The sequence below is a fragment of the Monodelphis domestica genome, chromosome 4 (genome assembly GCF_027887165.1).
Source record: "Monodelphis domestica isolate mMonDom1 chromosome 4, mMonDom1.pri, whole genome shotgun sequence".
Lineage (NCBI taxonomy): Eukaryota > Metazoa > Chordata > Mammalia > Didelphimorphia > Didelphidae > Monodelphis > Monodelphis domestica.
Genome location: NC_077230.1, coordinates 245,500,641 through 245,572,729, shown reverse-complemented (window position 1 = coordinate 245,572,729; position 72,089 = coordinate 245,500,641). Strand labels below are relative to the sequence as shown.

The 72,089-nt window shown below is 37.3% G+C and overlaps 1 long non-coding RNA gene across 1 annotated transcript; it reads right to left on the bottom strand.

The window, feature by feature from the left end:
- Positions 1-18,209: 18,209 nt before the first annotated feature.
- On the bottom strand, positions 18,210-25,797 carry LOC130453770 (uncharacterized). Its single transcript, XR_008911314.1, has 3 exons — positions 25,258-25,797; positions 22,808-23,034; positions 18,210-18,717 (listed from the first exon to the last, which is right to left on the bottom strand). It is a non-coding gene; the product is annotated as an uncharacterized LOC130453770 (long non-coding RNA).
- Positions 25,798-72,089: the final 46,292 nt, after the last annotated feature.

The following is a 72,089-nucleotide window of genomic DNA, read 5'->3' as shown; positions in this document are numbered from 1 at the left end:
AATGTAATGGACTTTTCTACCAGTAGCAATGCAATGACCCAGGACAATCCAGAGGAACTTGTGAGAAAGAATGCTATCCACATCCAGAGAAAGAACTGTGGAACCAGAAATGCATTAGAAAAATATATAGTGTGATAGGGATATAATTAGGGTTATGATATTAAAAGATCGCTCTACTACAAATATGAATAACATGGAAATAGGTTTTGTATAACCAGTGGAACTGCTTGTCAGCTTTGGGAAGGGGAAGTGAAAGCAGGGAGAGGGGAGGTCATGAATCATGTAACCATGGAAAAATAATCTAAATAAAAATAAAAAATAAATGTAAGCTCCTTGAGGGTAAGGACTGTTTTTCTTTTATATTTGTATCCTGAGCACTTCACCAAATGTGTAGCATATAAGTACTTAACAAAAGCTTTCATTCATCATTTAATCCTCTATCAGAGCCATTGTCCTCAGAACAATTCACTTCCATGACTGTAATTAGAAAAGAAATCTTTCTCACACATGAGAAACAGTAAAATACAATAGGAAACGCTTGTGTCAGACACATCAGTCAAACCACATCATCCATGCCTCATGAAACAAAGAAGCTCCTCCTTTGGGAGATTTCCTCAGTTTCCTGGCTCATAGCCCCCTTCCCAGGAAATCTGAGAAAAATAGATGCAAGATGCCCTTCACTCCCCCTGCCCTAGTAGAATAAGATTGACTCCTTACTTGAAAGCATTCTAAAAAGTTTCAATAAAATGAAGAAAAAAACCCCATAGAGATCTTAGAATGACTAACATTGAGCACAAAAAGGCACAGGATTCTTCAGAAGCACTTATAAAATCTCGAGTACATATCCTCCTCTACAAGTCTTGTCTTGGCCCAATGTTCTTTTAAATTAATTGGGTGGGGAGACTGTCAACTCTCCCCTTCCCTCTTCCTTCCTCTTCTTCCTCTTTCTTCCTGACATTCTTCATGGCTCTGTTGCAGGATCCTCTAGTGCCCAGGTTACTGCACTCAGACCTGGTTTGTCTCTATAAAATCCTATATTTTAATATTACCACCTTTGGACAAAATAATTGGTACTGCTCTCTGCCTGCTGGACCTTTTCTTCTCTGTCTTCTCTAATCTCTTCCAGGTATGAGCCTGATAGATTGCCATGCTCAAACTTTGGAGTTAGCATACCATTTTCCCCAGTGACATGAATGGGAAAGGGAGGGGGAAGGACAAATTTTCCATTACTCTTCAAGGCATATGAATATAGAATGAATATTTCTACAAAATAATATATATACCAATATATTACTGATTTTTATGCAAAACTCTAAATCCATTCATAGATATCAAATTCCTTCAGAGCAAGTCTCAAATTAGTGGTTCAGGAGAATTGAACTAAGAAATACTGAGAGATGTTTCATTTACGTAAGAATCAACAGAGTTAATAAATACAGTCTGTTTTAGTTTTCATGTTTAGCACTGTTCTCTTTCTTCCTAATTATATGCAGCCATATCACAACCTACTTATTCTCAGGACTTATTCTTGTCTTGGTGGTGAATATATATGTAGACTTTGACTGGGTCAGATTCACAACACTTCTCCTTTGCTGCTGATTCCTTATATGCCTTACCTATGTCTAGATTTTAGATCCTTTGCTCCCTTGACCGTTGCTAGTGTCCTGGCAAGATGGGGGTATTGAGTGATCTGTTAAAACTGTGTTCTGCTAGGGAGCAGCAAGATGGTTCGGTGTATTGAAAGCCAGGTCTAAAGAGGGAAGTCCTGGGTTCTAATTTGACCCCAAACACTTCCTAGCTGTGTGACCCTGGGCAAGTCACTCAAAAATGCCCATTTCCTAACCCTTACTGCTCTTCTGCCTTGGAACCAATACTTACCATTGATTCTAAAATGGAAGGTAAGATTTTTTTTAAAGAACTCTTTATGGCACAACATCCTAGTATACAAAGCTTAAAAACTGTAGCAATGAGGCAAGCAATTCCCAAACTGAAGGTTTTTGAGCTACAGATAAATGCTATATACTTTGAGATCTAATAACAGGACCACACCAGTGACTGAGCAACCAATTTCATACTATTCATTGCTAATTCATGACTTGATTGTGAGAGAAATAGAGAAGAGAACTTTTTTGCAATGGACCTACCTCATTGTGATGTTTTAGGGAGTCTGGATTAGCTACTTTTGTGTGAGATGACCTACTGAGGTATTTGGGCAGCTCCAATGAATGCTAGAGATTATGTTTGTGTCTGATTTGCTTTTGTGAAAGGCACCTAAATATTGTCACTAATTGTGTCTACCTAAAGTGGTTAGTGCTGGGCCCAAAAGAGAATTGCCAAACAGAATCCCTCTGGATTAATTTCGTGGTCCAACACTTGGTTGTCTGCCTTTGTTTGATAAATACCAAATGTAGAAAATATTTCTGGGCCTCTCAAGCCTCCATTATTCCTTGTTCTTTTTTGGTCTCTGGAGATCACAAACTCCTCGGCTCCTATCTGGTCTGTCTTGTTTCCAAGCTCTTGGAACCACCTTGACCCTTGTCACTACTTGTACTCCTTACCTAACTCTTTTCTGTCCCTCATCTCTGGTAATTGTGTTCTCTGTCTCTTGCTTGTCTGCTTGAATCATGGGGCCACAAGAGTCCAGAGGCAGAGGAGACTTTAGGGATCATCTAGTCCAACTTTCTCTCTGTAGACCATCCCTTGACAATATTCCAGACAAGTGGCCATTCAGCCTCTTCCAGATTTCCAGTGATGGAGAACCCAACCCAATGCCATCCCTTCTACTTTGGAATAACCCTCATTGCTAGATATCCTTTTCTTTAAACCATTCCAAAATTTGCTTCTCTTTGTCTTTTGATGTCCTGTTTCTAGTTTCTTCCTCTGGGGCCAAGCAGAACATTGTATTTCTTTTTCTACTTAACAGCCCTTCACTTACTTGAAGACAGATATTATGTCTTCCTGAAGTCTTCTTTTCTCCAGGCCTAAACATCCCCATTTCCTTGACCAGATATTTGAATGGCAGGGACTTAGAGCCCTTCTCTTTCTGAGTTCTTGATCTCTTGCTCTGATAACAACAGGATTCCATACTAAAATCTAGTTGGCCCAGTTGCATTATACACCTGCTACAGCCATAGGTCTGGCATGAATCCTTATCCTGTGGTCTAATGAGGCCAAGGTTGTGGCTTTGATCTCAAAATGGTTCACTCAGGTTTGCTCTGATCGTTTGGCACAGATGATACCTTGGCTCTGGCCAGCTGCTCCACAATTGCCTCACAAGGTGGAGTAGGTGGGTGCATCTGTGCTGATGGCATCTCTCCCACTGACTCACTGCACCTGACCTTACTCTTGAGTCTATGTTTGGAATCCCTCTAGCCCATTCAGAACTTAGCTCAGTTCCAGGATTTCTTTCCTGGTTTTTTATTTGTTTGTTTAATATTTTATCATAACCTATGATCCCTTGACCCTTTGTTGTTCCTAAATTGACTGTCCCTGAGGGCTTCATTTCCCCCATGGTTGTAGTGGATAGATAACTGGCCTCCAAGCCAAGAAGTCCTGAGTTCCAAGTCCTGTCTCTGACAATACTGACTGGCTCTGGATCCCATTACTGGCTATCCCCCTGACCTTGGTCAGGGGACATCTTTAAGAAGCAAGGCTCTCACCCTGCAAAGCGAAGAGATGAAGCTGGATGATCCCTGAGCTCTCTTTCCAGCTTGAGAGCCCATAATCTGATGATAGGTCCTTTCCTAGGGAGGGGTGAAATGTCCAGAAAGCAGGAAGCCAGTCAGTAAAGGAGCCTTTGGGCAGGTGCCCTGCTCACCTTAGCAACTTGAAAGCTATGAGTTTCTTTGAATTATGGTCCCATTTAGTATAATAACATATTGAAGTAACCTGTGCCTGTGGAATGTATTCCAATGAGAGCTGCTTAAACTTCCAGAAGAAACCATTGGTGGAAAACTTTGTCACTGCCATTCTCTTTCAGGTTGGTGGTGCTGACTGAGAAACAGCTTGAGATGTATCAATTATTAATCCATCAATGGACAATCAATGCTGAGATTTCCTGGCACAGTAGATTGTATAGAGAACTGGGAAGGAACCAATGGGATGGCTTCCATGTATAGTCAGGTGGTGTTTGTTTGGGGGTTGTGTATAGCCTTAGTTACTTGAACAAGTATACCATCCTCATCCTCTCACTTCTGTGGGTCTTTTTGATTTGAGTGGTGGCTCACAATCCTCTTCCTAATTTCTATCTCCTGGTGACTTCTGCCCAACTTATTCATGAGGCTTCCCAGTAAAAGTTCCTTCTAAGGTGATTAGCCCTTGGAGACTTGGATTACTCTGAGTAATGAGTACACACCAGTACCCATTCTCCCAAGATTCACTGGGTCTCTATGGCAATATTTCTATCAGCGAGGTTACAAAAGACCTATGCAAAATAAATACATAGTGATCAGGATGGACATCAACTACTCAAGAATCAAGAAGGCACTTTTGCAGGAGATGGCATTTGAGCTGTCTCAAAGAGAGTAAAGGTTTTAAGAAGCAGAGGGAGAACATTCTATGGGGATGGTGGATAGCCCATGTAAAGGCACAGAGGCAGGAAATGGGAAGACACAACAATTAGTCAATAAACATTTATTAAGTGTCTACTATGTACCACAAACTATGGTAAGCTTTGGCAATACAAAGAAATGTAAAAGAGTCCCTTTCTCAAAGAACTTATAGTCTAATGGGGAGACAACACACAAACAAGCTGATATGCACCAAGTTAATTGAAAATAATCAAAAGAGGAAAGGCAATAGAATTAAGGTGGATTAGGAAAGACAGCCAACTAAGTGGAGGTGTGTATGTGAAAGTTTAACTGGGACTTAAAGGAAGTCCAGGAAGCCAAGAGGGAAGATGAAGAGGGAGAAAAGGCTAATATGACTTGGATAGATCTTAACACTTTTTAATAGTGTGGAAAATTCACAAAAATAGTCAACACAGAAATTTTCAAAATGTAGACAAATGCAAAATACAGTTGTTTAACTGAAAAAGTGATGTAACTTTAGTCATCAGGATCTTAGTAAGCGGGAATTAACTGAAATGAATCATCTGGATATACTGAAAGAGATAGGCAGACCTAGCTGGCTTCCATGTGGTCAAAGATAAACTACAAAACTCATCAAAGACTCTATGCAAGAAGAATCATCACTGACTATTAACACTGATGAGAATGAAATTCAAAGATTGTCTATTTTAATTATCCTTGTTTCCCCTCTTATGCCCTCTCCCCCATAACAAATAGTTGTATGGAAACAGTATTTTCCAATAAATTGTAAAGAAGAAAAGAAAAAAAAATGAGCAGAAACAAATAGCTGATCTTGGTGAAGATTGTGAGAGCAAGAAAAGCAGGAGACAGCCCTTTGGGACCTTGTGAAATCTGGGAAACTAACACTGTAAAGTGAGTGAGTCCTCAAGTCTAGGAAAGATAGACAGGCAGGCAGGCAGGCATGGAATTCAATCTGTACTGTCTAGGGCTCACTTGTGCAATCATTGCTACCCTATAACCCCTTTACCAAGTCAGAAAATTGAATTCTCTTTCTAATTCCCTGAACTCTGTCTAATCCAAACATGAAACACCCTTCTTTCCCCTTCTATTACCCTATAAATGTATTTCCTGCCAAAGCCCTGACTGATTTTCTTTGTTGATGAATTTGCTTTCTGTATTTTATTGGCTTGAGTGTCCTCTAATGGTCTGTCTTCATCAGCATTGTCTGATTTAGATAGTAAACTACTAGAGGGCAGTGGCTAGGTGAAAATGGTACCTTATAAGAGGATTGTGTGGTAGTGGGATGACATGCCTGGAAGTACTACTGAGAATAGGGCAGGGGTAACCTAGCATTTTGGGTATCTACTTGTATATTTGACCTCCCCAGGAAATATAGATGACACCAAGGTGGGACACAGGGTGAGCCAACTTTACAATCGGTTACATGATCTTAGTGGGCTCCAAGAATAAAGAGATACATATATTAAGATGAAATTTAATAAATATATAGGTAAAGTCATATATTAAGGTAACTGAAGAGTCATCTGTATATAAAAGGAACAGGTCAAGCCTATGGATTTTGATTGCCCATGAACTCGGTATGAATCCACAATATATGATATAGCAACCCCAAATGGTAACATAATATAGGCTTTATCCATCTGTCCATCCATCCATCCATCCATCCATCCATCCATCCATCCATCCATCTCCCATCTATCTAAGCATCCATTCAACCAATATTATAAAATGCCTACTAAATCCAAGGCTCTAACCCTACCCTCCTGCTCTTATCTCTTTGTATATTTTTTTACATACTCCTATTTGGCTGTATCTAGGTCAGGGGAAAATCACCTAGAAATTTTTTTTTCTCCTTTTATTTTTTCTAGCCATTTTGTTGTCAGTGACTTACCATTGGAAACTATATGTGGCCTGTGGTTGGTATAAACAAAGAAGAAAGAAAAGTTAAAATTTTTAATTTAAAAAGAACTTATTTCTTACCACCAAACCTTAAACTCTACTGTGCCTTTTGTGACAGTGTGAGGCCAGGGAGTAGGGCTGGAAAGATGGTTTTTTGAGCCAAATAAGATAAGGTTGAAAAGAAGTTTCTGTAGTTTAAAGTAAAGGGAAAATAAAGTCTGTTAAGATTGCTTATAAACTAAAAGATCCAACCTTAGTTAAGAGATTTTAATTCTTTATTTTAATAAATAAAAAATGTCTTTTATAAATGAATAGTCAATAAATAGGAGAAAGGTAGATAGCTCAGCAGATTGAGCTCTGGGCCTGAAATCAAGTTTTGTCCAGGTCTTAGACACTAGCTGTGTGACCTCGGGAAAGTAATTAAAAAAAATCTCTATTTGCCTCAGTTTCCTCAACTATAAAATGGGGATTATAGTAACCTATCTCCCAAGATTGTTGTGGTGATCAAAAATAATATTTGTAATGCATAGCTGCTTAATAAATCCTTTTCTGTTCCCTCATTCCAAGTATATCTTTATTATAAACTCTCATCATCTCTCATAACTTATTGTATCATTGAAAGGGAACTTTGATACCATCTATTTCTAAATCCTCACTTTGCAGATGAAGAAATTGAGGCAACAAGATCACACTTCAGCCAAGTGAATTCCTGACAACTGAATCACCCATCATTCATTGTTCTTCCTACCTCATCACAGATGGCTTTTATCTGCTTTGAATTAAAATTTTTAATTAATCATTTTAATTCCTTCCTTCCTTTAACTTGTCATTCAACCAATGTTTACTAAAAGCTGACTAAGTGCAAGGTACTGTACTAAGAAATGTGGGAGATAAAAGAGTGACAAGACTTACAACATTAGGGGGCTTGCAGATCTGCGAGGGTCTTGCTTATTCTCCTTAAGAAATGGTTATGGGGGCAGCTGGGTGGCTCAATGAATAGAGAGCCAGGGCTAGAGATGGGAGATCCTAGGTTCAAATCTGGCCTCAGACACTTCCTAGCTGTGTGACCCTGGGCAAGCCACTTAACCCCTATTGCCTGGCCCTTACCACTCTTCTGCCTTGGAACCTATATACAGTTTTGATTCTAAGAAGGAAGGTAAGGGTTTTAAAAACAAACAAACAAATAAATAGATATATAAATAGATAGAGAAAGAAAGAATGAGAAAGAAAGAAAAAAGGAAGAAAAAAAGAAAAAGGAAGGAAGAAATGGCTAGTTCTTGTTAGTCATTAGTGTCTAAGTGTGGGAGAGAATGTGCTTGAAATTCATAAATACTCCTGAGGAAAGTGGTAGAAAAAAGTTCTAGACTGGTGGGGAGTCTGGGACCCTGGTTATTCTTTCTAGTACTGCTCCTGCTAGCTGCATGACCTTAGGGAAGTCACAACACCCCTTAGGGATCAATTTCCTCATTTGCAAAGTGAGCTTGAGCTAGTTGTCTTCTAAGGCTCTCTCTAGTTCTAGCTTTCTACTGTCTTTATGAATTTCCTGGGGAGTTAGGGTGGCACAAGCAGAATAAGGTTTCATACAAAGATAGCTGAAGTCAAGGCAGTTGTTCATCGTTAAAGCTAGCAAATAATTGTTTTTAGCAGAAGGACTTGTGAGACTGTATTTTTCATATGCTGCTTTAACTCCTACATATTAGGGAGAATTACTGTGTATTTCTGTGTCTGGGATCTGGGTCAGAGATACCAGTTAGTCTGCTGCTTTTTGCAGTTTCTTTGTCCTTGGGAATCCCAAAGAACGACTTCCTTTTAAACAGAATTTGGTTAATAACTGAAGGAGACAAGGGTTCTTTTCCTGTAGATACAACTGTCGACCTGTCACTTTTAGAAAGGTTTGAGGGTCTAATGAACCACCTCTTAATTAGCTGTCACCAATTAAAGATATCTTGGGATGGTCAAGGGAGGACCTGAATAAAAAGCTCCTAAAAATCCTTTTATTAGACTGCCTAAGCCAGCTTAAGTCATCCCTACTTATGAGAGACAATCATGGACACCTATATCATTTTATCGGTTATGATACTGGCTTACTTGATAAACCTGATATAATCAATAAGCTTATATTCTTAATCAAAAATCAGTCTCTCAAGAGAATTTTAATTGCAATAGGCCACACACATGGCATGATACAAGCAAGGTGCTAATTATTCTTCCTTTGTTCCAGAGGTTACCCCCATTTGGTCTTTAGCTATAACCTTATTTGTAGGAATGTTTGGGTGCAGACCTTGGTGCAAGGTACTCTGGCTTAACATGCACAGGCCTTTTCTTTTCAAGACAGCACTTTATAAATAGCTCTGGAGGGAACCAAGGATGGAGCTGTAGTCCAGCTGCTGTGCCTTCCTCTGATTCCCTGGCTGATCCTCCTGCACTTCACAGTGAAAAGATGGCGCTGTCCAAATAGGAAAAGACCCTTAATGAGATTAATGAGGCCCTGGAGCCTGGGTATTTATATTACTTTTCTATCCCTATTGGACTCGTAAACAAATCACACATGTGATAGTGAGGATTTAATAATTCTCTTAAGGGAAGAGCTCTTCTGAAAGCCGTTGTCTGTTTTTTGCCTCTTAACAGGTCATAGAGTTTCTTGTGCCTGCCCAAAGTCCAGCCCCTGGAGTTTGGAAGATATTACTTTCAGTTATATTGCTTATTATTTTCAAATAAAGACAATTATTCATTTTCATCATAGTCTCTCTTGAGTGGGTGTTGACAGCAGTCTTTCAAAAAGGCTATGCAGAGATCAGGTTTGATTTAATTAGATTATCTAGTCTAAAAGGATCATTTAAAGAATAGGAGCATATCTCCATGTATTTTGGAAAGGTAGAGGACTATGGGTGCTAAATATTGAAGACACTCTCAGCTAGGGCTGCTGTATCAGTTGATTTTGCTTAATTGTTTTTCTATTGTTACAAGGGAAGTCTCACTGGTGGTGGCAGTGGTGGCAGAAGGGATTTAATTACACATGACTTCAATTTGGAAAACAAAAGACATTAGGAAACTTTAATTAATTATTTAATACCTTGAAGAACATGGGCAGGTTCTGTTTCAGTCCTATGGCCATGTCCAACCTGCTAATAACTTGATTCTAACCTCTGAAGCAATTGTGTAAACCCTTGTGCACATGGCAGACATCACATGGCTATTCCCTGGCTAGATGAGAGACAAGAAAGGTCAGGGACTGCTGTGATGCTGGGGGAGCCTGAATTAATCCAGTCTGCCTGGTAGTTAGTGTTTCACACAGGCAAACCCAGGGAGCTCAGTCACCAGATGGGGGGATTCAGCAGAGTGGCTAAGTCAGCTGAATTTGCTGGCAGACAGTCATTTGAAAGGTCATTCTCTTTTCCCACTTGCCATAGATAGTATGAGTAGTTGGCCTTTTAGAGAGCAGTAAATCCTGTCACCAGATACAGGATGCTAGGTGAAAGAACAGGCTGTCAAAACACCACCGACATATTGTTAAAAACTAACCTAGCATATGGTTTCAGATGATGCCTCCTAAGATATTAGGTGGAGCCAAAGGGAGCCCAGTGATTAGAAGTTAGGCAGCTATGTTCTAGACTTCTGAAGGCATTATTTAGATACCTGTCTTGCATTTATGTGGTGAATACTCAGGGGACAATTCATGAAATTTATTCAGCAAGCATTTTCAAAGTACCTACTATGTGTCAAGTATTATGTGAGGTGATAGGGCTAGAAAAACAAAAATGAAAATACTGAGGGAAAGCAACCCATTCAGCCATAAATAAATACAAAATATATGCAAAAGAGAGGCAGCTAGATGGCTCAGTGGATTGAGAGCCAGACCTAGAGAAGGGAGATCCTGGATTTGAATCTGGCTTCAGATACTTCCTAGCTGTGTGACCCTGGACAAGTCACCTGACTGTAACTGCCTAGAGCTTATCTCTTTCTTCTACCTTGGAAACAACACTTTGGATTGATTCCAAGAATGGAGGTAAAAAATGGATACATACACACACACACAGATATATATATATATATATATATATATATATACATATACATATATATATATAAATCTTTACCTTCATATATAATTCCCTTTATATACATGTATATAAAATATATATAAAAACTTTATTTCACATATATAGATGAGCATATATATATATATACTTAAGGGTTTAAAATATATTATATATATGGGATATACTCACATACACACACAAAGGAAGGACAGAACAAAATATCAATGGACAGAGGAAGACACTAGTAACCTAGGAGAAGCAGAAGAGACATTGAATTGTATGTGTCATTAGGAAGAAGTCAGGGCTGCTATGTGTTACAGTGCGAGAGAGAGAGAGAGAGAGAGAGAGAGAGAGAGAGAGAGAGAGAGAGACAGACAGACAGACAGACAGACAGACAGACAGACAGAGACAGAGAGAGAGAGAGAGAGAGAGAGAGAGAAGAGAGAGAGAGACAGAGACAGAGAGACAGAGACAGAGACAGAGACAGAGACAGAGGCAGAGACAGAGAGAAAGAAAGAAACACAGAGAGAGAAATGAGAGAAAGCAAGAGAGAGACACACAGAGAGAGAAATGAGAGAGAAAGCAAGAGAGAGAAAGAGACAGAGAGAGAGACAGAAAGAGAGAAATATGAGAGAGAGAGAGAGAGAGAGAGAGAGAGAGAGAGAGAGAGAGAGAGAGAGAGAGAGAGAGAGAGAGAGAGACAGGAGGAACACAGAGGCAGACCTTGAGTGTGGTCTCAGAATGTCAGCAGGTCAGCTCCTCCTCAGATGTTCAGAGAGAGAGAGGGATTGAGCTGAACTGATTTTATTGAGGAGTGTAGGAATTGGGGGTTGTAGGATGTCAATCAAACACTTGGCACATCAGAAGTTTTAACACAGTACTGACAAACAAAAGGAACAGATGGCCACAATAGCATAGCCAGGTACTCAGGTAAGAAGCACACGTGAAATCCTCTCTTTTCTAGCACACTGGCACCAGTTGATGCAAATTCAAGTCTTTGATATCACAAAGGACCTATAGAACTTCTCTGCTAGCTTTCAGACTGCAGATCACAGTAAAGGCTTGATTTTCTAAGTTCCACAAAATTTAAGACCCAACCTATTTAAGGATTCAGAAATCAATCATGTGAAATATTAGAAAGAAATATATCCATAAGTCTGGTCCATGAGCACTTTGCTCCTTAGAATCAGCTTTTGAATACATCTTCAATATCTTCATGATTTGTTATAACTGAAACCCTAAAGGTATATTCAAGACTATAGAAGCAGGGGATGCAACATTGTGCTTAGGGGTTTGGGCAAGTAGGCCAGTATGGCTGGACCAAGTTTGTGAAGGTAACATGAAATTATTTTGGGAAGATAAATTATAGTCAAATGGAAAGCCTTCAGTACCAAGCAGAGAAGTTGATATTTTATCCTAAAAGCAACAGAGACTGAGATCTTCTAAAGGATAGAAAAAATGCTATTTAAGGTGAGGTCTGTTAAAACAAACTTTTAGAGCAGTGGATGGTTGAATAGAATTGGTAGCTGAAAGGAAATTTGGAGATTATCTAGTTGAAACCTTTCATTTACAGAGGAGGAGACAGAGACCCAAAGAAGCCCCAAAGGTACACAGGGAACAGAGTTACTACAATTAAAACAGCAATAAAAACTAAGTCACGACTTGTATTCCTATTATCTTTTTGGATCATATAAATCCCCTTGTTTGGCTTTTAAAACTTTTCACAATTTGGTTCTGATCTATCTTTTAGTACTATCACACATTGTTCCCCACTATGAAATCTACAAATTGGACATGCTGGCTTTCCACTATTCCTCCCATACCTTGCACTGCCTCTTCTCACCTTGCCTTTGCACCCAATGCACTCATGCCCAGAATGATTACCTTCTCTCCTGTGCCTTAATAGTCCTTGGCTTTCTTAAAGACTCAATTTAAGCATTGCCTCTCAAAGAAGGTCTTTCCCTGTCCCCCATCTTTTTTATCTGACTTCTTCCCATTTATTCTGTATTTATCCTTTGTACCCATGAATTTATATGCTGTCCCCTCATTAAAATGTGAGATCCTTGGAGTCAGTGAACATTTTTGCCTTTTTTTGAATCCAGCAATCCTACAGTGCTTGACACATGATAACTACTTAATACATGCTTGTTGATTGAATGACTGATTGTATCACTGAGCGTTTTCTTGATTCATTGCCATTGGACCATGGCTCCAACCAATCTTATTCTCCATCCAGCTTAGCATAATATTTTAATGGTGCCAAAACTCAAACACTGTGAAAATTTATTTTTGCCATATGGTGTTATTCCTATATCATGGTCCTGGATCAAAGAGAATTCCTTCTATCAGGGTCCTAGATTAGAGAGCTTGAATCTGTCTGCTGACTTTTATATTCCCCTTGTTTTTAAGAACTCATAGGAATGATAAGGAAGACAACAATTCTCTTCCTGCTTAAGGTAGCCTCCTTACCTATGGGACTGGGTTGAGATTCTTGATGGACTACCCCTTTGTTAACAATATACCAATCAGAAATATCTAGGAATGTCTTAAAGGAGGGGCTGAATGATGAACTCCCAAACTATATTTATAGATGTACCAGAAGGAGTTCAGGGTCTTTTGGTCATTGAGAGGGCCACTGACCTATTAATTGATATTGATATGCTAGCCTACTCAATAAATTGATATTTTTACCTAAAACAGTCTTTTGAATAATTTTAATTATTACAGTACTAACATATCCTGAATAAGAAGGGGGAAACTTGTAGATTTGTTACCAATGATTGGTTTCCATAATAGATTCTCAGCCAGTTGATGACCCTAGTGCTGAGCAATAAAGAGCCGGTATTAACTCAGGTCTTCATGCTGTCATTCCCCCCCTCCCCCCTTTGATCCTTCTTCTCCCAAGGGCAGAGGCTCCATTGAGAGTAGGACCATGGGGAAAGAGATAGTGCGTAAAAAAGAAGTTATGTCTTTATTCCCACTCTGCACATTTTCTAGTGACAAGAACTTTAGCCTATGTTCCATCTCTACTAATTAAACTTCTGAGTCTCTAACAGTCAGATCAGAATAAGAGAAACTGGCCACAAGCAACTGTCCTACGGAGAGGTGAGGAGTTCAGGTATCTCCAAGCAGGTAAAGTTTTCCTTCTTTTGAGCTGTGATTTATTGCAGACTCTGACTTCCTTGGGTTGGACCTCTCAAAGCTCAATTGTTCTTGATCTGAAAAATATGGAATATAGAAAAATATAGAATATGGACAAAATAATCACTATGGTCCTCTCTAATGTTAGAATCATTTAAGTCTCTGATTCTAAATTGTTCCTGGGATTTAAAAAAAGATTTTCTTGTATGTGTCCTAGGGAGTGCTGTGGTTCATAATATAGTGATGTTGCTTGCCATGAGTTCCTTAGTATTTTGTACTCTATGAGTTCCTATGATTAAAAGTTGCTGTGAGTTTGAAGCTGTAATTCTTTGGGAACAGAGTAATAAAGTTTAGTTACTTTATTTAAAGGCCTATTTAACTCTTAGCCTTTTCTGATACCAACCTAAGCATTAGGACAGAATTCCCTCATTATAGGATATTCCAAAGCACCTGGGATCTCAGAAGTGCTGGGATTCTCTCCAGTCACTACCCATCAGGGCTGCCCATTTTGTGTGACTCTTGCCCATGCCTTCACATAAATTCACCAAAGTTCCCCCAAGACCTGGAGGTCTCCCTGACTACTTCTCTTGACATCACAAGGTCACCAAATGGAACTCAAGGATTTTCCATCCATCTTCCCTTGGTTCCTCCAAGTAGCTAACTCATCTTTTATTTTTCTATTTATATATTTCTTTGATGACATCCTTTGATGGATTTTTCTCTAGAATTTTTCATTTGTAATGTGTTGCCACCTCATACCCATCAGAAGCTTTTCTTTTGCCCTTTGATAATATTTTCAGCTCTTCAGAGACTATGGTATTCTTGAACTTGTAGGTATATAATAACTGAAGAACATTAGTATTGAAAAAATGACCTATTGTTTTATGGGCAACCTTGAGTTGTTAAAAAACATTGTTGGTTTCCAAATCAATCTACATGCATTTTATTCAATGGCTACTAAGTGGTAGGTGTGGGACATAAGTATCAAATATTTTTAAAATTTCCACTTCTGAGTAGTTTATATATTTAAATAGGGAAAACAACAAGGATGTCTACATCCATATTTATAACCAAATGCATATGCATATCCATGTCATCTACATTTATATTCTTGTCTATATAAGTATATATAGAATAGATATTAATAAAATAAACACAAAAATGCAAAATAGTTCAATATAGAAGAGTTTGGGAGGGAGGATTCTGGGAGCTGAGAGATTAGGAAAGTATTCATGTCAGAAGTGGTGCTTGAAGTACATTTTTAATACCCTAACCCTCCACCTTAGAATCAATACTGTGTATTGGTTCCAAGACAAAAGAACAGTAAGGACTGGGCAATGGGGGTTAAGTGACTTTGAACCCAGGTCTCTAGACCTGGCTCTCAATTCATTGAGTCACCTAGTTGCCCTTTTGAGGTTCATTTTGAAGGAAGAGAAAGATTCTATAAGCTAAATGGGAGGAGGGAGTGCATTCCAGGCATGGGGACAGCTAGAGCAAAGGTTGGTGTGTGGAGCAGTGAAAAATTTAACTTGGTTGAAATGCAGAAGAGAGACTAAGCTGCAGTAAATGAGATAAGAAAGTTAGGATGAAGCCAAGTTGTAAAGGGGTTTAAAAGCTTTGCAGAGGAATTAATATAATATTTTAATGCCAATAGCAAGCCACTGGAGTTTTTTGAAAAGGGAAGTGACACAGTCACATCTGTACTATAGGAGATGGAATGAAGTGGGGAGAAATTTGAAGCAAGGAAAATAAAGTAATTGTAAGAATTGCAAGAATTTAGGGGAGAAGTGGTAGTGATGTGATCTATAAAAGTTTCTCAATGCCAATCTAGAATGTTTTCCTTTCTGTTTTCCATTCTGGGCTCATGTTATTGACATTTTACAGTGTTTGTACAAGTTTGTATGTGCTTGTATTCACAATGCACACATATATACACTCATATACATATATTTAATACCAACATGCTTATATATATATTTACAGATGTAAGTATATGTACTTACATAGTAGTGATATTTATAATACACATATGATATATATGTGTATATATATACACACTGATAAATGAGCTCTATGGGTTATTTATTCAATTGCATATTATACTTTTAGATAATAGGCATTATTCACTTACTTAGATTTTCCTTTATAGAATGATTATGACTCTTATTGTTTGAGGAGGTTCTATAGTATTCTAGACTGGATGGAGTCCAATCAACGCCATATTATTTGCAAGCAAGAATACTTAGACTAGAGGGATCAGACATGGTTCACAGATTGCATGTGCCCACAATTCTGAGTGTGGCCAGATCAAGATCAAAATTTAATTAGGAAACATTTGACAAAATAAAACAAATAGATAACATATTTCAAAACTATGTCATAATTTGACCTGGAGGGATCCTTATGCAAATATATTGAATGGCCTCATAGTGGGATTTTTAATCCAGTGTCTGAGAACTTTTAAAAATTATTTTTGATAATTGTATTTCAGTATTTGAAATCCAATGCATTTTACTTTATGCATTTAAAGACTTCATTCTGAGAAGAGGTCCATAGATTTTACCAGACTCTCAAAGGGGTCCACAGAACACCAAAGGTTAAAAACCACTGCTCTTGGGAATCCCTCCTTGCCTTGGACTGAGTGCCAGAATTTCCTCCACCTGGATCGTGTAAAATATCTGCCTTACATCTCCCTACTGTTAATGATAAATTTTTGGGTTGAGATTGAATATATTATTTCGTGGTCGCCAGGGATTTAAATTCTAAATCCCAATGAAATACTCAAGTCAGAATGGAATTTTATGGTGGTTTATTTACAATAGAAGGAAGAAATTAAGAAGAAGGAGAAGGAGGGAAAGGGATAAAGATCTACTCTGGCTTGGCTTGAGCCAGGGGGAGTTCAGAGGCCTCTCAGCCAAAGGGCCTTTCCAGAAGATTAAATCTAGCTCGACTTCCAGCTAGGAGGCCTCCTCCAAGATGAGGGGCCTCCTTGGAGGCTGGAACCTTTAGAAGGGTCAAGGGAAAGGGAAGTCAGTCTTAACACTCACCACACAGTCCCCTAAGGAAAGCAGTCTCAGGACCCTTGCTTCACAGCTCCTCCAAGTCAAGTTTTACCACCCAAGTCTGCCAAAGCTGCAAAAGCCTCTCTCACAGGAAGTGACATGAAATATAAAGGCAGTTCTTTACATCACTTCCTGTGTCTCATATGTACCAATGGTGGCTTAAACTTGGCTTGGGACAGCCCAGGGGATCAGTCAGTTGTTTCTGATTTCTCACTTGCTAGCATATGCCATAGGCCTTCCTCCCCCCCACACCCAATCCTTAAGTGGGGTTGTATACATTCCTGATTGCTAGAATTCTAAAGACTAAGCAGGGTGGAGTAAAACTAAAATTCTCACTGCTCTATGTCTTGTGTGTTATTAATGAGCAGAGAGTTTTCAAGCAAGGCTATCTTTTCTTTTGACTTCCAGAGAATCTTGTATAATTTGGCTATATTGAAGAGAAACACATAACTGGAGAAGAACCTTTGAATATATGTATATATATGTATGTATACATATGTATAGTTTTATTGAATCATTTTTTAAAAATAGTGAGCAGTGTAAGGTTTATTTAGTTTTTAATTAGTAATGTAGAATAATTAGAATATAGAGAGATAAATACTAGCGAAAGGTTTCTTTCCATGTACCTGTGGTCTACGGCCAGGGAAAAATCACAGCAGTCACTTTAAGGAAGATTAGCATGCTGGGAAGACAGTGAGAGAATTCTGGGCCACTCTCTGAAAACTGGCTGTCCCAGGAGGTGGTTAGTGACTTTTCTCTGGATAATATCAGTTAGAGACTTTGGTTAAACTCAATTTTGAAACCTTACAAGAACATCTGTGAAGGTGGGAAGAGTTTTGTTTTGCTGTCAGAGTTCTCCTGAAAGGGAGAAGGAGCTGCCAAGTGGGGGTGCTATTTGCTCTCACTGAAGGCATGAGTTCTGACTTCAGAGTTCTGACTTCAAGCTGGGAAGAGTCAGAGGAAGCATTTTGATTTCTAACAGCCACATTGGTCAGTTAGAGAAGACAACTTGTTACTTTTGATTTATATTTTAAGGAAATTAAGAATAGTTGAAGTTTACATATTAGAATAGCTTAGTAAATTAGAGAGGAAGTTAAGTTAGGTCTGATCTCATCAGACACGAAGAAATCCTTTGTGGGACAGTTGGGTTTGGGGGATAGTTAGAAATCTTAGAGTTAGGGTAAGAGCTTTCCTATCTTATTTCTACCTTCTTTTCCTGTCTCTTCTCCTGATAGTGAGTAAAAAATTTTGTTGGATTAAGCTGTGTCCAGCAAACTCATTCACAGTCTACAACCAGGTGAACTTAACAGCTCAAACCCATCAATATCAATTGGCAGTAGAGATCAATAATCAATAACTGTATCAGTGAGGGGGACTTTGAAAAGGATGACTCAAAGTTCAGCTAATTGGGGGAATCAATATATGGTGACACTTCCTTCTTTCCTCCACTCCCCCCAAGTTGAACTGTTATCAATGGAGTCAGTTTAGATTAAAGGATGTCTGTTTTCCCCTCAGCTTCCTTCTTGTAATGATGGAATTTGAAGCTCCCCTCCTAACACATAGACTCTGATACAAGTTATATTATGAATCAAGATATCTAATTTATTTGGATATAAAGTTGTTGAAAGAGTAATGGAAGAGGACAGGGGGAAGAGGAAGTCCCTAAGATATTTCCCCTATAAAGCTTTTGAGTCTCTGCCTAAGGAATCTTCTTCAGAAATAAGCTCTGGGTTCCCCTATGGTAAAGAGAGTCTTTATCCCAAAGACTGTCTTCAGTTGAGAATGGAGATCTTCTTTCTTCTGCTTAGATAACAGGATTGAGAGATTTGGATATTTTAATAGCCAAAGTAGTTCTCCCCCCAGCTCCAAAGAGCCCAAGATAAGAAGAACCCTGGGTTTTCTCCTCTGACTGCTTTTGAGCTTGGCTGGAATTCCATCCCATCCCCTGAGGTCTTGTGTGGTTCCATCTGCCCATCTTCTGATGCATTTCTTCAAATTCAAAATTTTCTTTGCTTCTGGTCATTCCTTTGAATACATAACAAGATCAATATTATCAATAACAGCAGACAGTAAACATAGTGGAATCTGGGATCTTCTATATATATCTCTTAGTCAATTGTGTGATGGTGAAACGTGATCTATGAAGGAATTTAGCTTTTGAAAGCCTTCCTGTTCCCTCCTCATCTTTAATGTATAAATACTTTTATGATAATTTTGTAGATGAGAAAGAAGGATTGATGATGTTGATCACTTTTAGGGGGAGGGAGGAATATAATAATAAAGTCTGAGTATTTTTCCACATGTGATTGATTACTCTATTTGTGATTGTTCTAGTGAGTATCATATAATTCCTGAGTTGCTGTAATATGGATTATAGCTCACACTGGCTTAGGTCTGCTTTCCTTAATCCTACAGGAAGACAATGTGTCACTAAAATTAATAAATGAGGGAATGCAATATAAAATTTGCCTTCTGAATGGTGCTATGTAGATAATTAGCCTAGTCAGTCTCATAAATGTCTCTATGATGTGTATGCAAAAGACCTCCTTCAGTTTTTTTTAAACCCTTACCTTTAGTCTTAAAATTGATGCTATAGTATCAGTTCCGAGGTAGAGGAGTGGTAAGGGCTAGGCAATTGTGATGGTTAAATCACACAGGCCGGATTTGAAACCAGGATCTTCTATTCCTAGGCCTGGCTCTTTATCCACTGAGCCACCTATTAGCCCTGATCCCATTAAGTTTGAATACCAGAGCCTCCTGTCCCAACTAAACCAGTGATTTCAATGTCCTTGTAAGAAAGAAATGATTGCTGAATATATTCTGAATTCTAGCCTAGAATGAATTTTTAACATACTTTTCTTTTAAAATTTGGAGTTACAAATTCTTTCCCTTCTTCCCACTAACTCCCATATGCACTAAAGCAAGCAGCATATCCATTTTTTTTTTGTCTTTTTGTATTTTGTTAAATATATTCTAGTTACATTTTCATCTGACCTGGGCCTGGCCATGTACTTGACACCTCTTCATTATGGCTCTATCATTTAACCAAAAGAAACATGGACTTTCAAATATTTTCAGAAAAATAAGCTTTTTCATAAATAAAATGCAGGTTAATCCAGATACGACATTTTTTTCTGTTAAATTTTTTTTCTTTTTTGTTATATACTTAGTAACTACTACCACCACCAAAAATATTAACTAAACAAATGGATAAAAATGTGTGAAATCACAAACCCCACATTGTTTACAATTCGTTTGCAAATTTGTGTTATATATGCTATATATGTCCTAATATACATATCCTCTGCTTTTGAATTCCCTTTGGATTTGTTTTAGTTAAATACATTTTCTCTTGATTTTGTGGCTTTTAAAATATATTCATGTTATATATTAATCATGTTCTCTTTTCATATATTTCTCTTATTTTCTTTATATTTCCAACATTTATCATTTCTAATAATATATTAATTATATTCAAATCTATTAAGCCATTTCTCTCAATCACTTCATTTGTGTTATTTTCAGTTATTTTCCCCTACCAAACAAAGTTTTCAAGAATATTTTCATATCTACAAAACTTTTTACACTCTCATTGATGCCTTTAGGACCTAATCCTAGCAATAGGATCCCTAGGTCAATGTGCATGAACAGCTTTATAATTCTTAATGCATATTTCCATCCTGTTTTCTTAAAAAAAATAATGGAATATTAGGCCTGTTTTTCTATGTTCCAATCAGCATTAAATTTATTCATTTAGGCTATATTTAGCTAAATTAGTTCTTAGGCAACAGACACAATCTGTTGCCAGGACCACATCCTTTCCAAAACAAGATTTTACAGCTTGGTCATACTAAGTGGAACCTTTGTTCTAGTGCCCCAAACCCTCAGGGACGCAAGATTATTTCCATACTATGATGAGTATTAAAATAAGACTTTTATAGAATATTTATGCGTTCTAAATCATTATTGTTCCACTGGAAACCATGTTTGGATTATATTCCAGATATTTATTTTATTATTTATCTAAGGTTCTATTAATTTCCTTAATCTCTTATTTATTTTTTGGTTAGATTTATCTGGCTTTGAGAGGGGAAAATTAAAATATGTTGCCATTATTGTTTTGCTATCTGTTTCCATCTGTATCTCAAGTATATCCACTTTAGCCCCCAACTCAGTGAGAGATCATGACTGCTATTCTTGCCTTTTCTGAATCAGCTGGATCTGGAGGCTTGGTATATTCTACTCCAGCTCTTCACCTTTACTCTACATGTGTCTCTCATATCCAGTGGATTTCTTTTAAACAACATATTCTTAGGTCTGCATTCTTGATCCTTTCTATTATCCATTTTATTCCCATTTGCAAATTCATTCCATTTCACTCATTGCTATAGCTACTTGTTGTACATTTTCATCTATTCTGTTCCTTTTCACTATCTGTCTTCCTTTCTACCATATCCTTCCTCAAATGTCAAATTTCCTTTAACTAATACCTTTCCGATACACACCCCTTTCCCCAAATCCTCTCTTATCCTCTCCCTTTGCCATCTTACTTCCAAAATGGCTTATCTTTTGAAAATCCCCTTTCTTGTACCTTCCCCCTAACCTTTTAATTCTTATTCTATCCACCTTTCAAAAAATCCCTTATCTATCTTCATAATTATGACTTTCTATTTCTTTATATGCATGCAATTCTAAAAATCCCTCCTCCATCTTGTCCTGATTCCCTCCCTATTCCCTCACCTTACTTCCCTCCTCTTCATATGTGCTCCCCTCCCCAGTTCCTCCCTTATCCTATCTCCCTTCCTTCCTGTTTAATTTTTGCCTTTCTAATTTTGTATCTCATTCTCTCTTCATCAGTTATCTTTTATAATTATTTTTCTTTTTATAATTGATCAATTGATATAATTGTGAATTACATATATAGAAGAGAAATCATGTAAAACAGTTCTTTACTATTTTTTTAAAAAGCAAGAAAAATAAAGAAAATTATGCTTCAATTTGCACTCATCATTTCTTTTGAGGATACCATTTTTCACCATGCCTTCATCAGAGGAATTTGTTATAGATTTTAAAATATTATTTTGTTCATGATGCATTCTAAAATAATATAGCTTCCCTGATTATTGCTATTAATTACGTCTATTTTTTGCTTTTGCTTCATCTGATTGCTACATCCTTCTTTAAAAAAAAAATTCATCTTACATATATTAGATTCTGCTCCAGCCCTTTATTTTGAGTCTGTATATGTCTCTCTGTTTCAAGGGCATCTATTAAAAACAATATATAGCTGGTCTGGTTTCTAATCCAATCTATTTGCCTCCATTTTATGGATGAATCACTCCAATCACTTTCACAGTTATGTATTTCTCTCCATCCCAGTGGTTTTTGTGCCTCTTTTGACATTTGTCTACTTCTGGTTTTAAAGTATTTTCTTCTTTACTTTTCTGCCTTTTATTTTAACAAGTTGTTAATTCTATTTTCATTATTTTTTTCACTTCCATTTCATAATTTTCATAATTTTAATTTTTTTCTCAACTTTTTTTTCTACCATTCATTTCTTTAACTCTTCTGGGAATTCTTGTTGGGCTTGGGTCTAATTTGTATTTTTCTTTGATACTTTTTTTGGGGGGAAGTTGTAGTCCCCCCCCCAATATTGTTGTCTTCTAAGTTTGTCTTTGCTTTTCCCTGATACTATACTAGCTTTTTATGATTAAATTCTTCATTTGTTGTTTGCTCATTTTTTTAGCTTATTTCATAACTTTGAACTTAATGTTAAAGTTGAACTCTAAGAATAGGAACCCCAAGCTTCAGGCTTTTTCATGCTATTATTTTTAGATAGTTCTGGGATTCTGCAAGGCTTTGGCATTTCCAAGGTGGCATGATCCTGGGAGAAGTATGGTCACTGATTTTCTGGTCTGCACTCTGATATTTACTCAGGGAGGGCAGTGTTCTCTGCAAGCCACCAGTGCTAGCACTCCTTTTTGCTTTGGAATTATCACCATATCATTTGCCTCCTTGAGACTGACCCCCCAATTCTCCTCTCCACCTTTGAACTGTGCCCCAGAACTGCAAATGGGCAATAGAGTTGCCAGTAAGCATCAAGTGTTACCAGTACCTCCACTGGATTTTCTTTAATCTCTTTCTGAGTAGTTGTCCAACTCCCTTACTGTCTCTAGGTTGAGAGGTCCCAAAGCTGCTGCTGCTACTGTCACAGCTGTTTTCACCAGTTGTGAGGGCTTTGGATAGGTTTCTGTCTCATTGTCATAAATTCCTCCTACAGAGTTAAGTTTTCTTAGGCATCCTTCCATTTAGCCACACTTTCCCTCTGTCTTCTGGTCTTACCTATAGTGAAAATTTCAGCAATAATTTGGTTAAGTTCCTTCAGTATTATAGTCTCTTTTAGTTTTGAATAAGTTGCTTACATTTACAGTATCAAGAGAAAAGGTAATGCTTAGAGTTTATCTGGAAGCTGTGATTCTTGGTATGCTTTTGGTCCTCTTTGCCTCTACCTGTATCTTTGCAAAAAATCTGAGGGAGTTTCCTAGGGCTGAGACTATTTTGTATTTTTCTTTGTTTCATGGGTTGCCATGGCCAACAAATTTATCCTTATGTAGTCAGTCTACTTTAGGATATGAACCTCTCTGTAAATAACTATGCTGGTCCATAGAAAGCAGACACAATCTGGTTTTGGAATGATAAATGAATCCTTTCCAGCTTGGTAGAACTTATAACAGTTTGTTCTCTGCTGACATAGTTTTTAAGACCCTAGTTCACTTTTATTCCTTGATGAGGCATCCACATAAGACTTTTTGAAATATGGCCATAATATTTCTTTCTTTCTTTCTTTTTAATAACCCTTACCTTCCGTCTTGGAGTCAATACTGTGTATTGGCTCCAAGGCAGAAGAGTGGTAAGGGCTAGGCAATGGGGGTCAAGTGACTTGCCCAGGTCACACAGCTGGGAAGTGTCTGAGGCCAGATTTGAACCTAGGACCTCCCATCTCTAGGCCTGGCTCTCAATCCACTGAGCTACCCAGCTTCCCCCGACCATAGTATTTCCGAGGCATTGGGGTGTTAGTGATGACATTATTACTGAAAAACAGAATTTTGTAATGCCAAAACTGTAAGGATAATTTTAGTATTTTGACTTAAATTATAAGTAAGTGGTCGCCATGGGAAATTCCCAAATATGAAAATACCCAAGACAGCTGGGGATTATGGAGATTTTAATTAATAAAGAAAGAAGGAATTAAGGAAAGGGGAGAGAGAGAGAGAGACAGAGAGAGAGAGAGAGAGAGAGAGAGAGAGAGAGAGAGAGAGAGAGAGAGAGAGAGAGAGAGAGAGAGAGAGAGAGAGAGAGAGAGAGAATTAAACTACTCTGGCTCAGGCTGAGCCAAGTAGTAGAAAAAGGCCTAGGCCAAAATGGTCTAGGGCTGAGCCTAAGGGAAAGTGAGTCAATCTTTATCACTCACCACAAGACCATCTCCAAGCTGGGTTCTTCCACTCCAAACTGAAATTCCTCTATAAACTGAATTCAATTGTCCCTGAATTGCTCCCTCACCTCCTTTTAAAGAGGTTTTTCTCTTATGTCAACTCCCCTAAATTTTCACATTTACCAATCACAGTAGATGCTTTTTTCCAGGGCTGCTCATTCTTAGTTTTCACCTTCTTTGGTTTTCACCTTCTCTGGTTAGATTAAATCTTCTGAGTACTTCACACCTCTTTGTTAAGCTTGCCTTTTGTAAATTACTTGACCTTTTAGGTACTAATTTAACCTTTACAGGTACTTAACACCTTTTTGTATTAGATATAAAAATAGACCTAGCTTAAGGTTCTAACTTTACTATAAGGTATGAGTTGGGGACTTTCATTGTTCAATCAGGAGTTTGCAACTTTATCTTCCCCTAAAGCACTGTCTGAGTAGGGTGGAGTAATTTTAAAATTCACAATACAATGAAGATGGAAATTGGGGTTGGGAATAAGTATAAGAGAGGAAATCAGATTCAGCATGACCAAGGAGCAACCCAAGTGTGGGAAGGGCAAAGAAGACCCAAGATTCCAGGAAAAGAACAGATGAGCTATGAGGATTCAAAAATAGTTATTTCACTTCTTCTTGGGAACCCTCTTGGAGTGGATGGTCTGAGAGGATGCCTCTGAAACAGTGAGCTTCTCTGGACATTGTTCTCCTTCCAGTGAACCCCAAATTCCTCTGGTTCTTGCTAAAGATGATAAAAGTAGATTGGGACTTTTGGGAAAAACCATCTACTAATGAAGAACCTCTCTGTCCCCCCAAAAACTGTCCTTGAACTTCACTTTACAACTAGATTAGATCAGGAGGAAGGACAACCCCTACAATTGACCAAAACAGGGTCAGGCAACAGCCTGAACCCTCAGGATTTTGGGGTGAGGTCAGTTGTTAGTTCATAGGGATTCCCATTTCCCCCTTTCCTTATCCAATAACCCCATTCTCCCTGCTTTGTGTGTCCCCTAGAATAGAGTTACCCTTTTAGATCAAGTCTACTTCTAACATTATTGAAGGGGACTGAAGCTTTGGGGAAAATCTTACCTTTGTCCCCAAGAAGGAGAATCAAGTCCAACCCAAGCAGTAGAGTGACTCAGGTCTAATGGGAGAAAGTGGGAATTGGGAGATTGGGAAATTCAGGGTCAGGAGAATTACTCTGCTCTCTTACAACAGCCAAGATCAAGAGGGGAGGCAGTGGGTTTATTCTATAGGACCTTCTCCTTCAGTCCTTAAACTCCTTGGATAATCTAATCTCCGAGGAGACATATTCTGTCCCTCTAGAAGGCAGTTTGTCTATATTCCCCAAGGGGAAGGATCAATCTCTTCCCTCTCTCCATTTCTCCAGCTCCTTCACACTTCTCTCTTTAATTCCCCAGTGAGAGTGTGAGGGACCCCATTCTGTTCCTATATTACATGTGGTACCCCAGTTAGCTGAATAAGGACAAGAATCCATTTACACCTGGCAGTTGGAAGAGAGCAGCCATCTTAAGCACAGAACCCTGAGTAAGCATACACAGAGATTAAAACTGATATCTTTTTTCCTGTGAAAAGAGGCTTGAACAAATAACGAGAAGAGGGGTAGACATAAACAGTAGAAACATGTACCAAAAGATAATGTGGATCATCTGGGTATTGGCACTCATAGTTCACTGGTTTTACTTCATTTTGGAGACCATAACAACAATGTTTAGTGATTTTATAGGGGCAGCTATGAACATCACACAGTACTGGGATCTGATTACAGTTGAAATATCAAGCTTATGGCCAACTTTCCCTGCTATATGTGGAATTGTCATGATGGTCTGGCAATTCTACACTACAATTAGAAAGGGACTAAAGATAATCTTGGGCAAGGATATTAACAACCTGGACAACAGACTAGATAAAGTGTTTTCAGAAGTGGCAGCCATTAGAGACTTCATGGCTAAGATGAAGAAACTGGGAATGGGGAAAGAGCTTGTGACAGGGATTACCATTGATAATGACACTGACAATAACAAGAATAAAGACACTGAGACAGCAACAATAACAACTCTGGCTGTGGGGATCTGTACTGAAAAAATAATAGTGGACAAACAGACAAACACAAACAATGCAACTCAAGGGAACTCCATAGACACAGAAAATCATGCCTCTTCGGGACTGTGAAAAATTCACACAGGACTCACGAGTTTTGCATATGAAGGTCCATAAGTCTTTCAGTGCACAGGACTTAGAAACCCTGAAAAAGAGAATGCCCCAATTCTTCTCCAATCCTTACAAGTGTCTGTGTGAACCGAAAAGAACATTCAAACTTTATGAGCCTAGCTTTGAGGATGTGGAGATTTTATTTAATGAACTTTTTAGCCCCCAAGAGCAATCCCAATTCCCAAGGAAGACCAGGGAAGTTGAGAATTTAACAAGCTGGCCAGAATTTCATGCAGATGTGGAATTTTCCCATCTGTAGAACCTCACTTATCTCAGAAAAGCATGTGAGGACCTCTTAGAGGCGATAAATTCCTTCTGCAATTGTCCAAATGCATGGATAAAATTTGAGAGGCTTAGGCAGGAGCAGAAAGAGCACCCATCAGTATATTTAGATTGATTAATGGAAAATGCAGAAGCGATTTTGGGGTATTCACAAGATATCCAGGAAGCCATTCCACACATTAAGAGGCAGTTCCTGAAAGGATGAAATACAACACTTAAGAATTTCTTTAAGCATTTCTGCCCACAATATGAATTGCTATCAATCTAAGACTTAAGAGACTCAACCACCTATCTGCATGGTACGCACACAGAGCAAAACTGGAAACAAAAACTGGAAAAGACAAAAGAAACTTTAAGGCAAAGAGAAATAGAGGAGGTCAAGAACTTAGCAACCATTAGGACTTGCCACAACAAAGACCCCAATATCAACTAAGAGGGCAAGGGAACACTAGGAAATGCTCTCTGTGCCACAAAATTGGACACATAGTTAAATTTTGTCCAGTGAAAGCATGATATGAGCAAGGAAACAACAGAAGCTCACAATACCAGAACTGGTCACACAACCAATATAAAGGAAACAGGAACAACAACAGAGAACAAACATATTATAACCCAGGCAAGCTAAAGTAATGTGATCACTACCAAATGGAAAAAACAAGCTGTCCCTGGTCTGAAAACAATGCAATGTATGATCAGCAAAGGGATGAAAACCAATTATTCAGCTGTACTTTCTAAGGGAAACCCCCAATACACTGCATGAAGCCAGAAGGATGCCATATTTAATGCAAAGGAAGTGCAGGGATAGAAAACAGGGGTTGTGACACCAGGGAGGACAATAAGAGAATTGTTGGTGGGAGAAGTAAAGTCTGTAGAGGGAGACAGAGAAAATAAGAACTTAAAACAGAGGGAAATAGAAGAGATGGAGAGGGAGTAACAAAAAACCATATTAGACATGAAGAAAAAAATTTGAATTATATAGGGGCACAGAAAAGAGTAATGAGAAAAATAAAGAGCAAATCAAGAAATACCTAGAAAATTTCCTGACATGCAAATATGCATTGGAAAGGGAGAGCACAACAAGTTTTAATAAGTCTTTTAGTCACACCTAGCATCACGAAAGAATACTAACCAAAAAGAAGCCTTGAACTGATTCTCCAAACCCCAAAGAGAAAGAAACAAGAAAAGATCAAGAGACAGCCCAAGAAGAGTTGCAGATTGCAATACGCAAATATCCATACTCCCACAGGCTGAGGTGCATGAGCATATTTTTACACACCAAAGGAGAAACCAAAGGAGAGTGAACAAAAATCCCAGAGTGATTAGATCCCATAGTGAAAGATTTCTATCCAAATACAAGAGCTGATTCACAACACTCAGAAAAGAATGATCCCAAACTATCACTAGAAATCATTGAGAAGAAACACTGGGAAAGGGAAATCAGTGTTCAAAATCCACACCATAATGATATGCTTTCCCAAGGACCAGTACAATTCACAAACTCTAGTGAGATGGTTAAGGGAAGCAAGACTAGAAGGCAAAGAACCATACACTCTCTGAGTGGCTCAGAAGCTGAATGTCCTAATAGCTTGAATATAGGGGGCATCTCCCACCAACATTCTGCAGCCTATCACACTCTGTCTAAGTCTAACTCCCAGGCTGAAAATTATGAGGGGTATAACCAAATCATCAAAACGTCACAAGAAGGAGTAGAGAATAACAGAGAGGGAACCAGATTTACGAACAGAAGATATAGATCTAAAGTAGATTACTGGGCAAGAACTAGTTCAGGACTTAGGGAATATAGAATATGATATTTATATAATATAATATGATATAATATAACATAACACACTATAATACAATATAATACAATATGATAATAACATAACATAACAATATAATATAACATAACATATTATAATAATATATTACATAAGGCTGGTGGCAAGGAGGGCCTAGTGATTGTACTTTATAGATGACAGCTTGTGAGTGTGAAACATAATCCTAGAAACAATGAATAACTGAATTTCAGATTTGGAAGGCTGGAGATAGGGTGGAGTTTATGGAGTTATGGGATATTTAGTTGAATCTATTCCTGGTCATCCAAAGTCATCTAAATGGTCATTCAAGTTTTGTTTTCAAATGTCCTATGAGGAGAATGGATGTATCCATGAAGCATCTCATTTTACTTCCAGATAACTAATTCTGAGTAAATATTTTCTTCTATATGGCTGAAATCTGTCTTCCTGAAAATTTAACCCATTGCTTAAGTTTTACCATTTGCCAAGCAAACAACTCTAATCCTTCTTCCCCACCAGAGCCCAGCTTTTCAAAACTTGTAAGTTACTTGCAATTTCCTGTTAATTTTTCCAGTTTTTAGGTTAAACATTCCTATTCTGGCATCATGAGTGGGACAGTTCAATGTTCCTTTTCTAATGTGGCATCCAGAACTGAACATTTGTGGTATAATCTGACCATCCATGGTAGACAAGACTTTCCTCTGCTTTAGGTTCACTACACATGACATTGGAGATTCTAATCCTAAATGGTTTGGAGATGGAACCATTCCCCTGATAAATCTTTGTTACTGAGGATCTCTGCCTAAGGCTCTTGGTTTTTGACAAGTTTATGAGAAGTCAACAGACTTAAGTCTGGGTAGAGTTAGTAAGTTTCTCAGGTTGGATTTGAACTCAGGTCTTCCTGACTCCAGGCCCAGAGCTTTATTCATTGTACCATATAGCTGTCCCAATTTGTATTTTATTTTAGGGTTTCTGGGGGAACTACTAAAGACTTCTAATCAAATGCTGGTCAGATCTGACATTCGGAATGGTTATTTTATTTTATTTATTTTTAGGATTTATTTTAACATTTTTTCCCCATGGTTACATGATTTTTGTTGTCTCCTTCCCCTCTTTTCTACCCCCTCCCTGAGTTGACAAACAATTCTGTGTTATACACAGATTATCACTCAAAATCTATTTCCCTATTATTCATTTTTGTCATAAAGTCATCTTTTAAAACCAAAACTTTTGGGATGGTTATTTTCACTGGAATTATGAACCCATTTAGGAGGTTATTCTGATGATCCATTTTTGGGGTGATCAGAACCACCCTGGGATGGTGGTTGTGAGAGTAGAAATAAGGGAAAGGATATCAGAGTTATTTTGAAGGTAGAAGAGATAATATTTGCAAACTTCTGCTCAGGGAGAAGAAAAAGTCCAACTTAAAAAAAAAAGGAAAACTACCAAAGTAGTCATAATAAAACAAGTCTTTAGTCAGAACAAGGAACACAATGCTCAGAGGCTACCACCCAGAGCTACAACTCTGGGAACACAGTCTCAGGAAATATACCAATAATGGGAATTTCCATTGAACCATAGAATTCAGGGTCTCATATATACACATTATACACAGTAGACGAAAGGAAAGACAACCGATTGGTTACATCCAGGCTAGAGAAAGAGGAGCAGCAGGCTAGAAGACCTGGGCTTGGCCTAGAGACAATAAGAGAAACTAAGAAAACAAAAAGAGATTTTATTGTATCTGAGAATACTATCTAGGGTAATCAGTGGGTACTGGAGGGTTTATTGTTCAGTTTGGGACAAATCTACTAATTCTATCTAAGGTGTTCAATGGATGCTTGAGGTCATAAAATCAGTTTGTCACAAGGAAGGCAATTATTCCTACAGGTACTAAGGTATCCAGTGAGGCAGCACTTCTAAAAGCATAGTTCATAAGCCCCCACCAGTGGGCTTATTTCTAATTGAGGCAGCTAGGAAATGCAGTGAATAAAGGGCTTTGAGACAAGAAGACCTAAGTTTGAATACTGCCTAAGATACACAGTTGCTGAAATTCTATCTGCCTTAGTTTCCTCATCTGTAAAATGGGGATAATAATAGCACAGGGTTGAAATGAGGATGAAATGAGTTATCGTATGTAAAATGTTTTGCAAATCTGAAAGCACTATATAAGTGCTTGCTATTATTGTTAGATTTTAGCTAATTATCTAGTACACAATTAAGCCAAAGCAATGGCATAGAAGGGGATATCTATATCCAGGACTTGAAGTCACAAAGACACATTTTTCTGAGTTCAAATCTGGCCTCAGACACTTAGTAGCTGTGTGACCCAGGGCAAATTGCCTAACCCTATTTGCCTCAGTTTTCTTATCAGTTGTGAGGAGCAGGATCCTATAGGATGGTGGACTCCTCTCACAAAAATACAAAATAGAGTTGAGGTAAGAAGAAGTCAGGTCATCCTAAGTCCCATTTCCTCAAAACCATGTCAGCTCAGGCTGATGAGACTCACACTGATAAGCTACCTGCCCCCCAAAAGGCTATAGGATATGCAGATAGATAGGATTGAAACAATTTTTGTATTGATTGATTAAAACCCACTTGAATAATTAGGATAATTGGGTTTGTAAATCGTGCATTCTGATTAGCTGGCTTTTGAGATAATATTGTAACTCTCAAGTAACCAGCCAATGGTAAACAAGGGGAGGGACCATCTTTGGGATAAGGACTAGGATAAAAGGAACCTGCCTGCTCCCATACTTTGTACTTGCTTGCTAGCTGTAAGGCTTGTAACACTGGCTCCTGAGTACCCATTCTCTCGAGGATGAAATAAGAGACTTTAACACACTGACACCGAGTTCAAGATTCTTTTGAGTAGGTGGTCATTCCTCTCATCAGTTAAAAGAGCTGGAGTAGGAAATAGCAAACCACTCTAGTATCTCTGATAAGAAAACCCCAAATACAGTCACAAAGAGTCAGACCTGACTGAAATGACTGAACAATGGTATAGTAAGAACAGTACAAAGCTCCCCTCCATATGCCTGGAGCACACCTTTCCATAAAACATACTGTGCCTTTGGGAAGAGCAGGCCATAATTTAGAATATAATGGTAGTGAGGCAGACAGGCAGGGAATACATGGCTAAAGTAACTTTTCTTTCATATTTTTAAGCCCTCAGTGTCTTCCTTTTTCATAGGCAACATAGGAAGCTTCTCCCTGGATGTAAGATTCCTGCTGTGGAGAGTTCAGCTGTGTTACTCAGCTCTGTTCTTCATAGTTCAATTTTGGATTGTTAGTGCTGATTCTTCCTTGAATGCATAGTTGTTTGTCTTGTTGGTTGGGTCGTGCTCCTTCAAACTACTTCTTCCATCAATTATTACCTTTCTATGTCCATGTCTGATAGGAATTTTATTTTTCTGCTTCCTCAACTATACTTTCAACTTGATGGAACTGACTCTTGAACTGCTGGTTTGGGTGTTTCCTATTTGGCAAATATATATGCAGTGAACTACCATGGCCTTTGACGGTGATGGCAAATCTTTTAGAGACCATGTGCCATGCCTCACCAGAGACCTCATGCTGGGCTCCACCATCCTCTTACCTCACACAGGGGAGGGAGAAAGTGCTCCCAATGGGTTACTGGGCAGAGGAGTGGGGGATGTGAAAAAAATGTCAGGTAAGGTGGAGATGGAGAGGAGAGCAGCTCCACCCGAGTCCCTTTGCCTTTCTAATAACCAACTCTGGGGAGGAGGGGCAGCATGCATGACCAAAGAGAGAGTGCTCTGCATGCCATCTTTGGCACCCATGCCATAGGTTCACCATTACTGGCCTATTAGAAGAGATGGAAAGCAAATTCCTTATCTTGCTCCATCCCCATACCCTATATAGGCACAAGTGTCACATTCCAGAAAGCTATTCTTTTCCTAGGATCACTTGAAATGATGAATCTTTTAACTATGATGACTGAATTTAGGGGCTATTCAGGAAAAGCAAAATTTCTGTTTAGCAATTGGGCAAGTTTCCACCATTAAAAAACAACAACTATTATCTATAGCTTTTGTTTTGATGTTGACTGAATTTCCTCCCAGCTTTTTCCCTTTCCCATTCCTGAAAAGTCATTCATTATAACATGTTTTTTCTTTAGAGAAAAAGTTTTAAAGGAAAAGAGGAAGAGGAAAAAAGTTCAGAAAAAGAGATAAATATATTGAAAAAATCTTATATATATTACATATATACACATACATGCATATAACTCTCTACACACACACACACACACACACACACACACACACACACACACACACACACACACACATATATATATATATATATATATATATATATATATATATATATATATAATGTTCCACACCTGTGAAACCTCCATTCCCACCTCTGAAAAAGAGTTAGGAGATGCCTTCTTATATCTCTTCTTTGGGGTAAAGTTTGCTCTTTTTAATTTTGCAACATTTATTTTCAATTACTTATGGTGGTATTCAGTTTATTTACATTGTTATAATCATTGTGAATATTGGTTTCTTGGCTCCTTCACAGCAATTCATATAAATCTTTCCATGCTTCTCTGTATTTATCACATTTCTCATTTCTTAAAGCATAGTAATATCCTATAATATTGATGTACCACAATATTAACCAATCCATTATCAAAGGACATTTATCTTATTTCCATATATATATATATAGCTCTCAAACAAGGCTGCTATGAGTATTTGGTATACACAGAGTCTTTCCTTTTGTCATTGACCTCTTTGGGATCCCTATCTGGCAACAGAGTTTCTTGGTCAAAGGGTTTGGACATTTTAGCCACTTTATTTGAATTATTTCAAATTACTTTCCAGAATGCTTGTAATAATTTAAGCTCCACCAATATATATCAATATGCCTGTCTTTCTACAACCTTTCTTACATGAATGGTTTTTATATTTTTGTCATATTTTCCAGTTTGCTGGGTGTAAGGTAAAACCTCAGGATTGTTTAGATTTTAATTTCTTTTAGTGATTTGAGATATTTTTCTCATGCGTTTCTTGGTATTTCACAATTCTTCTTTTGAAAACTTTTTAAGATCTTTTGGTCACTTATTTATTGGGAAATAGCTTTTGGTTTTGTATATTAAATTCTTATGAGCGAAATTTGATATTTTCTCTTCCTTAACCATTTCCCTTCTTATCCAAGATACATTAATTTTGTTTGTGCAAAAGCTTGCCAATTTCATGTGATCAGAATTATATATTTTATATTTGTAATTGCTCCTATTTCTTATTTTGTTAAAATTATCTCATATCCATAGCTGTGAAGGCATATCATCAGTTTTCACCCAATTCTTTCATGGTATGATCTTTAATATATAAATTTTGAATTTATTCTAGAAAATGGTCCAAGATATTGGTTCAAGTCAGGTTTCCCTTCTAATCCAATCAAGCACATGGCTCTATCTTTTCAGTTAGTTTAACACCTCATGATAGGCTCTTTATTCTCTGTGACTATATCAATTAGTAGAAGGGAATAATTTGACAGAGATCATGTGCTCCCCATCCCCATACAAAATGAATAGAAAGGCATTCTGAGAGGGAGAGCATTCACAGTTAGGATTGGTAATCAATAAAGGAAGCATGTAGATGGTGGTGCCTGGGCTAAGTCTCAAAGGAAAATAGTGATTCTAAGAGTAAGTTCTATTTTATTCTATTCTATTCTATTCTATTCTATTCTATTCTATTCTATTCTATTCTATTCTATTCTATTCTATTCTATTCTATTCTATTCTATTCTATTCTATTCTATACTCTATATTCTAAGAATAAGTAATAAGGGAGTGTATTCCATACCTAGGAACAGCCAACTCAAAGACAAAGTGAGGAGATAAAGTGGCTAAAATGTCCAAACTCTTTGACCAAGAGACTCTGGTATGTGTGTGTGTGTGTGTGTGTGTGTGTGTGTGTGTGTGTGTGTGCGTGTGTGTGTGCACGCACATGCACACGTGTAGAACAACCAATAGGCTTGCATGAATGGACTGTGGAATTTGTGGAGGGGAGCCCCTGTTAGTCTTTCTAGTTGACATTCCATGATTATCCAATTACATTTCAGTCTTATGCCTGAGCTAGTTTGATCTAGTCACTATTTCATTCATACCTTGTATGTTCTCTCCTTTGGTCATCTTATTCTTTTGCTTAGAATTGAAAATTCACTAGAGCCCTGTCTTCACTCTATCCTTCCCAATGAATATTACTCATATTATCTAATATTGACAAGAAGGAGGTCAGAAAACATAGAAATCAGGGTTGTTTGGAGTACTCAGAGAAAGATTTTTGAAGGACTTTGAATAATGAATAAGATTTGTAAAGGCAAAAGCAAAAACCCAAAGGGAGGAGAGCATTCTAAATCAAAGCAAAGGATGAAACAAATTAAGTCTGGATGTTAAGAGTTAACTTTTTAGTGAATATTGGTTGAAAAGTCTGAAAAGGTAAGATGGAGTCAAATTTTACATATCTTGGGAAGTTGCATTAGAAGAGTTCGAACTTAATGATGTGGTAGACAATTTGGAGTCTTTGTAGATTTTTGACAAGAGGAATAATAAGATAAATTTTCTCTTTTAGGAAGATGAATTTTGGCAAGAAAGGCAGGATAGAAAAATGATTAGGGTGCTGGACTTGGCAGTTAGCTAGTACAATAGATAGAGTACAGGAATCAGGAAGATTTGGGTTCATATTCAGCCTCAGACACTTGTTACCTATGTATCCTGGGCAAGTCACTTAACCTCTACCTCAGTTTCTTCATCTATAAAATGGGGATAATAATCACACCTATCTTCCAAGATTGTCATGAGGATGAAGTGAAAAAATAATTTAAAGCACTTAGCATAGTGCCTGGCACATAGTAAGTGTTATATAAATGTTAGCTATTATTACTGCTAAAGTCATTTAACCTTTCTGATACTGAGGCAACTCCTTAAGATAATAAGTGATAGATAAATGTACTCTGCATTGGTGGAAAGGGTTCCTTTATCCACAAACGAATAGGCTCTTGTTGTTTCTTGGCTGCAGTAAAAATGATATGGAGCAAGGGGACCAAGTAGGAAATTACTGTAATAAGCCAGTGGTAAAGTGATGGAGAACTGGACCAAGATGACAGGAGCGAGAATGAGAAGAGAAAAGCGATAGATAGTGAGAGTCAATTTGAAGAAAGTCATGGCAGGATTTGGTAAGTGGAATACTTTTTCTTTTTTGCCCAAATGATTTCTACTCTTGGTTGCTGTTTGATGGTCTTTACTTAAATCCTCCCAAAACCTGCGTCATTTCTAAACTCTTTATTTTAAATTTTAATAATAGCTTGAGGCTGTTCACTCCTGGAAGATTTATCCAAGGACACCCAGCTCTCATAATTAGTTTCCAGAAGGTATGAGTTCTACCTGCAGGGCTTAACTAAGTATTCAAAGAAGCAGTTTAGTTTCTCCTATACTCTATAATACAAAAAAAAATTAGTTTAGCTAACATTACTGTTTATTCCATATGCATAAAACTTTTAGTTTAAATATATGGAAGGAAGTCACTTGGTGCTCAAATCTCTGAATTGCCTAATGTTTCTTGAAATGACTGATCCAGAATCATTGGGCCTAGAGCTAGAAGAGATCCAAGAAGTTATCTAACGCAACTCATTCATATAGATAAAGAAATAGTGACTCAGAGGAATAAAATGACCTTCAATTTGTAAGGATGATAACATTTATATAGTACCTATTCTGTTCTAGACACTGTGCTAAGTGATTTACAAATATCTAATTTGATCCTTACAAGAACTCTGGGAGGCAAGAGCTATTATTACATGTAAAAATAATTTTAACATTTATTAACATTTTGAATTCCAAAGATTAGTAAGAGCTATTATTATCCTCATTTTATAGTTGAGGAAACTGAGGCAATAAGAGGTTAAGTGATTTGCCCAAGGTCACATAGCTATTAAGATCCAGAGGCTGGATTTGAACCCAAGTCTTCCTGGCTTGGATCCAGGCTTTCTGATTCTTTTTTTTTAATTTGAAAAAAATTATTTAATTAATTGATTTAGAATATTTTTCCATGGTTACATGATTCATGTTCTTTCCTTCCCCTCCTCCTGCCATCTCCCATAGTCAACAAGCAGTTCCCCTGGGTTTTACATGTGTCATTGATCAAGACCTATTTCCATTTTATTAATATTTGCACTAGAGTGAAATGTTTAGAGTCTACATCCCCAATTATATTCCCATCGATCCATGTGATCAAGCAGTTATTTTTCTTGTGTTTCTACTCCCACAGTTTGACCTCTGAACATGGATAATGTTCTTTCTCATAAGTCTCCCAGAATAGTCCTGGATCATTGCATTGCTGCTAGTAGAGAAGTCCATTACATTTGATTAAACCACAGTGTACAATGTTCTCCTGGTTCTGCTCCTTTCACTCTGCATCACTTCCTGGAGGTTGTTCCAGTCTCCATGGAATTCCTCCACTTTATTATTCCTTTGAGCACAATAGTATTCCATCACCAACATATACCACAATTTGTTCAGCCATTCCCCAACTGAAGGGCATCCCCTCGTTTTCCAATTTTTTGCCACCACAAAGAGTGCAGCTATGAATATTCTTGTACAAGTCTTTTTCCTTGTTATCTCTTTGGGCAGGCCTTCTGATTCTAAAGCCAAAACTCTTCTCACTTTTCCAACTTGCCCATTCAACTGACTTGAGGAATTTTAAAGCCAGAAAACAACTAACCTAACAAATTGCTATTTCACTTTTCTGCTTTTATCAACCCTGTCCCTAACCCCCAACTCATATAAGAGAAAGTATACTAACACAGTAGATAGAATTCTGGACTTGAAATCTAGAAACTTAGGCTTGAATCCAACTTCAGATATTCATAAGCTATATGACCCTGGGCAAGCCTTTAATGATATTAATAATAGTTAGCATTTATAGAGTGTATAAGGTTTGCAAAGAACTTTACACATTATCTCATTTGATCTTCACTATTATATTGAGAGGTAGTTACTATTATATCTCCATTTTATAGATGAAAAAACTGAGGCTGAAAATAAATTAAATAACTTCCTTGAGGTCACATAGATACTAAATATTTGAGGCTGTGTTTGAATCCAGGTCTTTCTGACTCCAAATCTAGTCCATGGTGCCCCTTAGCTATCCCTTTGAGGCTGTTTTAATTTAATCTGTCTGAGTTTTGTCATCTGCAAAATGAGAGCTAGTTTAGATGGCTTTTTAAATTCCCCTCCAACTCTGAATAATGTAGGGTTCCATATCTGTGGTATTCCAGAGAACCTCTTAAGATTTTTTATTCTAGAGAAGCTATTCCCCCCCACCAATCCTATTATATTACATTTCCCCAAAGTTTTGAAATTATTGTTGTTTACTTGATTTTCAGTCACGTTGGATTTTCTATGACCCAATTTGGGGTTTTCTTGGCAAAGGTATTGAAGTGGTTTGCCATTTCCTTCTGCAGCTCATTTTACAGATGAGGAAACTGAGGTAAACAGGGTTAAGTGACAACCAGGGTCACATAGCTAGTAAGTGTATAAGGCTGCTTTTGAACTCAGAAATATGAGTTTTCTGGACTTCAGAACCAGCACTCTATCCACTGTACTAACTAGGTGCCCTTCCTTTGAGATCATAAAATCCTAGTTTTTAAGATAGAAGGGACTTTAAAGAACTTCTTAGTCCAACCTCTCTTCATTTTAGGTTCGGAGAGCTTAAGTGATTTGCCCCATCTCCCCGTGCTATACACAGGCAGGTCACAAGCAGGAGAACTGGGAGTTGAATAGAACTCTTCTGCTGCCCATTCTTCCAGGCTTTGCACTGTACCACATTGCACAGGGGATGCCTCCAGGGAAGCCTATGGGAGGTTTAAAGTTAGAGAACAGATTTTGACAGGAATACAAATCACTGAATGGGTCCAGAGAAAAGCCTGTGGCACTCTCCTTCCAGTGCTGGATTTAAGTCAGCTTGAAAAAGGGCTTTAATGGTAGAGCAGTCGTGGGGGCAGCAACTACCCAGACCTACTAAGGAAGGCTATTGCCAGATCCCAGGCTACAGGCAGAAGAAATCTCATGTGTATTATTTATTCATTTATTCTTTGCTTAAAACACCATACCTCTCTGCTCCATAGAGCACAACTAACTCTGTTATATATATAGAACTCTTCAACCTATAGCTTTTTATGCCCTATATGCTTAAGTGACTTCCCCAGTTTCACAAATCTCATGTACACACACACACACACACACACACACACACACACACACACACACACGCACCAGAGAGGTAGGACTTTCTTTATTCAAAGATATTTTATTTTCCCAATTACCTGTATTAACAATTTTCAATATGTTTTATGAAATTATAAGATCCAAGTTGTCTCCTTCTCTTCCTTCCCTTCATCCCTCCCTCTCAGAGATGGTAAGCAATTTGATCTGGATTCTACATGAATTAGGATGCAATATACCCTTCCATACTGGTCATTGTTGTAAGAGAATATTCATGTAAAACCAAAACCCCCAAATAAAACCATAAATAAACTCATTGAAATATAGCATGCTTTGATTTACATCTGACACCAACAGTTATTTCTCTGAGGGTGGATAGCTTTCTTGGTCATAAATGAGAGGTAGGACTTTTAAGGAATGAATGAAAAAGGGAACATAAGCATGATACATCAGAGCTTTCTAGGTAGAAGAACAGGATACATGTAAATGCACTCACACATGCATGCATGTACACAAAATTTATACACATATACATATACACACAGAGAGATATACACATACACATATAATGATCTAGGATTTACCAAGAACTTTCCCTGTGAGGTAGATCCTACAAGAACTATTGTATTCTTTCTACAGATTATAGGAGAGAAATTAAAGGAAGTGTAAGATTCAGTTAGTAAAACAAGAGGGTTTTACAGAGAAGGAAACTGAGGTTCAGAGAGGTTTTGACTTAGTCTAGGTCACAGTGGACATCAGAGATAGAACCTGTTGAATTCTATCCAAGGTCTTCTAACTCCAGATCCCAAAATCTTTCCATTAAATTATACTTGTTCTTTGGGAAAACAGAGTAAGTCAGTCATGTATCTATTGTCAGAGTCCGGACTCAAACCCAGTGCTCTTTCATGTCTCTAATACACCATGGTTTGGTGGTTGGTTCTCTCCTTTTAAGGAGGCTCTTGGATTTTCTTCTCCTACTCCCATCTCAGACTTAGGGAAAAAGAGAATCTTTTGAACATTTTTTACTAACTGGCTGCTATCAGCATATCTCCCATGGGATATAACTAATTGGGTCTTAAAGGGACAGTGTTGAGAGGAAGCTATCCAGGATCCTTTAGATAAGAGTAACAAATGATGGGAAGACAGAGCAGCAGGGCTGTAGGTTTCTTTGTCCTTCTTGTTCTGAGGCAAGCCAGACAACAGAAGCTGGTGATTTATGCCTATGTTATCAGTATCCTGTACATTAAGTACATCTGAGTAAAGAAAGGACTACGACCCCTCTTCTTGATTCAACAAGTCCAGGGAAATAGCATCAGGCTGCCTCTGCCTCCATAGGCTAGTTTAACTTTTTTAAGAATATAAAAAGGAAAAAAAAGTGGTAGCACTGGATATTTCCCCGTGTTTCTTTTTAATGAAAGTTTATGTTTTTACTATTTAATCTGAAATTCAAAGCAGTAGTTCTTATTACTTTTTCAGTTTTAGAAAAAACAATTTCTATATTTACAGTGAAATATTTTGCCATTGTGTGAGACTCTCCCAGAATTTATTTATTTAGCTATTTGGGTTGATGGCATTTTCTGTTCATTCAAAGACTTTTTCAAATCAAGGGACAAAACCCTATATTCAGTCTGTGTGTATGTATATGTGAGCACAAGTCCTTCTACTTTGAAGTTAGGCTCATAGGAGCATAGATTTAGGACTGGAAGAGTCTTAGAGATCATTAAACTCAATCCCTTTATCTTATAGATGAATTAACAGAGAGATTTGTCACTTGACCATGGTCACATAGCTAGTAAGTAATAGAGGCAGGATTTGAACCTAAATCTTTTTAACTCCACATCTAGTGCTTATATCCCTTAATTAGCCCAGCTTCTGCTACCCCTGTTCAAATAAACTTGGGACATGAAAAGACTAAAATGACTTGCTAAGTTAATGACAGAACCAGATTTTTTTAAAACCCTTACCTTCCATTTTAGAATCACTAGTGTGTATTGGTTCTAAGGCAGAAGAGCAGTAAGGGATAGGCAATGGGGGTTAAGTGACTTGCCCAGGGTCACACACCTGGGAAGTGTCTGAGAATCTCCCAGGACCTCCCATCTCTGGACCTGGCTCTCAAGCCACTGAGCAACCCAGCTGCCCCCCCCCCCCCCAGTCAGATTTTGAACCCAGGATCATGATACACAAAACCAGGACTAAGTGTGCTATGCCATAGCTGCCTTCTCATAGAATTAGTTTCAAAGAAGACTCATGCTAAGAATCTATTTGGTCAGGATAGATCCTATCAATAGGCATCATCTGTGATAATTTCAGTGTTAGATATCTTTGAGCAGAGTTGAGATGGGGAAACAGCATGCCAAACTTGGAGTCAACAATCATTTGGCTTTGAATTGTCCTTCCAATGCTTTCATCATGTATAGCCTTAGGCTAGCACTTCACTCTCTGATTCTCAGTTTATTCAATGGTAAAATGAGGGAGTTGGACTGGCTAGCCTCTAAGAGGCTTCCAGCATGATATCTATGACACTATGATCTATAGCACTTACCTTATGGGCTTCTATTATAATATATGTAATATATTATATAATATAATAGATATTATATGTAAAGATAATCTATGTAAATATATTTAATATATTATATGTAAAGATAATATATGTAAAGTGCTTTGAAAATCTTGAAGCACTATCTGAATGTCATCTTTAACTGCCATCCCCTAGAGTTGAGATCTTCCCTGGAAAAGGGTTGCATTCGGTTTGTTATGGTAGCTACTACCTACTACAAGTAGGTTTCCTACAAAGTAAAACCAGGGCCTGGAATTCTCATGCTCACCAAAAAACATCGACTCAGAACAAGTCCTTTTTGGAAACTCCACAAAGAAAATGGCAGAGATGAGGTCTTTGAATGAGAGCTTTTGGCCTAAGACAGATAAATGCTCTACTTTCATCATTGAAAGAGTTAGACTTTCATTAGCTATAATCCATAATACAAGTTTATTGGCAACCACATATTCCCATCATTCTTTATTTCTAGTGGCATAAACATATGGTAGTAGATTTACCTGCCTGAAAAGTTCTAGGCTTCCATGTAGAGTTCCCTAGGGAATGAGGCTTCCCACCTTGGTAAAGAAGCCAATCAAATCCAGACCAATGGACAAACTCAAGCTCTGATCAGGGTATGTAGAACTAGACGAAGCAGGATAGGATGCTGAATGATGCGTGAAAGATATGACTAAATTCAAGATGTGGCGTTGGAAAGATCCTGCTCATAGAGGCAATGGAGAGCAGTAAAAAAAAAAAAGCATGAGTATTTAACATCTTATATCAAGGATTATTTATAATTCTTGCTGTTTTGGATGGTGGCAGTCATTCCCCAAACATTCCAGGTTATCTAAAAGATTCCACAAGCTGGGCATAGCCCCAAATAAGGCATGCATGTGTAACTGGGTACCACTTCTTAAGTAGCTTCAAATAGACACAGTGACTTAGACAAGGAGATAAACAAACAGTAAAAGGATACATGAAAACAATTCAAAATTTCTTAATATTTCAGGAATGTATATAGTATATATTCTAAAGATAAAATTTTAGTAATAATAAAAGCTACCATTTGTATGTTGCTTGAAGATTTGCAAAGACTTTACAAACATAATCTTATTTTTAATCCTTATAATAAGCTTGGGAGGTAGGTGCTATTATTAACTCCTTTTTCCAGATGAAGAAATTGAGGCAGACAGAGGTTAAATATTTTGTTCAAGGTCACACAGATAATATATGTTTGAGGTCAAATCTAAACTCAGATCTTCTTGATTCCAAGTCCAGTGTTCCCTGTGCCACATAGTGAGAACAAGTGGTGTAGTAAAAATAATCCTTTTTTTGGGAAGGGAAGGGTCAGGGAAAGTGAATAATATATTTAACTGATTGAATTCAGCTCAAGAAGATTTTATTAAGCATTTATTATGAGCTAGTAACTGTTTAAACAAAGATGAAAATGAATCAGTCTATGCCACAAAAAATCTTACATTCAACTGAGTGGAAATAATATATATGAGGTTAAGTAAATACAAACTAAACAAATGGGAGAAGAAAGAGGGACTCAGGAAAATCTTATGGTGACATTTAAAATAAGCCTTAAAATGTTTATTAATTTCTTGTTGAATTGGAGGGCTTGGGAAAGAAGAACTGATAATCATATCAAGAAAGAAAAGAACATTGATGAATCATTTAAAAATACAAATAAGGGGGCAGCTAGGTGGCTCAGTAGATTGAGAGCCAGGGCTATAGATGGGAGGTCCTAGGTTCAAATCTGACCTCAGACACTTCCTAACTATGTGACCTTGGGCAAGTCACTTAACCATCATGGCCTAGCTCCCACTACTCTTCTCTCTTGGAATCAATATTGATTCCAAGGTAGAAGGAAGGGTTTAAAAAATGCAAATATAAATAAGAATGCAAAAGAAGATGCAGTATGGGATCCAGACAAGCAAAGTAGTGTTAGAATTACCATGTTAAGTTTGACATATATACATTTAAAAAGTTATATTTAATGGAGAGCCACAATTTCATGTGTAGCCCTTTTTTTTTTCTTTGAATGCAGGAACATTTATGTTTGTTAATGCCTTTCAAGTTCATATTAATAAAGGAGAAATTTAAAAAGTAAACCTATGACTCTAGGAACATAAGGGTTCCAAGAGGTGAAGGTAAGGAGGGAATTAATTCAAACCATGGGCGACAATTGAGAATATGGATTCCTGAATATTTAGATTTGGGTTTTTTTTACATAGTTGACCATAGAGAAGCTAAGTAACTACCAAAGAGAGAGTATATAGAGAGAAGAAGGCCCAAGATAGAACTCTGGGCTATTGACACACAGAGAATAGCCCATAGATCCTATTAGGGAAACCAAGAAGTAATAGAAGAGGTCTGCTGTGGTTGGTTTACTCACTCTCCATGATCAGCTAAGGCAGTTTAAAAGCCCCAGGTCTTAGCTCCACTTTTTATTTTATATTCTTCCTCAGTTGAAGTCTGTAGTCCTGGTCTAACTTAGTGGCCAGGTGGTCAAGTGGTTAAGGGCAGGGGCAACAGATCAAAAGGAAAGAAGTCCATGTTGTGTGAGTACTGATTTGGGTCCAAACTATTGAAATGGCCTGGTGACAAGGAGTAGAGGAGATTCATGGAACAGGTGAAATTTTAAGAGTTTATTTGAAAAATAGGAGGGAAATAGTTAGGTAAACTGAGTTAGGAAAGTATTCTGAACTATATGCATGGCTCAGATAAAGTTTATAGATCAGATTGGGATTTTTAGGAAACATAAAATATATATACATACATACCCAGTATAGATTATATAAATTTAATATTATATAATTATCTGATAGAAAAATATACATATTAGATAGTTATATAATTATTGATATATGTAAATATGTGTATATATACATAATCAGATAATCCACAAAAGAAGAACCCCTATAGAGTATAATCAGAAAAAGTATAAATTGGTATTCTCCAAAAGGATACTTAAGGAAAAGCTCAAGAATCTGATTTCAAGGAACTTACAGAGGGGATTTGGACTAAAATTTTTGTACTTACTGGAAGATGGAAGTAAAATTTTCATTTATGTAGATTTATGCATTTGAACAGTAGCCAGAACTTCTTTTGGCACTGGACAAAATTTTTAAAGATAAGAATAATTAGTAAGATCTCTGGTAATGTGAGCTATTAGGACTAATTTACAGAACCAATTTTCCTGCCATGTCAGATTTATATAAATATATACTCATTAAAGTCATATTCTAATACTTCATCATGGCATGGAGGTGACCCTGATTTGCCAAAGCTACATGGAAAGAACACCAGATTTGGCTGCTCTTACGAAGCTAGAAAATCTTTGAACTTGGTTTTGGTGACAGACGAAGTCTGCTGTTCCAAGCTTTAGTGGACTACATGCACCAGAAATTGGTTGGACACTAGATAATGCCTTCTCTAGCCAAGGCATTGCATGAAACAAAGACAAATACAAGCTGGGCAGCCCTGCCTCTTCCTTTTGTAGTGTTTGTAGAAGAATGGTTAAGAAAAGGGTTAGAGAATGTGAGGAAACACAAAGATTTAGAACCTCTGTCAATATTTACTAAAATCCCGATGCTCAAAATGTGAGATTCTTGTCCAATGAGCTGATCTGTGGAAGATGGCATTTGAGTAGAGCTTTGAGGGAAATGAATGATTCTAAGAAGTAGAGACAAAAAGGGATAACATCTTAATTATAGAGGACAACTAGCATAAAGACATGAACATAGATAAATATTGGGTATAATAATATTAAAGTTAATGTAAAATTATAAGAAAGAATAAAATGGAAAAAGAGCTATGTTTTACAATTAAGACAACAACTCTGATCTGTCATATTTTAACAATTTGTTGAGGAAACAATGAGAAATGTGTGTGAGAGTAGACATTATAGAAATTGTAACAATTTCCTAAAGAAGTTGAGCCAATGTGAACCAATTGCCAAAATAAAGTGACTAAAGGGGCCTAGAAATTGCTGAGACAATAAACATTTGTTTTTCTTGTCAAATGAAGAGATATGACAATCAAGTGCAACAAAGTCTTATTGAGTAAGAAGACAGAAGGTTATAAACACCAACAGTGAGCAGCAGTGGATGGTAAAAAGAAGTTTATGGAAAGATTGATAAGTGATTCAACTAAAGAAAGTTATCAGTAGGGCATTTAGGAAACAATCTGCAAGGATAGCAAAAAAATAAACAATGGAAAATGTATATTTTTACATTTTTTAATCTTCAGGAGCATTTGATTATGAAATTTCACATCTGGATATGCTGGTTGAAAAAGGGAAAATTATCTTAAAGGAAACAAAGAGAAGAAGAGTATCTTGACTAGACCAAATTCTGGAAGTAAATAGATGGCTAAGGAGATGGTATTTGAGATGTGGATTCAGATTTCTGGAAGTCAGTTTTTAAAAAAGTAATGATAGGGTTCTGGGTGGGAAGGGAAATATCCTAAATCAGGCTGATAGGGAGGTATTTTTTAAGTCTCATAAAGAAAAGGGTTTTAAGCTGAAAAAGTTCCAGGAGGAAGGAAACTGCTAGTCTCTGCTAAGTTTGATGCCAAAGAAAGTCACTCCAAGTGGGAAGAATAGCATTTGAAGATGAATAGATATTCATAGATGATGAGTTCCAAAAAGGGGTAGTAGTAAAATCCATGCTTTGAAAGTTTAGGTAACAAAGCAAGATGAACTAGACATCCTAAAGCGAGGAGGTATCATTAATACTTGGTGAGATGTGATTCATTATGAATATAATTCTCAATAGTGAAACATAATTAAAAAGAAATAGGATAGATAAAAATGGAGGTAGAATTGTACATTACAGGGTGGTGGTATTTTACATTAAGAAGACATACACATCCTAGAAAATTCAGGAACCATGGAATGAGAAACCTGATGGATAAAATTAGATGAAAACCAGTGGGGGGAAACAATGCAAACTTAGAAACATAATGCAATAGGGCTAAAAGGACACAATTTGTCCACACATCTGCTTGAGTGTTCTCCCTCTCTGTATTTTTGTCTTTTTCTCTATCTCTGTCTCTTGACTTGTTTTCATAATTTCATTCTTCAAAAGGAACTTAGAAGGGGAAATTCTATATTGGATCTTATTTTTACTAAAGGAAGGAATTAATGAATGGGGTGGAAATGAAGAGAACTTTGAAAGAAAGTGAATACTTTGTCCTGTAGATTGTAATAGAGTTTAGGAAATCCAGGGCATAGTCTAACTTGTAACCTGGAATTTTGGAGATCAGATTTCAGAGGGTTTAAAGGAAGGATAGGTAGAGTCTTATGTATGAAAATTCCACAGGGAAAGTCAACTGAGAAAGGATGAGGAAATCTTAAGAAATAAATTCTGAAGACTCAAAAGGGGGGAAAATCAATCAATTAAAAAACAGAAAAATTTTGTTTGAAGATTCTAATATGGGCATGGAAAGAACTCAAATAACTTACATTTAATAATATGTTCAGAAGATAGAAGCAAAACTATGTGACAGGATAAATACAAAAAATGTGCCATATCTCATGGAAAAATTATCAGGAGTGCTAAATTTGAAGATGGTAATTTATAAAGTTATATTGGAATAAAGAGGATGATTAAAGAAGTAATAGGTCTGATTGATGCTCAGAATAGATGTGGCAATAACTTGACAACAAGAGAGAAGCCCACCCTTCCCAATCTTTATTTTGCTTCTGGATTTTCTGTCAAATGAGATTATCTTGGGACCAGAAAGGAAAGGACAAACAAAGCTAATATAAAGGTAACATACTTTATAACTAAAGAATTAATATTAGAGCACCTGGTCGACTCTGATGAATTTAAGTTCATTCCACCCGATGAACTATATTCAAGGATACTGAGAGAATGAACAAATGTGAATTCTGACCACTTACTGTCAGTGATCTTTGAAGGATTGTGGAGAATAAGGTAAGTACCACAAGACTGGAAGAAAGAAAATGTCCTGTTTTCAAAGAAAAAGAAAAAAACACAGTATCCAAACTATAAGCCAGTGAGTTGGACTTCTGTTCTCAGAAAAGGTCTAGAATGTATAATTAAGGAGATAGTGAAAGAAAGAGCCAGTATAGCTTCATTAAGAATGAGTCATAACAAGGTAACCTTTTTTTCCTTAAAACTTTTTGACAAGGTTGGTAAACTGGTAGGTCAGCAGAATTCTGTATATATAATTTAATTGAATTTTTAGCAAAATATCTAATAAAGTATTTCATGCTATTGTAGTGGAAAGATGGGGGAATATAGGCCAGATGGTATTATAATTAGGTCATATCAGAAATGGCTGAATGGTAGAACTCAAAGAGCATTTGTTGGTAGTTTTATGACAGCTTGGAAGAATGGGGAAGGGCCTTGAGTCTATGTCATATGAAGATGTATAGAAGGATTTAGGCATGTTTAACCTGGAGAAGAGAAGACTAAGAGGGTACTTGATGGTTTCCAAATATTTAAAGAGTTGTCATATGGAAGAGGGATCAAATTTAATCTATTTGGCTCCATAGGGCAGGGCTAGAGTAATGACACAAGTTGTAGGAAGGTAGATTTAGACTTGATATCATTAAAGACAATTACAATGATCTAAAAGTGGAATAGGTTATCTTAGGAGGTACTAGTGGGCTGTAAATAGTCGACATTGACACAGAGTTCCCTTTCAACTATGAAAATCTGATTCTGTTATTCTGTGTATTGATTCCTTGCTTGATAAACTCTCTTATTGTAAATATCAATCAAGTAATAAAACAGGGAGACATTCTTATCAAAGTTGCCCAATTTTGTCCCAGAAGAGATCTATTAAAGAGTGTGAATAAGGTAAAGTTTTTCTCCTTTGGTTGGTAAGAGTGTTCAGATGTTGTGATTTGTAGATGATGTGCTCATTGCCTCATGCCTAGTAGCCATAGTGACTCTATAAGGTTTGACTTGACTATCTACAACAGAAAAGCTAAGCAGGTGAAGAATGCGTATTGTCCAGACTATGACAAAACAGTTTAATGAAAAACCCAGATAGCTGGTTTTTCATAACCTATATTTGGACACCTAATAGAAATTAATTATGATCTGAACCTAGGAATGGGAGAGTAGATTGTCTTTTAATGGTTCCAGTCTTTTCCCTGATAATAGGATTTATTGTGTTTTTATTAATATCTTTTACTTTTAATTTCATTTATAGACATAGAGGTGTTCAAATTAGAAGACTACTTCAAGATCATATTATCCTCTTGGAATTTTTTAGAGTTGAAGAAATTATGATCCTATGATGAAGGAATTTTTCCATTGTCATACACTGAATTAATGACTAATTGATGACTTTGTTTATTGCATCGTAGTCACCCCTCCTCAACTTGAAATTTCTGTCCTGTAATTGTGCTTCATTTTAAAGTTTAATCTGTGTTTTCTAGAGGGATTTGCTGCACAGAATCTTGCCCTAGGCTTTGGAATGTTCTCTAGTAATTTGGACTGACAATCTCTGATTCTTATTGAATTGACAGAAGGGAACCATAAAGTCACATGTTCAAATTGGACTGTATTTGTACACCCCAAACATCAGATTTCCCAAGTGCAATCTAATGTTTCTGTTGTTCTTTTGAAGTTCAGTTAAACTTCTACATTACTCAGTATGGGTCTGTCACTCTGTTTAGAAACCCACAAACATTTGGCTTTGGGCTACATGGCTCGAGCGTTAATAAAGTTAGACGTTTACAAATAGATTTCATTACTGTACTTTCTCTTTGATGCCTTCAGGATGCCATTGAGAAATGGGAGGCAGGTGTCACAGGGGATCTCGCAGTATATATGCTTAAGGGCTTAGAGAATGGCTTTTTCTCAAGAGGCTTAGTGCCAGAGGTTTGGTCTTCAAATATATATTCTGACTTAGTAAGGAAACAGTTCTGTTAATGGGTTAAAAAATTGAAATTTAATTGTAGGAGAAGAGACAAGATTGGGTTTTTTTTTTTATAAATGGCTCTTTTTTCTTTTGTATATGGGTAATTATACCTGGGCCCTGTGCATGAGTCTTTTGTCACAAATGGACATTGGTAGTTATTAGTCTTTAATGAATGTGTTGATCCTTAAACTTTTAAATTCATTCTATTTATCCATATCCAGTAGTGTTTATTGTGCCCAGCACTGTGCCAGTAGGAAGAAAAGAAATAGGCATTAGAAGCAGTTAGGAAACAATTTAAAATTTAAATGCTCAAATGACTAGCAAATAATACAATATATACTTTAGAAGTTCAGAGAAGGAAGAGATAACTTTGGATTAGAGGTATTATCAAAAGTAGCACAGGGGTATGAGGGAGCAGATAGTCCTATAATATGCAAAATCATGCAGGATGGGGATGGGTGTGTGTGTGTTTCAGAGACACCTTCAGGGATGATTGAAGGGGTGTGCTTATAAATATCTAACAGCTAGGTTCACTGAAAAAATGTCTTTCCTGACACTTTAAGGTATAATATGTATTAATAACAATTTATCAATACTTCAAATGCTGAATAATCAAGAAAATAGTAGATCAAAAGCTGATTCATTGTGTTTCCTGTTCATGCTGAAAACTTAACAATCATCTCCAGTTTGATCTGCCTTTAGCACACCCTGAAATGGTCATGTCCTTTCTTTCTGAAGGACCTCTCAGCTGAGGACCCAGAAGAGTGCTTGCTGAGAGTAGAAAGCAGGAACGAATATCCATTTCAGGCAAGAAGTATTCCTCTCCACCCTCAAATGCCTCCAAGGAAAGCCCCAACTACTCAGCACTAGTTACGTGCTCTGGAGATGGGGAAAGAAAAGGGCAATATGATTCATAGATTCATCTTGAAAATTCTTCCCTTCATCCTACAAGAACTTGCACAAGCCTATTATTCCTAAAATAATACTCACCAGTGACCAGAGTTATAAAATTATGATGGCATTGTCATTTCTAATCATGGAGAGAAAGAATAGATGAGGCAGAAGGGAAAATGAGAAGAGATAGAAGCAAACTCACCCAATTCTTATCACTTATCGTTTGTGACCATCGTCATCACTTTCCAGTCAAGTCCTCTAGTCCTTTCAGAAAACTAATGGCCCTTAGGGGATGTCACTTGAAAGTGGAGAATTGCTCTGAAGAGTTAGTCCAGGGGGAAAATTAATAATTCTCTTTGGGTCTCTTTAATTACTTTTTCCAATGCATTATTAGTTTCAGTGGAATGTGGACTTCTTCAGCACAGGGATAATTTTGTTTTTGTCTGTCTCTCAAGCCTACTGCTGTACTTTGTGCATTTGGGGCACATGACAGGTTTATTGAATCTAATTGAATCTGAGCTTGGACAGGCAGTGGAATATAGTGGAAAGAGTACTGGACTTGGAATTAGAAGATCTTGATTTAAATCCCTATTACGATTAAGCTTCCCTAAAACTTAGTTTCCTAACTTGCACTCCAAAATAGACATAAAAGTGCTTGTATTATTTACCTCACAGGGTTATGATGTAGAAGGTGATTCACAGATTGCAAAGTACTCTATAAAATGGGAGCAATCTGTTCTAGAGAAGTGCTGTGTGCTCTGTTCTGCTCTCATAAAGCTGCGCTTTACTTGTGGAATTGGGGATGGGAAAGTCTGCTTGATCTGGAAGAATCAGAGACAGTGATCCTACAGTGAAGGCTTGTTCTAGATTATAGGGATGAGAAGTATATTAGGTCTATATTATGTCTTTAAAGCTTTTTTTTTTAAATTTTCTGTCAACTCAGAAATGTAGCTCTGTTAGCCAAATGATGCCCTTTTAGGGAAAGAAAAAAATGAAATACTTTCTTATATGGAGAGACTTGTGAGGCAAGACTCTGTGGATTTGAATGGAGGTAAAGGCTAGCTATTTTGGCTATTTCATCTTGAGATTTAAACCTTCTGGGGAAATTAAAAAAAAGTTTTGTTATTAAAGAAAATGCTAGCCATTCATTCATCGATGCATTCATTTATTAATTCATTAAATGGGGAAAGGAGTCAGAGACAACATGGCAGAGTAAAGGCAGGGACTTGCTTAAACTCTCCCTCAAACAACTTTAAAATAATGCTTCAAAACAACACATGGAATGACAGAACTCACAAATGGACAAGATAAAAAAAAATTTCCTTCCTAACACAACTAAGAATGTTGGCAGGAAAGGTTTGTTGTACTGGTGTGAGAGTGGAATGCAGTTTAGCATAGGCCCCACACAAGTCAACACTGAGGCCTTGAGCTGAGCAAAAGCCAACTGCCTTGGGGTTGACTGAGTTCTTAGCAGCAGCTTTCAGAACTCTCAGGTCACAGAAGTTAAGGGGGTTGAACAAGTGGTCAGAAGTATATTACACTTGTCCCTTTGTTGGCACTGGGTTCAGGACTCTGTTACATTGTCCATACATGGATCCTGTTGTTGTAGCCCTGGGCAAAGAAGAAGCACTGGAACATTAAAGCTTGTGTTGCAGAGGAGTGGGGATCTTGGTCATAGTTCCAAGGTAAAAAGGAGTAGTTGTGGTCACCTAAAGACCAGAGCACAGGGCAGGAGAGTAGTATACAAACCTTTGCTTTAATCATATCACCTTGGAAGAACTGAAAACTTACCAACTCTCCAGAACTAGCTCTGACAACAGAAGCACATTAAATCTTGGCACAGTGCCCCCTCTAACCTGGGAGCAGGGCCACATTTTAACATAAGGTTAACAGTCAAGAAATAGGCCTGAAAAATGAGAAAACAACAACAACAACAAAAATAAACTGACCATAACAAGATATTATGGTGACAGAAAAAAAATTAAAACACAAACTCAGAAGACACAAAGCCAAAACAGCTACAACTAAAGCCTTAAAGGAGTATATGAATTCATCTCAGGCACACAACCCCTCTCCCCCAAACTCCTAGAAGAACTCAAAAAGGATTTCAAAAAATCAAATTCCACAAGGAAAGGAAACTTAGGAAAAGAAATGAGAAAGATGGGGGAAATAATAAAAAAAGAGTCAGGAAGATTCATCTTGTTGAATTCAAATCTAGCATCAGACACTTATCAGTTGTGTCATCCTGGGCAAGTCACTTGACTCTATTGGCCTCAGTTCCTCTTCTATAAAAATGAGCAGGAGTAATAAAAGGCCAATCACTCTGGTATATTTGCAAGAAAATCCCAAATGAGTTCATGAAAAGTTGGGTTTGTTTGAAATGACTGAACAACAGCAAAAGTTGGTTTGTAGGGAACTTCATTAATAATGACTACTTTGTGATTATATCCTAGACCCATGGTGGTGAACCTATGGCATGTGTGCCAAAGATGGCATGCAGACTTCTCCATGGGTACATGCACTGCTGCCAACCAGAGTTAGCTACTAGAAAGGCAAAGGCACTTGAGTGGAGCTGCTCTCTTCCCCATCTCCACCACACCTCCAAGCCCCTTTGACCAGAAGTCTAATGGAAGCACTTACTCCCTCCTGTGAGCAGAATTTCTGGGGGGTGGGTGGGCACAGCATGCAGTTGGGTGTGTGGTACATGGTCTCTAAAAGGTTCACCATTACTGTCCTAGGTTCATTTAACAATAGCAATAACAACAATAATGAGAATTTATGTAGCACTTTAAGTTTTGCAAAGCACTTTATGTTATCACATTGAATCCTCACAATAACTGTGAGGTAGGTGCCATGATTTGACATTCGACAGATGAAGAAGCTAAGGTTGGTAGAATTTAAGTGACTTTTCTAGGATCGTACAGTTACTAAGTGTCTGAAGTAGCATTTGAACTCAGGTTTTCCCATCTCCAACTATAGCACTCTACTGCACCAACTTGCTGTTGTGATTAATTTGATTATGTGACTCCATCAAAGAGGCTTTCATATCTAACAAAAGTATCATGGAATGGGATCATCTTGTTTAGACATCAGTCAGGTAGGTGATATAGTAGAGAAAATGCCAGGGAGACCTGGGTTCAAAGCTGGTCTTAGACACTTACCAACTGTGTGATCTTGGGCAAGTCACTTAACGTTGTTTGCCTTAGTTCCTCATCTAAAAAATGAACTGGAGAAGGAAGTGGCAAATTGCTCCAGTATCTTTGCCAAGAAAACTCCAAAAGGGTCATGAAGAGTTAAGCCTTATTGAAAAATAACTTAACTGCCACAACCATTTATACATTAAAACTTCATCATGTCCTTAATCTGATTAACCAACTTGGGGAGCATGGAAGGTCCTCCTTTGGATGTATGCACAGAAGATAACAAGGAAGAGTGAAATAAATTAAAAGGAAATATCAAAAGTAAGTATTATAAAATCTGAAGAAATATGAATTTTTCTAGTGGAACTCAGAGAAGGTCTCCATAAAGTTTATTTAGCAGAATTGAATCTTGAATGAAGATAATGCCAAAAAGCTAGTGGTAGCAGTGCTATTTCAATTTGTTGTTCAGTTGTTTTTCAGTTGTATCCCACTCTTTGTGACATCATTTGGGATTTCCAGCAAAGATACTGGTGTGATTTGCCATTTCCTTCTCTAGTTCATTTTACAGATGAGGAAACTGAGGCAAACAGGGCTGAGTGACTTGCTCATGGTCACAGTGCTGATGAGTGTCTGAGGCAGTATTTGAACTCTGGCCCTCCAGACTCCAGGGTCAGAGCTTTATAACTGTACCACCCATCTATAAACAGAGTCCCAGTTGAGAGAAGATGAGAAAAAGAGACAAACTCTATTCCCATTTGCCTAGAATTTCAGGCATATGAAGGCCAATAGTATGAGTTAACATTGAAATCAAATTATTGAAAACATGAAATACTAGTATCAGGAGGCTTCACTTTATTTAATAGGCAATAGAAAGATTGTAAAGGTTTTAGAGCCAAGTTACATAATCAGAACAGTGTATCAGGAAGATAATGTGAGCAGTAGTGTGAAGGATGAATTGGAGAGAGGATATACTGGAGGTAGGAAGAATGGTTAAGAAGTATTAAAATTGTCTAGGCAAGATGAGGTGAAGACCTGAAAAGGTGATTGCAGTGGGGCCTGAGAGGAGGAGGAATATATGAGACATATTAAAGAGGCTGAACCAATTGAGGTCAAGTCAATAACTGACAACATTAAGCTTATGAATCTGGGCAACTTGGGAATGAATGGGAATGGTGGTAGTCAACAGAAATAGAGAAACTGGAAGGAAAAGGAAGTTTTAAGTAGAGAGCTCAGCACTGGAGATATAGATTTTAGGGCTATCTAAAAGAAAGAATAGTTAAAGCCAAATGGGTGAAGGAGATCACCAAGGGAAAGAATGCAGAGAGGAGAGAAAAGAACCAAGAAAAGAACCTTGATTAACCAGAAGGAGGAGGATAAGGATGCAGCAAAGAAGACAAAAAATAATGATCAAGGAAACAGAAAGGAAATTCCAAGTATGAAGAGTAATATGGAAACCAAGAGCAGAGAGGGTCTTAAGAAGATACAAAGGGTCTATTTTGTCAAATGTAAGGTTAAAGAAGATGACAGAAAAGAGGTTATTGGACTTATGAGAAATAATGAGATCATTTCCACCTTGTTACTGTTGCTCTACTCTCCAGACAAGAGCATAAGAAAACATGTCTGGGAGGAGGTGAGCCACTGGGCTCTGAAACAAGTTCTCATCTCCACCATAGTGAGTTTTGGGCTACATGCTTTGTGTTTTTTCTTCCTCCCTTCTTTCTACCACTTGCTCTACTGAAACTCAATCTTCACTATCATTGTCTCTGGATAGAGTATGTTAAGGAACTGACCTATTGTTCCACTTACCATCTGTATGAATTCTTAGAACACCATTTCCTTCTTTGTCCATCACTCTCCTACATGTCTGGTCTCAGGGATTAGAATGCAAACCTCTTGAGAGTAAGGACTTGCATTTGTATTTTATCCCTAGCACTAACCATCATGCCTTGCACATAAATACTTAACAAATATTTTCATTTATTCATTCATTCACTCACTCATTTATTTATTTGTTCATTCAGAGGCAGTTGTGCCAGTAATGCAGGGAGGGAAAAAATCCAGTTTATTTCCAAAATAGTGCATAAGGAAAAGCAACTGCTGCTCCAGAAGGGAAATAAAAAGGGAGCTCAAATAGGTGAATACATTGCAAGCTCCTCCAGGGCAGAGATTTTGTCTTCTAATCAGTCAACAGGTAATTTACTGAGCAGTCATTGTGTGCTCAACACAGTACTAGATAGCTAGGTGTGTGTGTGTGTGTGTGTGTGTGTGTGTGTGTGTGTGTTTGGGGGGCATCTGAAAGAAATATGAGACTTTTTCCTTGCCCTCTAGGAGGAAAACAAGAGAAACAATATAAGACAATATATGTCAGTGATAAATACTGCAGTACAGAATAAGGTATTGTCAGAGTTCCATGAGAGGAGGAATGAATGAGGCCAGGAGAAAACAAGATTCATGCAAGAGCCTGGGATTGACTGGATCTTGGAGGATCAATAGGATTTGAATAGGTAGAGGAGAAAAGGGAGGACGTTCTGGCTAGGAGCACAAGAGACACATAAGAATCACTTGCTGACTTGTTCATTTGAAAGATTTAAAGGGTCTTCAGCTATTATTTATTTATTTAAAAAGCCTTTTCTTGGAAGGAAGCCAATTGCTGAGCAAATGTATTTTATTCCAGACAATTGATTAATGTAACCTCTAGAAGCAAAAACATGTCCTTGGTGCCTGGTCACGTTATTATATTCACCACCCAGAAATGTTTCACCTTGACTAATATTTTTGTTGTTCAATTGCATCCTAACCTTTGTGACCCCACTTTGGGATTTTCTTGGCAATGATACTGGAGTGGTTTGCCATTTCCTTTCCAGTTCACTTTACAATGAGGAAACTGAGGCAAACAGGATTAAATGACTTGCCCAGAGTCACACAGCTAGTAAGTATCTGAGGTCAGGTTTGAACTCAGAACTTCTTGATTCCAGACCCAGTGCTCTTTCCACTGTGCTACCTAAATGTGCAACTATCTAGTAGAGATGGATCTAAACAAGGTTTCTCTGCAGGTTCACCATTGCCCCTCTCGCCTGAGAGGCTAGCCTCACTAAACTAGCTCTTCTTTTCTTTGATGAGTAGACGAAATTGCAAATCTCTTATTATGTATAGCTTGCTAGTTTGGGCAGTAGATAGAACACTGGAACTGGATTCATGAAGATGGGTTCAAATTTAGACTTAGACACTTTGTAGCCATGTGTGACCCTATCAGTCTTATCATCATCTGCACAATGTAGGAATTAGGCTTGATTTCTAAAGCCCCTTCTAGCTCTAAGTCTATGCCCCTTTCCAATGTAAACTGTACAGTTCAACTGAGGCTGTTCAAGGATTGACGTCTGGCTGCTCTCTGGTCATCTTCTTGTCATTTTGATGTAAACCATATTTCCCTTGGGGCTTTGAGCTTCTGATTTGTGAAAGTTCCCCATATCTAGCTAGACCCAAATTAATTAGTTGCCCCCTTTCAATACACACACACACACACACACACACACACACACACACACAGACACAGACACACAGACATTTTTGAGATAGTAATCAAATAAATACTAGCATTCCCAGAAAGATATGTCAATTCATTTCCTTATGATTCCACTCATAATTCTTATGGCATTCCAGACCAAAACATACTCCTCTGGAAGCCACCACCTTATGATATGTCTTCTCCTATTAAAACATAAGTTCCTTTTGATGAAGTGTTGCTTTTGGAATTTGTATCCTAAAATATCTGGTACTTAATGCTTATTAATCACTTTATTCACTCCTTTCCTCCTTCAGTCATTTATCATTCATTCATCTTACCATTCATTTTATCAGTCATTCCATCTCTCCATTCATTGTTTTCCAATCAAGGATAGCCTAAGAGACAAGGAATAGTTCAATATCGTTATTGGCATTGGTTTGCCTAGAACTACACACTACACGTTTTGCAGTGAAAATGTATATATTGGGGATAAAAAAAATAACCTCTCATCCCAAATCCCACTTTGTTATTAGGAGCCCATGTTCTGGGCAGTGTTCCAATATAATGAAATTAGTGAATTCTAATGAGGGCATTTGAATGGGTCAGATATTCAGAGCATTTGATATTTTGCTACATGGAATGTTTTCAAGTTCTCTTCCCTAGTTCTGTTTTCCTTCCTTTTCCTACAGCTTCCAAAACTGACATAGGATCATTGGACACAAACCCAGAAGAAACCTTAGATTATAATTACTTACATTTATATTGTGCTTTAAGCACTTGGCAAAGTGCTCTTTCTACAACTACTTTTTGAGGCAGAAAGCAGAGGTATTATGAACATGTTACAAATTTGGAAACAAGGTGTTTGAGGAATTAAGTGACCTGATCATGATCACACAGCTAGTAAATATCTAGTGACTTTAAATAAGTTAAGAAGCCCCCAATGAGAGAGACCTGGCAAAGGTGAGGACTTCATTTTTTTTACCCTTTGGGTGTCTCCTGACACCATTCGGATCCAAAAATAAGGCATGTTTCTCATCTGAAAACCTGAGCCAACTCCAAGAAGGCTAAAGGATAAATGAAAAAGCATTTATTAAACACTTACCATGTGTGAAAACACTTGACAAGGTGATGAGGGTAACAATAGAAATCCCTGGTCTCAAGGAGTTCACATTCTAATGTAAGACTCTCTCTCTCTCTCTCTCTCTCTCTCTCTCTCTCTCTCTCTCTCTCTCTCTCTCTGTCTTTCTTTCTCTCTCTCTGTCTCTGTCTCTGTCTGTCTCTCTGTCTCTCTCTTCTCTGTCTCTGTCTCTGTCTCTCTGTCTCTCTGTCTCTCTCTCTCTGTCTCTCTGTCTCTCTCTCTCTGTCTCTCTCTCTCTCTCTGTCTCTCTCTCTCTCTCTGTCTCTCTCTCTCTCTCTCTCTCTCTCTGTCTCTCTCTCTCTCTCTCTCTCTCTCTCTCTCTCTCTCTCTCTGTCTTTTTCTCAGATTTTGGCTGCAAGCCATAGTGGAAGACCAGGAAGAAAAATACAGTCTATTTTCTTCTCTATTATTTCTGGATGATAAAAATGTAGGCCCCAGGAAAGGAATACAAGATGCAGATGCTGAACAGACAATCCCTGGAAAGATTTTTAATGGGTATACATTTAAATTTTCCATCAGTTTCATGCCCAAAGAAACCACAACCAAGTGACAAACCTACTGGTAGCCTTTCCATTCTTATCTGGTCTAGATTTAGGAAAGCAAACACTATCTGTTTCAAGGACTGTTCTTGAAACCTATCCAACCTTTGGGGCTCTATATAGTGCTTTTAATAGTCCCAAGCTTCTCTCTATAACCAAGGTCCAACCTTTTAACTCCACTATGATTCTAGTTATATTATACATATTTTGAAGGAGTCATGAAGCCCCATAGTTTGCAAGGAATGAATGAAAAGGGTAATCCAAAGGAGAGAGGTGCATGGTAGGTGTCAATATGTACTTACAAGTTACCAGTGAAGAATTGCATAGGAGAAGGGATGCAAAAACTGTCATCAGGGAGAGATGCAATTAGAAGGGAACATAGTTGTGCCATGTAACAAAAGCCAGGGTTTAATCAGTAGAGCACCAGAGTGTTCCAGTAGTATCTGTAGAGTATCAGAGTCTCCATGTTGGGTTGGGAATATTTATGACAGGAATTGCACAGGCTGAGAAGGGTTTTATTTATGGTAGGCTCCTAAGTCAATCACTTTCTTTATTTGGCCTTATTTTCCTCATATGCAAAATGGGGAATCCTCTATTGCTTTGTTACAGAACCATGGGCTGGTATGAGTTGTTGAGGAAGTAGCCCTTGTTACTATCTAATGAAGGTTGGTAACAGGATGCATAAAAAAATGTAGCCCAGTACCATAAGAAGAGTAAGAAGATGATAAAAGATTAGAATGGATTGAAGCTTGCAGTGAATGCTAAGGATGACAAAAATGGATTTAAAAAATTCCTTTAGAGTCCATAGGAAGATCAAAGAAGGGATAGGATCTCTCCTTGGGGTAGGCTGAATGATGGTAACAGACAATGGAAAGAAAATGCTAAACTCCTCACATTTTATTTTGCTTTTTATTTCTCTCTAAGGAAAATGATGTTTGAACTGAGAAAGGATGAAATAAAAATAATTAAAAGGGAGTTGAAACTTAACATAAGTGAGAAGGCACCACAATTTACTATGTTTGTACAAATTACATCTCACTGTTAGTGATCTAGGCCCTAGAAAAAGGAAGAATTTCTGTATAACTGGAGACTAGAAAGTGTGCTATTCAATTTTAAATAACTGAAAAAATAGGTTCTTTAAACTATAGCTTGGTGAATATACCTTTGGTTCCTGACAAACACCCTGAGTGGCTGTTTTATGAACATTTAGAAAGGAAAACAATTATCATTATGAGTCTATCAAAAAGAGGTCGTGACAAACTAAGCTCATTTTATTTTGACAGTTGCTAGAGTTGGAGAGATACAGAGAATACTGTGGGCATTGTGTACAAGCCATTTTTTAAATGACTCATGATAACTTTGTAGGTGAAATGAAGAGATATGTAGCAGATGTTTATATAGTTAAGTGGATTCAGAACTGACAAAGGACTGGACCAAAAGAATAATCATTAAAGGAAAAATGTTAGTCCAAAGGATGGTCACTAGTAGAGTGCTTCATCTATCTGTCCATGTCCCTGTTCAATGTGTTTATCAGTGCCTTGTTTGAATACATAGGTAGGATGTTCATCAAATTTATAGATGTCACAAATCAGGAGAAATCACTAACTATTTGAACAGCAGAGTTAAAGTCCCAAAAGGTCCTAATAGTTTAATGTTCTGAATTTAATAGAGTTGAATTTTAACTAAAATATACGTATAATTATTATATAAATGCATACACACACACACACACATATATTTATACACTTGGGTACCCCCTCAAGTACAAAAGTAAAGGATGAGTATTTCATGGATCACTTCTGTGAAAAAGAGCTGAACTTTTAAAAGACGACTACCAATTCAATGTCACTAAAATTACTAACATGATCTTAATTAGGTATTAATAGAGAATGAATATTCAGAAGAAGGCAAGAGATGGTCTGCCCTAGTCAGACCCCATTTAGAATGCCATATTCAGTCTTTTGGTGAGGTTCAAATCTCAGTGCCACATATTAAGTACATTGACAAACTAGAAAGCATCTAGAGGAAGGTGACTAGGATGGTGAGAAACTAGAAATGCTGCATATGAGGAATCATTGAAGCAACAAGGCAGTGTTTAGCCCACAGAAAAGAAGACAGGAGCAGGGGTATGTAATAATAGCTGTCTTTCAGGATTTGAAGGAATATCATGTAGAAGAAATATTAAATTTGTTCCACTTGACCCCAGGAAGAAAAACTAAATGTGATGGTGAAAGTAATAAAGAGACTGATTTTAGGTCTCCATAGGGAAAATTTTAATAACAAAACTGTTTAAACATATACTGGACTTGGCTAAGGATTTGTACAATATTCCTCCTGTTTTAATCAGAGACTAGATGGCCACTTGTTGGAGATACTATAAAAGAGATTCTTGTTCAGATGCAAGTTAGACTATATGACCTCTGCAGTCCCTTATTACTCTGTGACACTTTGAGCCTCTTTTATCTCTGCATTTACAGGAAACTGCTGAAAATATATCCTTTAACAGTTCTCTTCTATGGTCAGTGGTACAATGAAAAGAATTCTAGACTTGGAGTTATAGGACCCTGGATTGAATCTTGGCCGTGTACCTGGGTGACCTCAGGAAAGTCATTTAATTTCCAGGGGCCTCAATTTCCTTATCTATAAAATGAGAGAACTGGCCTAGATGGCCTTTTATAGCTTTGGACTTAGGTTCCAAATAAATTATAGTTTAAAATATATAGTTATATGAATATTAGAAGATTCAGTTGTACGTTTCTTACGCAAAGGCCATTATTCTTGCTCCGTATATGTCTCCTACTGCAAGAATGCATGACTAGGCCCAATCCAAAATGCTTAATAAAGATTTATGCATTTATTGAGATAACACATGACAATGCCTACAAAGGTAGGCATTTTTGATGATTCAAAGACTAGATCTGTAGGTAAAGGAAATAATTTCTAGTATTTCTGATTTGAGCAGCTGCTATTATCCTGAAACTCTTTATATTAGTCTCTCTCATTGTAAGATCAGATGGCTTTTAGCAATATAAAAGGTATCTAGGTATATCAGTGACTAGAGATTTGACCGTGGTATCAGGAGACTGGAATTAAAATCAGCCACTTATGAGGTAGGACACTGGCCAATCACTTAGCATCTCAAAGTCTCAGTCAAAGGCTTTACCTTTATAAAGGCAATGGTTGATTTGATGACTTTTAAGTTCTTTTCCAGCTCTAAATCTATGATCTTTTGGATAAAATAAAATTCTGATGATGACATAAGAAGTTACATAGGGAGCAGAGTGGAATGATATTTGATGTTCCCCATGGATAGTATACTAATTGACAAATAGAAATCAAGGGAACATTTCCCTTGTGGGGCTTCCTGTTTAATCAATTAAACCCCAAAGGAGTGTCCTCTGGATGCCAATTCTAAAAGATCATAGAATTATCATCCACTTACCCATGTTTTAACAATCATTCTTTAGCCTCTTTGCTAACTCTCTTGGGGAGAAAAGCCGTATGAGAATAAAATGTTGAAATCAATAGGAAATCTATGTCACCTGCTTATATATACTAACCTATTAAGCCAAATGGAAAGGGGAAAAAGGGAGTTAAAAACAAAACAAAAATTGACTGTTCATCAGCCTAGCAAGTCATGTCCCATCTTCCCCAGCATTTTTTTTTCATAGCACGTGCCAGTATAATTGCATAGATTGGAGTAATGAATTCTAGATTCTTTAATAACATGTACTGTAATTAGCTGGATAATAATCTCCAATTATTCGGGGAAAGTTAGCTTATGTATAAATTATTAGAGCTGTAAATCATATTCTTTCTGTTGAAAAAGTTTTGGCCTTTTCTAATCAGTGGTGGCATTCAGGATCCTTTGATGACTGTCTGGAGCTCATTGCCCTGTCTACCAGTCTCCTGCCAACTCCATCTGCTTAGACTTCTTTCATTTCCTTTAGAGAGGTCTGACAGATAATGCTGGTTGGTGCAGACACTTCAGTAAGTGGCTAAGAGCCCAATCCCAAGCTTACCAGTGCCTTGAGAGTCTTGTGAAACAGAAGGCAGTGAAGGAGCTGCAGGAGCCAGGCAGATATGCAGCCTGGGTATTAGGAAGCAGTCAGGTGGAAAGTCAAGTATCTTGTGGCTGAAGTGTCCTTTGGATCAAATTACCTCCCACCCATCTCTCTAGTCAGAAAAGCTTTCTAAATGAAACACTTCCATATAGGGCCAACCTTAGGTAAACTTGTGGGACTGGAAAACGTTTGTCCTCCATTCCTTCCCAGTCTCTTTCTCTATCCCTCTCCTGGCTCGGACCTCTTTTCTTGCCCCTAGATACAGCAATAGCCCTATACAATCCTCTCTGTGTCATCAGCCTGACTTTCTTTCCTGGAAGGATTTGCAAGTTCCAAAATGATCCCTACTACCCTTTTCTCCAGTCTCCCTCTCATCCCCTATCTCCCATTTAAAAACAGTTATTCCCATTCTCAACACCCAGTTAGCTGTTTTAGGAGGAAATAATCTAACATACAAATTCATATTTACGTGTTAATAACTCATAATAGCTCAAGATATTACCTTTCTGAAATATTTGTATATTAAAGAGGAAGTCTCCAGAGAACAATTCTGCTGAGATCAGTAAAAGGAGTGATTTGTTACTTGTAAAAATCAGAAATTGTGGCAGGGATTAAGGAAGAATTTATATATATATACATATATATATAAAGGGAGGTATGGCTTAGCTAATATTCAGTTAATAAGTGGTGACATGATTGTGATAAATGACAAGCAGGTTAATTTTTTTAAATGGGCAGCCGATATGAAATTATGAAGAGTGACATGATATCCAGAAACAGACATATTATTTGAAGAATAGCTTATGTGTGTCCACCTCCAGAGAAAGAACTGATGAATAGAAATACACATGACAGTTTTGTATATACACATATCTTTTTGTCAAATGATGCCTTCTCTAATGGGGGAAGGCGAGAGAAGGAGTTACCTGGATATTTTAATTTAACAAACAAATAAATTTAGAGTTTAAGAAAGTTTTAGGGAGGGCCTTGTCATTGGATAATCATTTAGATGTCTTGGGAATCTGATAGTCTCCTCAAAACTAGTAGGTGGAGGAAAAGAGAGGAGAAATAGACCACAATAATTGTGTGTTAAATCTTTCCTCCTGAAATCAGATTTTTAAGAAATCATCAGGTGGTCCCAACCTATGGGGAGTCCCTGGCTCACCTTCATGATATATGCTTATGTTGTTGGAAATGCAAAATTAATGTGGTGATTTCTATGATTACCAAAGAATAAGCTTCCTTTTATGCTTTAACTCTATTTCTCCCTGTGGAATGATGTCTCTCTTTGTCTAGGAGTGTGTGAATTTATGGATCTACTCAATTAAAATGAGTTTTGAGACTCCCTCTATTAGCTTCCTTTTAACCTTCAGCATTTCAACAAATACTAGTCATGCTATCTTGACATAATTAGTTGGTTTCACCTGGAATCAGATATACCTATGGGATCCTTGACAGGATAGTTTTACCCTTAGCATAGAATAAATGAGTAAATGATGAACACTCAATTACAAGAAAATATAATGAATAGTAAGACATTTAAACATTTATAGAATATTTATGACTTACTAAGTCTCTATTTTCTACAAGTGTCTTCTAAGACTTGAGGTCTTTTGGGAGTCTGGAGTTCTGGGACATTTTGTAGTCTGAATCCTCTCTAGAATAAGCAAAGGAAAGCAGTTTTCTCAGATGTCCCATTCACATTGCTTATATGACTGGTTATTAAATGAAAATTTAGCATTTAAGAATCAATCTTGGCTTACTCATTCATGATTTGAGAGCTAGCAGTTAAAATCTTGGGTTAACTGGAATTCTGGGTGGGGAAGGGGCAAGTTATGGTTTCTCTAATTGCTGGAGGTAACTTTGACTTTATCTAACCATAGGTGCCATAGTACTGTGGTGCAGGATTCATGGATTTAGTAGTCAGTCGGGACAAGGAGCAGGTCTTTTATTGGTTTTGCATCCCGTTTACACTTCTCTTCATTGTTTTCCTTTTGAAATTGAGCTGAGTCTCTTCTATCATTGAATCCAATCTCACCACTTCTTATTCTTTTCTGCTCCCAGTGCTCTTTATAGCAGGGAAAGGGGAGTTGTAACTGTAAAGTGAAGAGTGGTAAACATTACCTTCACTTACTTATTTTTTTTAAACCCTTACCTTCAGTCTTGGAGTCAATACTGTATACTGGCTCCAAGGCAGAAGAGTGGTAAAGGGCTAGGCAATGGGGGTTAAGTGACTTGCCCAGGTCACACAGCTGGGAAGTGTCTGAGGCCAAATTTGAACCTAGGACCTCCCATCTCTAGGCCTGACTCTCAATCCACTGAGTTGCCCAGCTGCCCCCACATTCACTTACTTATATAAGTGCTCAATCCCTCAAAGAAAAGTCGTTTGGAAGGCAGAGCCAAAGAAGAAAAAAATTAGCAATTTTCCAAGTTTTCCCCAAACCCCACTTAATTTCTTTATTATTTATTTGTTTGTTTATTACATTAAAGTTCCCAAGTATATAACTTCTCTCTTCTTTCTTCCCACATTAGAGAAACCATCTTCTGACCAAAAGATACATGCATATATAAAACTATGACTTACTTTCTAATTATAATTTCTTTCTCTGGAGGTGGACATACACAAGTTATTCTTCAAACAATAGTTCTGTTGCTATATGTAATGTTCTCTTGGTTTTGTCCATTTTACTCTTCATAACATAACACTTTTACTTAAAAATGCATGTCAAATTGAATTCTGAGTGAGACATAACCAACAGAAAGTCACATCACAACACAACAGAAAGAATCATCTTTTCCCCATTTCAGTGAGAGATAGATAGATAGATAGATAGAGAGAGACAGAAAGAAAGAAAGAAAGAAAGAGAGAGAGAGAGAGAGAGAGAGAGAGAGAGAGAGAGAGAGAGAGAGAGAGAGAGAGAGAGAGAGAGAGAGATATCTGTAGACATCATGATGGCTGACTCAGAATATGGCATGGCACAAGTGGTGGCACAGCTATGGACCTTGGAGGCAGTAGCAGCAATATCAGCAGTAGCTGCAATACCACTAGGCTCATTGGATTGGATATCATTTGGCCACTCCATTGCCATTACCCACAAATTTTGTTATGTTTAAATAACAATTAATTCCAAAATTGTGTAAATAGTTTTCAAAAAGATAAAGGAGATCTACCAAATTCTTCTTTGTCACAAATATGGTTTTGACACCTAAATCAGGGAGAAGCAGAAATAGAGAGAACAAAAAGTTATAGGCCAACTTCCTTAATTATTATTGATGCAAAAATTTTAAATAAAACCCTAGCAGAGAGATTATAATATATGACAGAGATAATACACTATGATCAGGCTGGATTATACCAAGACTGAAGGACTGGATCAATATTAGGAAAACTATAGGCATAATTGACCAGATCAATAACAAAAACCATATATTATATCAAAATTCAGAAAAAAATACTTCTGACAAAGTACAACACTAATTTCTTTTAAAAATGCTAAGAGAACCCAGGAATAAATGTGGCTTTTATGATGATATGTAGTTAGAAACTGTTTTTACTTTAACAGGAAAAGATAAAATAAAAGTTAATACCTTAAAAATATAAAAAAAAACAACAAAAATATAAAATCTATCCAAAACAAAGGGTAAGAATTATTTGTAATTAGGATAAACTAGAAGCCTAACCAATAAAATCAGAGGTGAATCAAGGATATCCGTAATCACTATTATTGTTCAATATTTTACTAAACATGCTAGCTGTGGCAATAAGATAAAAAAGAAATTAGAGGAATAATCATAGGCAAGGAGTAAACAAAACTATCACTTTTTGCAGATGATATGATTTTATAATTAGAGAACTCTAAAGAATTAACTAAAAACTCATTGAAACAATTAACAACTTTAGCAAAGTTGCAGAATATAAAAGAAACCTGTACAAATCATCAGTAGTTTTATACATTACCAATATAACCCAACAGGAAGAGATAGAGAAATTCTATTTAAGATAACTATAGGCATTATAAAGGACTTTGGAGTCTACCTGCCAAGACAAAACCAGGAAGTATATGAATAAAATTACAAAACACTCTTCCCACACATATAGATCTAAATGATCATAGAAATATTAATTACTCATGGGTAAGCCATGTTACAGCATGATAGTATAATAAAAGTGACAATACTACCTAAATCAATTGTTTTACTCAAATGCTATATCAAATAAACTACTGAAGAATTATTCTATAGAGCTAGAAATATAACAAAATTCTTCTGGAGAAACAAAAATTAAAAAAAAAATACCTGGGAATCAATGAAAAAATTTAACAGAAAGTACCCTAACAATACTAGATCACAAATGAGTATATTAAAAATAAAAACTACTGTCAAAAATTGACACTGGATAAGAAATAGAATGGTCAACCAATGGAATGAATTGAATACACAATGTACAGAAGCAAATGAGCACAGTAGCCTAAATAAACCCAAAGATTCCGGATAATGGGGCAAGAACTTACTACTTTACAACTAAAACTAGAAAGTAATCTAGTAGAATGAAACTAGGCATAGATCAACATCTCATGCTGTATATCAAAACAAGCTCAAAATGGATACATGATTTAGACCTAAAGGTTGATATCAAAAGCTAATTAGGAGAGCATGGAAGAAATCACCTGTCAGATCCATGGATAGAGAAAGAGTTCATTATCCAGCAAGAGATAGAGAAGTTCACAGGTGGTAAAAGTAGATAATTTTGATTCCCTAAAGTTAATTTCTTTTTATAAAAACAAAGTCAATGAAGTAAAACATTAGAAGAAATGTAGTAAGCCAAAAAGGTTTTGCAGTAAGTTTATCCAATAAAAGTCTTATTTCTCATATATTTAGATTTTGAAGCCAATCTTATAACAAATAAAAGTTCCACCTAGTAAATGGTGAAATGATATGAACAGTTTTCAGAGGAAGAAATTAAGGCTATAATTATCATATGAAAAATGCTCTGAGTGACTAACACTTAGAGAAAAGCACATAAAACAACTCTCAGATACCATCTTATACTGATCAGATTATACTGATCAATTTCCATCCAAATGATGGAAAAAGAAAATGGCAAATATGGGAAAGAGTGTGGGAAAATAAGTACACTTAAATGTAATTATTGTTGATGGTGACCTAATCTAACCATTTTGAAGAATAATTTAGAACTATGCTCCCCAAACTAAAACACTATGCATATTTTTTAACTTAGCAATATCATGACTAGGTTTATACCACAAGATGATCAAAAAAAAGTGAAAAGGATTCATGTATACAAAAATATAGCAGCTCTTTTGGGGGTAGCAAATAATTGGAAATTGAGGGAATTCCCTTTAGGTCAGGAGTGACTGAACAAGTTGTGGTATATGAATGCCATGAACTTATATGAATGCCTTGTACTATAAGTGATAACAGAAACAATGGTTTCAGAAAAAAAAAAACCTGGGGAGACTTATATGAAGTGAATTAAAGTGAGGTGAAAAAGGCTAGAAGGACAATCTATGCCATAACAGATATATATATATATATATATATATATATATATATATATATATATATATTTAAAACCCTTAGCTTCCATCTTAGAATCAGTACTGGGTATTGGTTCTAAGGCAGAATAGTGGTAAGGGCTAGGTAATGGGGTCAAGTAACTTGTCCAGGGTCACACAGCTAGGAAATGTCTGAGGCAAGATTTGAACCCAGTATCTCCCATCTCTGGACCTGGCTCTCAATTCACTGAGTCACCCAACTGCCACCCATAACAGCATTTTTTTTAATGATAATCAGCTGTGAAAGACTTAGTAGCTCTGATGAATACAATGATCCACATTTCCAAAGGACTCAGTGTAAAATGCTGTGCCTAAGATAAAATTTGAACTCAGATCTACCTAGACTCTAAACCAGGTGCTCTCTGTACTGCATTATATAATATATTATATAACAATATAATACAACATAATAAATTTTGTTAAATTAAATTGATGGGAGAAAACCCTAACAACTGAGGAAGAGAAGAGGGTGGTGTCAGGCAAGTCCTCCTGTAGGAAGTCCCCCGAAGCCAAGGCTTTTGGAAATCTAGTGATTCTAAGAGGAAGAATACAGTAGGAATTTCTTTCTAGTTATGGAGGAAATTCTGTGCAAAAGCATTCTAAAATGTTTGAAAGTTCAGATGGAACATAACATATATGAAATGAAGAAATGTGGAATGAGGTTGAAAATGTAGACAAATCAACTTTTAAAGGATTTTAATTATCAAGCTATAGTATAGTAGTAGTCTCTTGGTAACCGAGGATGATGATTGTCTTTGTGTGTTTTCATCTATGGTGTATAGATGAGTGTGCACAAAGACACTTGTGCATGAAGATTTAAGTGGAAAAGCCAATGCACAGAGACAGTCCCACTCTCTCGGCGTTGGAAGCCTGGGTCCAGTGGCATGAAAAGTCGTTACACCTGGAGACTTCCTCAGCTGCATTGGATGGCCATGTTGTCTTTTGTGCTCCAACATGCCCTAAGCACTCCACAGTGCTTAGCTGTGTCGCCATCTCAGCCGTTGAACCTTCTCATTGGTTTCTTCTGTCTGTTCCGCTGAAGCAGTCTTCACATGCTGGATGAGCAAAGCCCTGGTTCACCAGGGGTCGACGACCCAATGGCTACCCTCACAAGGCTTAGCTGGCCTGTAGAAGCCGTTGTCCGGGGTGTGGCCGCTGCTGCATGCTAGCAGCTACTGGGAGCCACAAGTGAGAGCTGGGTGTCAGGTGGGGGTCAGAGGTTGGAGAGCTGCCGTAGAAGGGCACGACAAGCCCTCCATGCCAGAGATACTACCCATCCCTGAACACCCCATCCACCCCAGATCAAGCTATAATGATTGCATTTATTCCTTAAAATAGTCGGGATCCACTGAAGATTTTTGAGGAGGAGAGCAACATTGTGAAATCTGTCTTAGGTATATTAAATACATGTAAGAAGTTTAAACCTGGTGCTATGCTTTTTTAGAGACTGGAAGACTTGTAACTGACTAACTCATGAGAGAAGGTAGGGATGGTATTCAAAGGTCTTAAAAACTAGTATATTTTAAAGTCAGATGAAGGAGAAAATAAAAGCAATTCAATCATAGGAAACAGTAAAGACCAGGAAACACTGAGTAATGATGGGTAGTCCACTCTGTATAACCTATAACACACATGGAGGGAAGTAGTGTGGGACTTTTATTAAGCATCAAGTATGTGCCAGACACTGTACTAAATGTTGGAGATACAAAGACAAAGAAAGAATTTACATTATAATCAGTTGACTTTTTAAGAGTATCAAGAAAAATAACACTATCAGAACTGTGTATAAAAATAATTTAACATCTTTGTCAGGCTAGAAGGGGTAGGAAGTAGATGCACATATTTTTATTTTCATTGTCATTTAAGTAATTTGTAATCTTAGCTTTAGATATTGAGGAGTTCCTTGATTCAGAAACATATAGCCTCACATGGAGAATTACTGGCATTAAAGAAATAGATGTTCAAGGCAATAAGTCATTTAAAATCAGTGAAAGCATTTCAGTCTCCCAAATGCACTCCAATCTGAATCCTTCCCATTCACTTTCTGGTCTAGTTCAATGTTCATCTGCATTGCCTATCCAATATATATATATATTTATATGATGGACTTATTTTTAAAAAGGAAGAAAACAAGGAGCTGTCTAAAAGAGAATGATGTAGCTTCATAGGAAAACCATTTACCTATGTGGATTTAAAAAAGGCATTTACAAATGATGGAAGCAGGGGCAGGTAATTGACCAAGAATACAAACAAATGGCACAGAGTTGGGAGAACAGAGAATGTACTGATGATAGTAAGAAATGACAAGAAAGTCAAGTTATCAAGCACTTTCAATGTGCCAAGCACTGTGCTAAGCCCTCAGGGAGCTCACATTCTAATGGAAAAGACAATATGAATACAATGATATACAAGAGATATACAGTTAGTTGGAGAAAATCCCAGAGGATATAATTAAGGAGGACTGGAAAAGGCTTCTTTTAGAGGGTGGTTTTAGCTCAAAGAAAACAAAGTACTGTGTCATTGGTAACCGGAAAATTAGAGAAGGGACTTCTGTTTAAGGTTGATGGGACAGATGCTAAGGGAGAGAAGGCAAGACTATTTAATTTTTATTTTATGTTTGTCTTCTTTACTAGGTACAAAGATCTTCAGACTGGGAAATCTGGAAAGTATAGCTAATTCACCAGATGACAGTTAAGATTTAAAAGATTTGAAAGGCTAGAACATTGAGCTGAAACTAAAAAAAATAAAACCATAAAGAGTTTTGGGGGTGGGATCTGGGCTTGTAATTTCATCAATGCAAGGGACTCTTGGTGTGGAAACTGCCTCCATTTTCATAGATCAGTGACCTCAAGGTAATTTTAAGTCTTAGAGAGTTGCCTTGGAAACTGAGTGATAGCATAGTTTGCCATTCCCCAAGCCAGTAAGTATCAGAGACTGTAATGAAACTCAAATCTTTTAGATTTGAAGATCAGGTCCAACCAGTGATTATCAAATTATGGTTCAGGGACCACTGGGAATCCTTATGAGGTTTTCAGGATGGTACATCAGATCAAAACTATTTTCCTAGTGATGCTTAAATATTTTAATTTCTTTGAGGATTTATCCTACTTAGATAAAAGCTCTTTGGTTCTTTTTAAATTTAATTTTAATTTTTTCCAGAATATATATGGATATAATTTTTAATAATAATTTTCTGATATTTTGAAATCCATGCTCTCTTCCTCCTCCACAAGATGTCAGGTAATATGATACACTTTGTACTCTTTGATCTTAATAATTTTTAAGAGTATAAAAGGGTCCTGATTACAAAAAGTTTGGGAACTACTATATAATGCCATACTGAATTTCAAGATAAAATTTGATAAAGATAAATGTGAAGTGATATTTTGAAACTATTTGTAATGTCTCACAAGTAGAAGGTAGGGGAGACAAGACTGAATAGCAATTTATGTGAATAATATCCAGGAATTTTAGTAGACTACAAGCTCAATATGTTAGTACTATGACGTGGCAATGAAGAAAGGTAATGAATATTCTTATGTGCATTAAGAGAAGCACAGCATCCAGAACTAGGGAGGCCATAGACCAGCATGCTCTGCTCTGATCAGACCACATTTGGAATACTGGACATTACATTTTAGGAAGGCCAGAGATAAGATGGAGATTTTCTAGAGGAAGGTACCAGGATGTTGAAGAGGTCTGAGTTCATGTCATGTGAGGTTCATTTATCTTCCTTTGTTGCTCTTTCCAGCTCTAACTATACACACATTCTATCTCCCCACTTCTCTCCCTCTCTTCCTTCCTTCCTCCCTCCCCCTCTCTCTTCCTCCCTCCCTCTCTCCCCTTTCTCTCTCCCTCTCCCTCCCCTTCTCTCTCCACCTCCCTCTCCTGTCCCTATTTCCCCATCTCTCCTTCTCCCTTTCTCTCCCTCCCCCTCTCTCTTCCTCCCTCCTTCTCTCTCTCCCCTTTCTCTCTCCCTCTCCCTCCCTTTCTCTCTCCCCATCTCTCCCTCTCTCCCTCCATCCTACCCCTCCTCTTATCTTG